This window comes from Urocitellus parryii, chromosome 7 (assembly GCF_045843805.1).
Source record: "Urocitellus parryii isolate mUroPar1 chromosome 7, mUroPar1.hap1, whole genome shotgun sequence".
In the NCBI taxonomy this organism is placed as follows: Eukaryota; Metazoa; Chordata; class Mammalia; order Rodentia; family Sciuridae; genus Urocitellus; species Urocitellus parryii.
In genome coordinates this window covers 131121318-131174804 of record NC_135537.1, presented here as the reverse complement: position 1 = coordinate 131174804, position 53487 = coordinate 131121318, and the positions used below count along the sequence as shown (strand labels likewise).

The 53487-nt window shown below is 46.0% G+C and overlaps 1 protein-coding gene and 1 pseudogene across 1 annotated transcript; one reads left to right on the top strand and one right to left on the bottom strand.

Moving 5' to 3' along the window:
• The first annotated feature begins 21094 nt into the window (after nt 1-21094).
• Nucleotides 21095-22272, top strand: LOC144256160 (ATP synthase peripheral stalk subunit b, mitochondrial pseudogene; annotated as a pseudogene).
• A 15961-nt stretch (nt 22273-38233) lies between these two features.
• On the bottom strand, nt 38234-39178 carry LOC144255736 (olfactory receptor 1L4-like). Its single transcript, XM_077800550.1, has one exon. The coding sequence runs from the start codon at nt 39176-39178 to the stop codon at nt 38234-38236; it is 945 nt and encodes a 314-aa protein (XP_077656676.1).
• Nucleotides 39179-53487: the final 14309 nt, after the last annotated feature.

Below are 53487 nucleotides of genomic sequence, written 5' to 3'. Positions count from 1 at the left end.
GGGGGAGTTCCCCTTGCCCTTGCCCGCCAGGGCCCAGTCTCCTCTGAGAACCTATGGCCACCTGGCGCCTGGGGAGTGAACTGTGTGGCTGGGACACCCTCTTTGGCCTGAGGGGTGAAGAGTCCCTGTGGAGGAAGCCACCCCCTGAGACTTGGAGCAAGGTGGAGAGCTCCTCCTGGCCAACACCTGGCTTTTGGCCTTTGGTGCGGCCCTGCAGGCAGGCTTGTGCTCAAAACCTGCGACCCCAAGAACACTGTGAGGGGATCTCAACTCCAAGGGCACCCAGGACCCGCATCCATCCCTCCGGACACACCATTTTCTGGCCTTTGGGCCCAGGGGGCTGCGCTCCCGTGCATGACCCCAACCTGCCCGGGATTGCGGAGGTCCCTGGCACCAGTGGATGCGGGGCCAATTTCCAAGGCCTGTGGGGATCACCTGGGACGCGCCACCGGGCGCTCTCTGGGCCCCAGGGAAGAACCCTGTGGGACCCTTGGATCCGGAGCAACGCCCACCTGGGCAGGAGCGGGGGAGATTTGGCAGAGGACATCTCCCCACCGTCACGGAGGACCTGCTGAGACCCGTGAAAAGGGCACCACTGTCCCACCCTGGCCCAGGTAAGGGAGACTTGGGGCTGAGGGCATCTCCGCCAAAGGAGCCCAGGACTCTGAGCCCCGGGGGTGAGCGCCCCTCGCCCACCAGCACTCATTCTCCAGGGTTGCTGCTGCGGGTGAGCTCCCTCAGCCCCCCAGCGCTCAGGCTGCTCGGGATCCTGGGGGTGAGCGCCCCTCACCCAGCAGTGCTCCGGGCGGCCCTGAGTGTGGAGGGGAGCCGGCCTGGCCCTCGGGGGTGGGGGGGGGATCAGGCTTCCTTAGTTCCTGGGGGTGAGCACCCCTCCCTTCCAAAGTGCTGGGCCTGGCCTGCTGGCTGTGGGTGAGCGCCCCAGGCGGCCTGCAGTCCCCAGGGCGCTCTGGGCCCTGCTGGTGGGCGCCCCTTGTCCTCCAGGGCCCCGCGGGTGAGCGCCCCTCGCCCGCGGGTCCTCGGTGTGCCCGGGCCTCTGGGGTTAGCCCCCCAGGCGCGCCAGGGAGCAGTGACCTCTGGGGCCCGCGGGTGAGCGCCCCTCGCCCGCTGGTCCCCAGTGTCCTCTGTGTCCCCAGGCTGAGCGCCCCTGGCCCTGTCCCCTCTGGGTCCTGAGGGGTGAGCGCCCCTCTCCCAGCAGTGCTCGGGGATCTCCTCTGGGGCCTGAGTGGGGGGGGGTGTTGCCCCTCCCTCGCCATTGCTCAGTCTGCCCTGGGCCCTGTGGGTGAGCGCCCCTCCCCTGTCAGGGCCCAGGCTCCTCTGAACCCCAATGCCCCCTGGTGCCTGGGGAGCCTACTGTGTGGGTGCTAGGGTCACTCCCTCCGGGGCTTGCACACCCTCTTTGGCCTGATGGGTGAAGCGTCCCCGTGAAGGCCACCTGGGAAACTCGGAGAGCACCTTGGATACTTTCTCTTGGCCCACACTCTGCTCCGCCTTTGGCCTTTGCTGTGGCCCTTCAGGCAGGCTGGTCCACAAAACCTGCAAAGGCCTTTGCTGTGGCCCTTCAGGCAGGCTGGTCCAAAAAACCTGTGAGCCCAAGACCACTCACCGTGAGGGCATCTCAACTCCCTCTGAGGGCACACCCAAGGACTGAGATCCATCTCGCCTGACACACCATTTTCTGGCCTTTCTGCCCCTGGGGCTGTGCTCCTGTGCACGCCTGGCACACGCCCGGGACTGCGGAGGTCCCTGGGACCAGTGGATGCAGGGCCAATTTCCCAGGGTGTGAGCACACCTGCACTGGGACCCCCGACAGCAGGCATGCGCCACCAGGCGCTATGGCTATCTTGGCCCCAGGGAAGAACCCTGTGGGACCTCTGGATCAGGAGCAATGCCCTCCTCCTCGGCAGGATGGTGGGACATTTGGCAAAGGACATCTCCCCTCCATCTTGGAGGAACTGCTGAGTCCAGTGAGAGGGCACCACTGTCCCACCCTGGCCCAGGTAACGGGGGACATGGGGCCGAGGGATCCTCTGCAACAGGTGCCCGGGACTCTGAGCCCTGTGGGAGAGCGCCCCTCTCCCACCTGCGCTCATTCTCCAGGGTTCCTGCAGGGGAGCACCCTTGGCCCCCCAGCGCTCAGGCTGCTCTGGGTCCTGTGGGTGAGCGCCCCTCACCCGGCAGTGCCCAGGCAGCCCTGAGTGGGTGGCGTGGCGGGGAGCAGCGCTGGCCCGCTGGGGCTCAGGCTTCCCTAGATGCTGGGGGTGAGCGCCCCTCCCTTAGGCAGTGCTGGGCCAGGCCTGGTGGCCTTGGGGGAGCGACCCCAGGCCGCCTGGGGTCCCCAGTGTGCTCTGGGCCCTGCTGGTGAGCGCCCCTCGCCCTGCAGTGCTCAGTGTGCTCTTGGGGGTGCTGCGGGTGCGAGGTCCCCACCCCGGGTCCCAGCCCTGTTCCCTCTCCGCTAATTCCTGCTTGGGGAGGGCCCCTTGGACGCTGGCATTGCTGCTGCACTGCAGCCTTTGGGTGAGCGCCCCTCGCCCATCAGTGCCCAGTGTCCTCAGGGTCCTGCGGGCAGGCAAGCGCCTGACTTGCGGGGGTGGGGGTGGGGGTGGGGGTGGGGCCGGGGGCCCAGGAGGCTTCCCTGTCCTCCGGGGCCTGTGGGAGAGCGCCCCTCGCCCGTGGGTCTTCGGTGGGAATGAGCCTCCTGGGTGAGCCTCCCAGGAGCCCTAAGGACCAGTGAGCTCTGGGGCCCGTGGATGAGCACCCCTCGCCTGCAGGTCTTCATTGTCCCCTGTGTCCTGAGGCTGAGGGCCGCCCCCCCTCTGACTTAGTGCCCTCTGGGTCCTGTGGGTGAGTTCCTCCTCCCAGCATTGCTCAAAGTGCTGTGTGTCCTCTGAGTGTTGGCCCCTATTCCCAGGCCTCTTTCCTTTTCTCAAGGTCCTTGTTGGTATTGCCCCATGCCTGTTAGTGTTGATTCTTCACTGTGGCCTCTGGGTTTGTGCCCTTTGCCCAGCAGTGTTCTTCTTCTCAGGTTCCTGTGGGTGGCACCTGTCCTTTATGTCCCACCTGTGTTTATTCTTCTTCGGTGCCCAAGAGTGAGCGCCCATCACCCACCACTGCTCAGCAGTTTTGCTCTTTGGGTGAGCGCCCCTCAGCCTTCAGTGCCCTATGTCCTCTTAGCTCTATGCCATCTGGCTCTTTGAATGAACTCTTTGGGTGTGTGCCTTTTTCTTCTTTGCAAGGACACCCTCTTTGATCTTAGATGGGGGTCCCTCGTTGACACTTCCTAGGAACCTTGGAGCCATCTGAGTCTTTCCTCTGTATTTCCAAAGACCATGTTTGGTCTTTCCTGCAGTCATTCAGACAGGCTTCTCAATAGAGCCTGCAACCACAATCCTATAGTTAGTGGATCTAATTTCAAACAGCTTGAATGCCTGGGATCGATCACTCACTCATTAGCCACTATTTCCCCAGTGTTGTGCTCAGTTGGCTGTGCTCTGTGGATGCTTACAACATGCCCAGGATTTGGGAAGTCCTGGAACCACTGGATGAAAGTCAAATATCCTACTCTTTTCAGATCTCCTGTGACTTTCCACTGGGCGTGATCTTTGCTCCAGGGAAAAACTCTCTGGGACTTTTGGATCAGGAACAATGCCCACGTTGACAGGACAGTGGGAACTGTGGCCAAGAACAGCTCCCCACCATCATGGAGAATTCCCTGAGACCTGGGGAATAGCACCCCTGTCCCACCCTCACCAAGGTAACCGAGACATTGAGTGGAGAGATTGTCTAGCAAAGGTTCCCGGGACTCTGAACCCTGTGGGTGAGCGCCCCTCTCCCACTTTTGCTCATTCTCTCTGTTTCTTGTGGTAGCACCTTTAGTCTCTCAGTGTTCAGTCTTCTCTTTTTCTCATGATGCCTGTTAGGTACAAGTGCTCAAAATTTTCTTATTGTTTGTGTAGAGTGTACCTCGCCCTTCAGTGCTCAATGTCATGAGGTCCCTGTGGCCTATCATAGGTCTACACAGTTTCTGAGTTTCTTGCCTTCTTCGGGTGAGCACACCTCACCTAGTATTGCTCAATCTCCTTTCAACCTGTAGCTGAACACAAGGAGCTCACCAGTTCTCTTTCTTTCCTGGGTCCTCTTGATGATCACCTTTTACTCACCAGTTCTCAGTTTCCTCTGGGTCTTTAGGGTGGTGACCCTTGCCCAGCAGTGCTCCATCTCTTCTGCCTTTGTATGTGCGATTCCCATCTTGACACCAGTGCTCAGTGTTTTATGGATGCTGTGGTTTGTTGCCACTTGTTCTGCACTCCTCGGTCTCCTCAGCATCCATGGATGGTTCCCCTCACCTAACAATCCTCAGTCTCCTCTGTGTTCTGTGGATGTGTGCCTCTCTCCTACAAAGGCTCAGTGTCCATGGTCCTGAGTGTAAACATTTTTAGTCCTCTAATTCTCCGTGTCCTCGGGGTTCTGTGTGAGCGCCCCTCTCCCACCAGTCCTCAAAGTCTCTTCTGAATCCTGGGGGTATTGCCCTGCCCCCACCAATGCTCAGCCTTCTCTGATTCCTGTGCTACCTGGCTCCATTTATGAACCTTATGGGTGAGTCCCTTTTCCTCTAGCACCAGTACAACATCTTCGGTCTTAACTGAATGTCCAGGTCAACACTACTGAAGCCTTGGAGAAAATTCTGGATAGTTCTCCTTTCAAACAACCTTGCTGACATTTTGGTGCTGCTATTCAGAGACTTCTCACCAATTTCTGAAAACCACAAGGCAATTGTTGGTGGATCTCAATTCCAATAGCACTGAGGACCTGGTTTTTTGTTCACTCATTTTCCAGAATTTCCACACTCTTGCTCAAGTCACTGTACTCTTATGGATTATTGAAACATGCCCAGGATTTCTGAGGTCCCTGTGACCAGTGAATTAAAGCCAAATTTCCAACTCTTGTCGGGATCTTCATCATAATCTGTGACTCTCTTTTCACCAGGGATGAAGCCCTCTGGGATCTGTGGATCATGTGCAATTCCCACCTTGACAGATGAGTGTGAAATGTGGCAAAGAAAAACTTCCCACCATCATGGAGGACTTCCTAAGACCTGTGAGAATGCACCATTGTCCCACCATCATTGAAATCACTGAGACATTGGGCTTAGGTATATTCTCCAAAAGGTTTCATGGACTCTGAATCCTGATGGTTAGGGCCCCTTGCCCACTAGCACGCAGTCTCCTCAGTTCCCTGCTGGTGAGTGCCCCTCACCCACCAGTGTTCAGGCTCCTCTGTATCCTTCTCTTTTTCTGAAGAGCACAAGCAAGAGCCTCCCTTGCTCCCCTCCAGCATTCAGGGCTGATCTCCTTCCCCTGGCTTCTCCTGGCCCTGCAGCCCCCCCTCTACATCATTCTTCTCCTGGCACTTCTCGCACTGCATCCTTCTTGAGCATCCCAAACCCGTGGTCAGACTGGGTTGGGCTCTGCCTGGCTCCTCTGAACCTGAAGTCAATGTTAAGGAAATCATACTTATCTTCATTCAGAGCCATCAACAGGGACTTTCAGGAGAAAACCAAAACCTAAGAGGTTAGGCAAACACATACACCCTAGTGAGGCCTTAGAACTCACTAGGGTGTATGAAGTTGGAAACAAATAAAAAGTCAAGCCAGGAGGTCAGATTTCACCCTCCTGATCAGGAAGAACCTTTCTCAAAATGAAAATATCAGGAGCCAGTGAGGTTGAGAGGAATTGGACATTTCCAAATATTTACAGGCCAAGAAGCCAGTAGGAAGTATTTGGAAATCGAGTTGGTAACTGGACCAGCACACAACCCAGCCTCAAGCTCACATGCCTTGGGCTAAACAATGCAGATGGAACAATCAGAAGGAACTCTGCTCATTTGGCCACTTCTAGAAATTGTCAAGCACTTGAAAGCGGGAGGAGGATGGTTGTTAAGCCAGTAGAGCGGGATGTGAAATGTGATATGGAAATTTTATTTCAGATGTGTGATGAAGAGTGAAGGTGAAGGAGCTGAGAAGCTGGACAGAGTGGGCAGGGCCATGATGCCGCTGCACAGAAGGCCACAGAGAGCAAGAACAGATCTGCCTGTCAGATGGACTCAGGCCAAGGTGCCACCAGCTCTGTACATTTTTGGTTCTGAAGTTCTGACCATGGGGTGTGTGCACTGGCCCACAGGCATGTGTTCTTGGAATGCTCTGTGCACACTCATTGGCTGGGCCTTTGGGGAACATCTGTCTGCTAGATGCTAGACAGTGGTGCTTCCCACATGGGGCTCTGCTCTGGCCACTAGTCCTATGCCTTGAGAGCCCTGCAGTGCTGCCTGCCCCTCCCTGCAGCACTCTCCTAGCAGCCCTGGAGCATTCCTCTGAGAGGCTCCATCCCTAGCAGAGCTCTGGCCAGGTCTGCAGGCCAATGTCAAGCAGGGCATGGCCACAGAGCTGGCACCACCACCCTCCTGGTCAGGCTGGGCCTTCGCTGAGCTGCTGGACTGGCCTCTGCCCCAGCATTAAGCCCAAGGAGTGGGACTGAACCTCCTTTTGGATGTTCTGGAAATTAGAGGGAGAGAGGGAGAGAATGTGAGCACAGAGCAAGTGGAGGCTGTGGCGTGCTAGAAGGAGAGGCACCCAGTGTGGGCACTGACTTGAGGATGTGAAGGCAGGCTGGGTCCCCAGGTCCATCCTGCTGGTGAGACTGGAGAGAGCAGAGCTTTCCTTTGTTGACAGCACCTTTTATTCCCTGAGTCTGGCAGGATGCTCAACACACCTGATGTCACGGACCATCTGCCTCAAGTCTGTAAGGAAGCAGCATTCCCCTCAGTTTCTAAATGGCAAAGGATGCTCAGGGGGTTTATGTGACTTTGCCAGTAGTACCCAAGCAATGAGGGGCAGAGCAGGTACCAGAACTGTGGCCCATCTGACCTCTGAACCATGCTGTCCATTAGCAAGAACAGATCCTCCCAAGGGAGGATGCAGACAGGAACAGGTCAAAGAGGAGCCAGGTCTGTCCAGTGGCCTGTTGGGCTGTTCTGCCTGGCTGTTCCAGGGAGGTGACAGGCATAGTCTACCATGAAGTTGTCCCTGAGGGAGCCCCATGAGTTGGAAGGCCCATTCAGAGACTTGGACATACCTAGATTGAAGTTAAATCTAAGGTACACAGAAGCCTATGGGTACAGAGCAGGATATGGCACAAGGCCAAGGGTCCATTTAAGATTAGAACCAAAGTCCAGACCAAGACCAGGGCTGAGCTGAGCCAGGTCAAGACAAGGCAAATGCCAAGATAAAGACCAGTATGACCCTGTCCTAGACAACCTGAGCCAAGCTCAGCTGACAGCTGACAGGCAGCAGGACCAGGTGTGCGGAGGCAGGGCCAGGCATGGTGGTGCTGGCTACTTGCTTCCTCCACAGGCAAGTCTGGGACCATCCTGGACCCTGTTGCTGGCTCTTGGCACATCGTGTATTTGTTTATTTGTGGTACTGCGTATGGATCCCAGGGGCACTCTCCCACACTTTATTTTTTCTTTTCAATTTCAACACAGGTTATCACAATGTTGCCCAGGCTGGTCTCAAACATGTGAACCTCCTGCCTCAGCCTTCTCAGAAGCTGGAATTGCAGGGGTGGCCACTGCACCAAGCCCTATGGATGTTTAGCCCAGTGAACACACTCAGTGGACTCATGCATACTGCATGGTGAATTCCGAGGTCTCTTCTGGAGTGACCTTCTGGCAGCTTCTGGGAATCTCCTGAGTCTCTAGAGGAAAGTTAGGGGCTGGGGTAGTTTTTGTCTTTGGCTGGGAGTGTGGTTGCAGATTGGGCTCCTGATCAGGCCTGAGATGATGGGTCCAGTTTATAGGTAAAGGGACAGAATGATGGGCACCAGAACTAGGAAAAAGGATCTGACGGACATGGCTTGAGGAATGACACTGACATGAGAGGTGCTTGTGCCCCTGCAGGGAAGAAGTGGTTGCAGTGAAAGGTAAATAAAAATATATGACAGCAGAATACATCAGACACTAGAAAGGCAATATGTCAATTAATGGAAGGGAAACTGGTGTGATACAGCAATCTGTATATGGGGTAAAAGCGGGAGTTCATAATCCACTTGAATCAAACCGTGTAATATGATGTATTAAGAACCATGTAGTGTTATGAACGACCAATAAAAAAAAAATATATGCCTTCCCCCAGGTGCAAAGGAAGCATTGGCTCTTGGAAAATTCAGACTGTAAATGTCCACGGCCCTCTGCAAACAATGGCATCACTCAGCCCTGGAAAATGGAGAGGAGGCAATGGCCATGTCCAGCCCTGGTGGAGGTGGAGTGGAGGCTTCTACCAAGTGCCTTGCAGGTCAGCTTCAACAGTGAAATGTGCAAAGCAAGGCTTCCTTGCTTCTAATAGCTTCCATCTCCCTGCTCATAGACCAGAAGAGACGGCAGCGTGGCTCAGATGCTGTGGTCTTGGGTGCTCCTCGATGTAGGTCTGGGATCTCCTCCTGTTCTGATCTTCCAAGGTTTCCACAGCAATGTGTGCCATTTTGTAACACAATAAAGAATTTAATTGCACATGGAATCTTTTCCCAACCACCCTGAGTGTGAGTTTGTAGCTATGGTCACTGTGTCACTGTGCTGAGGCTACAGCTGGGGCCTCTGGGAGCCTGCCCCCCATCACAAATGGACTCCCAGCTAGAACTGCAGGATCTACACTTTGGAAGGGGGAGGATGAGGCAGAGGACATGTGGGAGCTCTTAGCTCTACCATTAGAGAAAGTGTCTGGGTTTTGGGACCACACTCAGGTGCAGGTAGCCCAAGGGTGAATGAGGAGAGTGTGGGGGTTCAGATGGCAAAGTTCTCCATACATACAGGTTGGGGAGGATGGAGAATGGGGGCGGTGGTGTGAGCACCCGTTGTGAGCCCCATGTCCTCACAGGTGTCCCTGGTGACCTTCATAGTGGATAGCCCCCAGATCCGTTGAGAGAAGTGGAGCCCCATAAGGTGAATAGGGGGGTCCAGGGAACTTGATAGGATAGTGACTACAGCCAGGGAACCTGGAGTCTGGGAGGGCAGATGCTGACCAAGTCTTCTCCTTCACTGCAAGCCCTCCCGGTGCTTCACCTGGAAGACCCCACACAGGTGTTTCAGGACTCCTAGTAAAAGCTTTAGTCTGGGAATCACTCTTTCTAAGCCTGTTTTGTTGCTCAAATTTGTCTCAAAAAGGATCTTTTGATACTGACTCTTAAAAGTCTGTCACTTCCCCTCTGATGAAGGGTCAGATTGCACCAAAGGATGGGACAAGCCTGCAAGACCACTTGGTGGACGAACAATCAGTAATGTCTTCAGAAAAATTTATTCACAGATCTGGGAGGCTTTGGAGCAGGGTTCCCAAGTCTTCCACTAGGTGGAGCCAGTGGGCAACTCTGCAAGTTGGCTCATTTATGAAGCTTTAAAATATACAAAACCAAGCATTGTTTAAGAACACAGAATGCAATGGAATTGTAAAGAAAAGCACAGAAGTTGGCTCTTTTCACTCAAGCTCTGGGTGCCCTTGAGGAGATCTTTGCACCAACCCAGCAATAAAGGACCAGATGTCAGCGAGCCCCATATCCCTCAAGACTGCAGAATGGCTAAGACAGGGGATGGTGGTGGGGCCCAGTTAAAATCAGAAAATTTCATAGAAATTCCAAATTTCTTTTTTTCTCTACTACCTTATCCCGTTAGTTTCCCAGCTCCCTGCATGCAACCATCCCATGCCCAGGATGGAACTTTGGCCAGGCCAAAGCCCTGGCCCAGGAAGGAATGCAGGGCTGGAGGAAACTGACTGCAGTACCTATCAGGGCTCCCCAGGGTCTACAAATCTGCATCTCCCAGCTTCTTTCCTGTAGATGGCACTGATTCTTTGGGACAGGTGGAGGCAGATCAGCATCTTCCTCCATTTTGGCCAAATTGTGATTTAATTCATTTTTCCATTTTATATTGTCTTCTCTCATTTCTGACACTGGAGAATGCCCGAACCCAGTTACAAAGACTCTAGATTCTTGGGCCCCACCTCATACCCGTACCTGCTACCCTTCTGGGACTTCCAATAGTCCCCAGCCATCTGACCCTAAGCCCCTCACTGAGGCATTGTGCATGTACCCTGCATACCTGGTGGCCATGAGCAGCCTGGGCCTATGGTATCCCAGCTTCCAGGATCTCAGGCCCTTCAGGGACTCCCCAACTTTCTTCCCTTTTCCCCCTCTATGCCAGGCCCCCTAAGAGCATGGAGCCTCCACCTGCCCAGACTACCCCAAGCTGCTCCTGGACTTCAGTGCAGGTCAATGGGCACAGTCAGGGCTGGAGGGAGAGTTCAGAGAGGAGGCCTCCAAGCCCTACCCTGGAGGCCCACTCCATGGTTAATAGCCTCCTCCCCAGTTCTGCATTCCAGGAGGCAGCAGCCAGTCTCCTGGAGAAGTGTGAAAGACTAGGGGCAAAGTCCTTGAGCAGGAAGGCCCCTGCATCTTGGCCAGCAGAAAGGAAGGCCAAGTGGGTTAGGGGTGGAGGGGAGCCCACATGGAGGGCATGAGGATGCTGAGTTATGTGGTGTGGCTGTCCTGTGAGTGCCCAGGTGTGATCCCTCAGTGGGGCCCTGATCCCTCAGTGTATTATCAGGGGCGGCTGGGGAGGGAGGGGCTCAGCATGGCCCAGAAGGGTGAGCCCTAGGGGAGTGCAAACCCTTCCTCCAGGTCCCAAGTCGCCCCATGGCTACCCCACACAACACAGGAACCGTGATCTGTGACACAGGACACAAGGACACATGTGCAGAGAGCTTTTCAAACAATAACCATATAATGAACCACAAAAAAGCTTAATAGGGTTCACAGTGTGGGTGTGTAGTGTAGTGTGTATGTGTGAAGTGTGTGTGTGTGAAGTGTGCTTGTCGTGTGTGCTGTGCTTGTGTGGATAACTGGGTGCTGCGCATGTTGTGTTTTTCGTACAGCATAGTATAGGATGGTATGTTATGTGGCGTGTGAGTTGTAGTACAGTGTGTCGAGTATGTGTTGGGTGGTGTGTGTCGTGTGATATGTAGCAGGTGCGTGTGCACGTGGTGTGTGCGTGTTTTGTCTGTTAATTTGGGGTGACCATGCCTTTGAAGAGCCAGGTCCTCAGAATCATTGGGAGCAGAGCTAGTGCCACCCTGCCCTCTGCTGGTGGACGGCAGTTATGGCGATGACAATGATCCCTGTGTCCACAGGACAGCCTGTGGCAGACAAGCAGTACCCTCAGACTGACATATAAGGCCAGACCCAAGTATCCACCCCAGAATTCCAGTGTCAAGATGGCAGTTGGCTGATGGGGTTAGTGCCCAGCAGGAGCATGGCTTCCAGTGGCCTCATGGAGGACAGGATAGAAGCACCCCTGCCCTCCTTTGTGGCAGCCCCGGGAAAGCCTCCCACAGCTGTGCTCCTGTTCACAGACCCCAGGAGCAGACTCATGTTGCTGGAAAGGCCACAGGGATGAAAAGCCACCAAAGCCAAGACGTGTTCAGTGGCCATGTTGGTAATGACTGTGATCCTGCAGCTGCAGCCTCGAGTGCTCACACACAGTAGAGTCGGATGAAGTAGGAAGCCAGAGCATGCTCGCTGCTGGTCAGTGGCTCTGACAAAGGCCTGGGACAGATACAAGGCCACTCTCCACACCCTCCCCACTCTTATTCCACCACTCAAAGCTTCAAAGTCTTGGACAGAGGGTGTCCCCTGGTGGAAGTCACAGGAGGGTACTCCTGGGGGCCCTTCCAGGCCAAGAGCTTCCTCCTCAGTGTCCAGGGTGATACCTGTTCAAGGGGAGCGTCTTGACCAGGATGGGGCTAGAGGGTCCCTTCTCTGGGGCTCTTGGACCAGGGTGCTCTCTATGACGGGAATGCCATCTTTCTTGATGGATATTTTTGGTGTCCCCCGGCACGCCCTCCCAAAACACCTACAGTGCTATGATGGCCCATGTGGATTTGCATAACATACATGGGGTCATGAGTCCTCCCCACAAACAGCCCCAACAGCACCCCATCTGCTATGAATCCTTCTCTGTGCCCTTTTCTGCTGTTTCCCAGGCTTGGAGTCATCCTGTAGCCTTGGCTGGGGGAGAGGGGTGACGTGGCTGAGGGAGGGAAGCCATGCCGTTGCCCAGATTCGGGGGGATATCCCCAATTCCAGTATACACGGCAAGCTCTGCTGAGACAGCAGGTCATCAGCCACCAGGGCAGCCCTAGGAATGGCAAGTGAAGCAGGAGAAGTCAGAGGCCTGAGCCAAGTCCCAGATGCCTCTGTCCTGTCAGTTTGGTCTAACTGACCCCTGAAGAGACGACCCTCATGCTTTCCCCCCAGGATGAAGGCAAGGCAACCCGGCAGCCTCTGGGCCTGCCTCAGCAGCCAGGGTGCTGGTCAGATCTGGGTTTCAGAGAAACATGAATAATTGTAGGTGTGTCTCATGCAGCATGAGGAGTGAATCCCAGCAGGACTGCCTGGAGGACAGAGTGCCCCACAGGCCCACGTGTTAAAGGCTAGTTCCTAGAGAGTGCTACTGGGAGGTGGTGGAACGTAGGAGGTGGGGTCTAGTAGGAGGTTTCAGGTCATTTCAGTGAATCCTTGAAGGGACCCTGGCCTTTTCCTTGTTTCTCTCTTATATCCCAGACATGAGTTGTGAAGATGGCTCTGCCAAGTGCTCCTCCATGGTGTGCTGCCTCACCATAGGCCCCAAAGCAGGCCTGGATGGAAACCTTTAGAACTGTTAGACAAAATAAGCCTCTTCCTAGGTCTCAGGCATGGTGTTACAGCAATGGAAAGCTGACTCTCACACTCCACATCAGTCTCCCTATGGCCCAGCACTTGCTTTCCCAGCCATACGGCCAGGGGGCATGAAAGTCAGCATCCCCAGGGACTTGTGTGTGTCCATTCCCAGTCTGTCCATCAACAGAAGAAAGATGGAATCAGTGTGACACCCTCATCAACAGCACAGCATGCAACAACACAGAGCAGAGAGGACAGGACCATGACGCACAGGCATGCACAGAGTCCAGGCCAACTTCAGAGCAGCGTCCCCCGACTGATCCTACTTATGGAAGTTTCTAGAATAGTAAGGATGGAGAGCTGGCAATAGACATCAGAACAATGGTTACTGGGTGGGTGGTTGCAGGAGTGTAACCCCATATATAAGTTCACAGGGTGCCCTGAAGGGGAAAGCTTTTGTGTGTTTTCCTGTTCGTGTTCTTTGTTTTCAGTGGTGAGAAACACAAACAATGGTGACCGCAAAGCATTCAGAAAAAGGTCCAAAGATGGAGTGAAGTGGGTCTCTGGTCTCAGAGAGCTTCAGAGCTTCCATGGAGACCCAGGAGTCTGGGCTCCTACGGGTGGAAGAGAGGAGCCCTCCCTGTGGGGAAGAGCCCCTGTAGCAGAGCAGGACAGTGGCCTGGTGAGAGGTGCCCTGCAATCAGGATGAGAAAATGGAGGGCAGGACAGAGGGGATGTGGCTGGAGCCTTAGAGAGGGCAGCTGGGATGGAAGGCTGGACAGGTGGGGGCTGGGGGTAGGGACGGGTTTGGAACAGCCCACCAATGACAGCTTGTGGGGCTGGGGCACCAGAGGGATACCAGTGTATAGTTAAGTGACCAGGGGTTAGGGGGACATGAAGGAACAGGTTTGGAACAGGAGAAAATCACAACTGTTTGGTAGAAGGTGACTGGGCAACATCCAGGAGGGGATGATCCCAGGACACAGCTTGGGAGGGACAGTGGAGGACAAGAGGGCACAGGAAGGGGCAAGATGGTGTGGGGAGAGAGGAGGGACTCTGTAGGGCCAAGTCCAGCAGGGACAGTGGGAAGAGAGAGGGAGAGGTGGTGAGAGGGAAGAGCCAGAGCAGGAGGTGGGAGAAGTGAAGATGGGGAGAGCCACGTGGGCAGCTCTTGGCATCTGGGAAATAACCACAGCAAGGACAGCACACGTGTCCAGGGATGGAGCCAGCCACACTCCACACGTTACTCCATGCTTCTCAAGGCTCCCTGGCCTCATAGGGGTTGCTGCTCCCTCCAATTTGCAGATGAGAAGACAGGCATCGAGCACACAGGAAGCAGGTGTATGGCCAGGATGGGAACATGGGTTGGCTCCACAGTGTGTTCCCAGGCTCTGAGCTGTCCTCCTACCTCCAGGTGGTGGGGCTGGGCTGTGAGGGGCGGGCAGACGGCCTGGGTGGGGGACCTTAGGGGCTCTTCAGTTTGGGCAGGATTTGTGGTGTGGGCTGTGCAGTTGTAGCTTCAGGACCTTTGGTCGCCTGGTGGCTGCTTCTCAGGCCTTATGCCTCATCCACAGGGAGAGGGTGGATCCCCCCAGTCATGTGGATCGGCCCACTGCCTGACGTTTCCTGGGCAGACACAGGTGTCCTAAGTCTCCTATGGCATTGCCAGGGTCCAAGGTCGCCTGGAGGTGGCATTAGGAGGAAAGCCAGGAGCCAGAGAAGTAGGGAGGGTACCTGTGGGCTGCTGACCTGGCGTCCTGCCTCTGGAGCTATGGAGAAGCCATGACTCAAGGAACGTCAGAGGGACTCAGGGGACCAAGGCTGCACATGGCCATCACTGCCATGGAAACTCTGATGCTGCTTGGTATACAGTTGGCTGGCTATGGTGTAGCATGCTTTAGGCGCTCCCTCCATCCCTGGAGAGGGCTGGTCCTGGATCCTCAGGTGGGCCAGTCCAGAGCCTGTCTTCATCACAGTGCTCTAGTCCTTGTGTCTGGGCCACAGCAGAGCAGCTGGCCTGCACAGCCTGGATAGTAGGAAGCCCAGGAAAACCCTCAAACCCCTATCAAAGAGGGTCAGTCTGCAGCAGCCAGACACAACATGGAGGTGAGCATGCTGTGAACTATGTTAGAACTGTAGACCATGTCTAGGGAGCACCAGGGAAGTTATACCTTAAGAGGATCTGTGTGTATCACACGTACTCCCCCAAACCTTAGGAAGTAGGTGCTGTCATGAGACCCATTTGATACATAAGGCAACTGACAGAGAAGTTAACTAATTAACCCCAGTTCACATAGCAAGTAAGTGGCAGAGTTGTGTTAAAACCAGGCACACTGGATTTGGGTTTCCATCTCCTTATCCTGACCAAAAATTGATGAAACCAAAGTACACAGAACAATGGGGTTTGACTCTATGCACTGGATTGGGGCACAGGGATGCTCTGAGCCAGTGAGGCTTAGGGCATGTGTCTGCAGTGGATAAGTGGGTGGTAGCCCAGAGACAAAAGCAAGAGGGTCACCCTGCCAGACAAGAGCTGCTCTGTGACAGACACCGCAGCAACAGTGTAGAGGTGGGATTCTGGGTGGGAAGAACTTTGGGATCAATTAGATATATAGAGAGGGATGCACAGGGATGTCTTGCTTGTGTGGGCTTTCCTGTCTTCATGTGGCCTGAGGACACAGGTTTGGGAAGGACAGTCTTTGGGCGAGAACATCATCTAAGTGGTCATATCTGCAAGGCATGGAGGGGCATGAAGAGCCTTTGGAAAGAGTGGGTAAAGGTAAGCAAAGTGGGTGGAAACGGTCTGACCCTCACAGCCTTTGGGGCCAGAGTGTAAGAGCCTGTGGCAAACTGCAGTGTGTCCCCAGAAGCCACACAGAAGAAGAGGATCAGAGTGCCAGATAGATACCCCTATGCTGGGCAGAAGAGAGTTTATTTGCCTGTTTATTTCAGTGCTGGGGATTGAGCCCAGGGTTTTGCACATTCTAGGCAAGTGCTCTACCTCTGAGTTCACCCCAAGCCCAACAAGGTGTATTTAGGGGGCAAATGGATGGGTCATCGTAAGGTCACTAAAGCTGAACAGAGCCAGAAATAAATGGAACTCTAGGGACATTAGAGCCCATAGGGCTGTGTGTCTGGGCTGGTGTTTATAAACCCATGATTTTGGGGGAAGGCATTCATGCCATTCCTGAGCTAGACTCATTGTGAGACTTATTCCATTTACTCTCCAGTCACCCATGACCCCACCAAACTGAGTGAGGTAGACTGAGATGACTACCATGGTAATGAGCACACTGAGAATAAGAGTTGGAGCTGGGATTCAAGTCCAAGTGTTAAGGATCCTGAAGATTGAGCTTTAACCATCACCTAGCATTAGCTCATGCCAACTGCAGCTGAAACCACGACACACTCCTTCACCGCCTTCACCACCACTGCTGTTAGCAAATAACCCCTGTTGCTCTGTCTCCACCACCCCCATCATACCCACTGTCACCACCACCGTTAATATCATAACACCATTATTGCCCCCATCACCATTGCCATCATTAGCACCATCATCATCATCATCATCATCATCTCCTTAATGAATAGTCATCACAATTAGAACCATAACACTAACACCATCACCACCATCACTACCATTGTCACCATAATTAACACCATCACTACCACCACACTTTCACCGTAAAAGAAACAGAGCTACCACCATCATCATCAACCCAATTATTAGTCTCTGGTACACAGCAAGAGCTACCACTTCACAGGGCTGTTATCAGAACTGGATAATTTGCTACATATAAGGCATTTAGATACAGTTTTCTCTCATGCTCATGTTTGTGGCCACCTCCAAGATGCAGTGGTTCCCCTTACCTGGAGTTTTTTCCCCTCTCTTTTCCATACACCTAAATTCTAGTCATCCTTTCAACTTTAAAACCATGTTCCAAGAAGATGGAAAATAGAAAGCACCAGAAGTTTGCCCCTTAACTGAATAACATTCACAGTGGTAATATCTGTCTGATGTAACTATTTTGGAATTCCAGTTTTCTGAGGAAGGTTTATTATGTCAATTTTGGTCAATTTCATCTTCTAGCATGGGAGCAGCTATCCATCCCTAACTCCCACCTCTGGAGCAGAAAATCATGCATATCTTGCATACAGCTAATGGGGGCCAGGGTGGGCAAGAAGGACCATTTTCTCCATAATTATGATCAATCAACAAATATATGAAAATATATGTATTCTGATTTGATAATGGCTGCTTTTGATCTTTGAGGGGCAAGCAAAGGTGAGCAACCACTGCTTTATCCCTCTCTGACTGTTGCAAGACAACACTCTTAGTTCAAAAAACATCTAGGGCCTTTCTTTCCCTCTCCCTTTCATTTTTCTGTTTTGCCCCTGTGCCACTTAAATTCTAGGACATTCAAAAGCAACCACATAAACAAGGGAACTTAGAAAGTCACCATTTATACCCAAGGTGTAACCACTGATAACCTAAAATCGACCTGACAAGATCTTAAATTTATACCTTAGGCTGCTTCTTAGCACAGGGATAGTCTACAACAATAACAACAGAAAAATGAAAACAGACAAACCCTAGGGAAGGGGGAGATATGATTTTTAGAATTACTATGGTTTTAATTCTATTTTACAATTTTCTTTTTTTTATTTATATGAGACAGCAGAATGCATTACTATTCTTATTACATATATAGAGCACAATTTTTCATATCTCTGGTTATATACACAGTATATTCACACCAATTCATGTCTTCATACATGTACTTTGGATAGTAATGATCACCACATTCCACCATCATTAATAACCCCCTTCCTTCCCTCCAACCCCCCTGCCCTATTTAGAGTTCGTCGATTCCTCCCATGTTCCCTCTCCCTGCCCCACTGTGAATCCACCTCCTTATATCAAATAAAACATTTGGCATTTGTTTTTGGGGGGATTGGCTCACTTCACTTGGCAATATCTTTTCTAAATTCATCTATTTACCTGCAAGTGTCATGATTTTATTCTCTTTTATTGCTGAGTAATATTCCATTGTGTATATACTCCACATTTTTTTATCTATTCATCTATTGAAGGGCATCTAGGTTGGTTCCACAGTTTAGCTATTGTGAATTGTGCTGCTATAAACATTGATGTGGCTGTGTCCCTCCCTGCAGTATGCTGTTTTTAAGTCCTTTGGGTATAGACTGAGGAGAAGGATAGCTGGATCAAATGGTGGTTCCATTCCCAATTTTCCAAGAAATCTCCATACTGCTTTCCATATTGGCTGCACCAATTTGCAGTCCCACCAGCAACACATGAGGGTACCTTTCCCCCCACATCCTTGCCAACACTTATTGTTGTTTGTCTTTATAATAGCTGCCATTCTCACTGGAGTGAGATGAAATCTTAGAGGAGTGGTTTTGATTCGCATTTCTCTAATTGCCAGAGATGATGAACATTTTTTCATATATTTGTTGATTCATGGTATATCATCTTCTGAGAAGTGTCTGGTCAGGTCCTTGGCCCATTTATTGATTGGGTTATTATTTTTTTTTCGGTGCTTAGCTTTTTGAGTTCTTTATACACCCTAGATATTAGTGCTGTATCTGATATGTGAGGGGTAAAGATTTGCTCTCAAAATGTAGGCTCTCTATTCACCTCACAGATAATTTCTTTTGCTGAGAAGAAACTTTTTAGTTTGATTCCATCCCATTTATTGATTCTTGATTTTAATTCTTGCACCACAGGAGTCTTATTAAGGAAGTTGGGGCCTCATCCCACACGATAGAGATCAGGGTCCACTTTTTCTTCTCAATTTTACAATTTTCAACAAAAAAATCACAAGGTATCAAAAGAAACAGATAATATTTTCATTTAAAGGACAAAAAAGACAAACCAAAAGAAACTTTTCCTGAGAAAGACAAGATGGTACAGTGCTTGACACAGACTTCAAAGCAATTGTCTCAAAAATGTGGGAAGAAATTTAAAAAGATGTGGATAAAGTTAAGAAAATGAAGTATGAACAAAATGGAAATATCAATCAAGAGATATAAAACCTAAATGAAACCAGAGAAATTCTGAAGCTGAAAATAACTGAAATTTAAAAATTTACTGGAGAGAATTAAAGTCAGATTTCAGCAGTCAGGAAAGAGTCAGCAAAACTCAAGATAGGATCATTGGAATTATTGAATCTGAGGGATAGAAAGAAAAAATGTTAGAGAAAAGTGAACAGAGCCTTGAGATCCCAAGGGACACCATCAAGCAGACCAGCACATGTATTGTAGGAATTCAGGAAAAAGAGAGAAAGAAGGTCAGAGGGATTATCTGAAGAATAGTGGCTGAAGACTCCCCAAATCTGCTAGAAGACATGAATATAAACATCCAAGCAGCCCAGTGAACTCTAAGATGAACTCAAAGAGACCTTTGCTGAGATCTCATAGAACAAACCTACAGAGAGAGACTCTTAAAAGCAGCATGAGAGAAGTGACCCATCACACACAAGGGAGCTTCAATAAGGTCCTCAGCATATTTCTTATCAGTACCTCAGGAGGACAGAAGGTAGTGAGCTCTACATAGACAAAGTCCTGAAAGAAAAAAAAATAATACTGTCAATCAGGAATCCTATATTCTGAAAAAAATGCCCTTCAAAATTATGGGCAAATTTAAGACATTCCCAATAAACAAAACTGAGGAATCTTGTTACTATTAGATCTGCCTAGAAGACATGCTCAGGGGAGGAGGTCAAATGGAAGGCTCTAGACAGCAACCCAAGCTGTTTGAAGAAATAAAGACCTCAGGAGGGGTAAATACATGGGCAGTTGCCATGTGGTATTATTGTAACAGTGTATCACTCCAACTTGTTTTCCACATGATTTTAAAAACTAGCACACTTGAGGGAAAAAAAAATCCAAGAGTTACCATGACTGTAGCCTTGGTTTGTAAATCCACATTTTGTTTTCTACATGATTTAAGAGATTAACAAATTAAAAAATTAATGGTGTCTTTGGACACACAATGTACAGAGATGTAATTCTGTAATAATAACTGAAAGAAGATAAAGACAGAGCTCTGAAGGAGCAGAGTTTTTGTATGCTATTGAGGTTGAGCTGGTACAAATTCAATTTAAAGTGTTATAACTTCAGGATATTAAATGCAATCCCCAGGGTAATCACAAAGGAGGGGAAAAGGACTATATTCAAAAGGAAGTGAATACCACTGCAAAAAATCAACTAAATTCAAAGAAGTCATGAGTGCAGGAAATGGGGGAAATAAAGTTAGAAGCCTTTTTTTAATTTTATTTTTTTATTGGTTGTTCACAACATTACAAAGCTCTTGACATATCATATTTCATACATTAGATTGAAGTGGGTTATGAACTCCCAATTTTACCCCAAATGCAGATTGCAGAATCACGTCGGTTACACATCCACAATTTTACATAATGCCCAAAGGTTAGAAGCCTTATAGAAAACAAATAGAAAAATGACACAAATAAATCCCTCTTTATCAGTAATTAGTTTAAATGTAAATGAATTAAACTCTCCAATCCAAACATGAAGATTGGCAGAATGGAGAAAATATATCCCCCCATGATGCAATTATATGATTCTCTGCAAGAGGCTCCCTTTATTTTTATGTATTTATTTTTATTTATTTTCTGTGCTGGGCTCAAACCCAGGGTCAGTGGGTGCTGGGAAAGTGCTCTACCACTGAGCCACATCTCCAACCCAAGACTCACTTTAGATCCAGAGACACAAACAGGTTGAAAGCAAAGGAATAAAAAAAAAATCCAGTAAGTTGTAACCCACAGAGAACAGGGGTGGCTATCATAATAGGAGACACAATGGTTACTTGGGACAAAGAAGGACAGTGTATATAAAGCTTCAGTCAGCAAGCAGATCAGTTATAAACGTGTACATGTATGAAAATACATGTGGAAAGGGAGGAAATTCTGACCCATACCATAACATGGAAGAACCACGAAGAAACTACACCAAGTAAGACCAGCCAGGGATTCCATGCCTCTGAGGTCCCTAGGAGCCATGGGGACAGGCAGTGGGTGGTGAGTACTAGGGCTAGGGTCAGGGAGGGGTTAGTGTTAGTGGGATGGAGCTTCAGTCTGGGAAGATGAGGAGGTCCTGAGGCTGGGCTGTTTTATTCCACTAATCATACACTCAAGAGAGGTCAAGATGGTCAATTAGATGGGACATGCATTTTACCACAGTACAAAGTCCTATTAAAAACAAATAAACCGGAGCAGACAGAGTCTCTATTCAGGGTCCCAGGGACACTAAGCCTGCTGCATGGATATTTGCTGACCATGCTCTCACAGGTGGTACTTTCTCTGCCATCAGAGTGAGCCCCTTGCTCAGGAATGCAGCTTTCCTAGGACCAGGGTCATGGCAGCCATTGGGATCTTTCACACAGGGCAGTCACATCTTGCCCCTCTACCACCTCTTCCTGAATATGGAGGAAAGGTTTGTTCTTGGGCCGATCCCTGAGGAATTCTTCCGATTTCTTTATCCTAAAACTGGTTTAACAGCACCCTCCATGCGTGGAACTAGATTTATCTTGTTTCTATCCAAAGAAATCTATGTAGTTATCCCAGAGACCTTCTCTACCATATCAATAGTAAGTAGGGTTACTTTTGTATGTAAAAAATATGGTTCCTCTATTAGAGAATTTATTGATAATCTCAATGAGCAAAAAATTGTCCAACTAGAAGAGGTGAAGCAGGCTTCCATCAAACAAATCCAGGATATGATTTAGTTGGAAAAGTCACAGCAGGTGGCTGGTTCAGAAGTGCCACAATTTTTTTGATGTCCAGATAAATAACATTGCTACGGCCTTGGAAGTTGCTTACCAGGAATGGCTACATGAAGTATACAAGGAAGCAAAGAGTCACCCGGATTATCTGTGAAAAGCCAACGTTCGTCGTCAGAGATTAAAACGCACACACACAGATAGCAGTGACAAAGATGAAGCACTTTATCGCAACTGCTGCTAGCTTATATAGAAAGTGAGAGTCAGTTATCTTAAACCAGGAAGCTCCCGGGGCCAATCATAGTAAAGGTCAGGTCATCACCTATGGTGCACGCACATCCGCCCTGCATAAGATTCATAGGGGGAAGACCGGAGGGCCAATGAGAAGGTTTTCAAAACAACTTGTTATCCACCCACTGGCAACTTGCCAGCCTGTCATGTTGCAATAGGGGCCCCTTATCTGAAAGGCCGGGGGGAGTTCTAGCCACCCACTGGCAATTTGCCCACCGCCATGTTTGAAAGGCCCAGGGAGGGGGAGTTCTCAGGGAGACTCCCAACAATCTGTACCTCTGTGCAGAATAGGATGCATCAAAAGGGACAAGAGCACATGAGAAACTGGTGGAGAAGCACGTGGTGCAGAGCATCTCTGCACAACAGAAAAAGGAGATGATTGCCAAGTGCATTGCAGGTCTCAAGCTGCTTGCAAAGAGGGCTCAAGCACAGCCAGTTACATAAATGTATCTGTCCCAACTAAGACAGCTATAAACTGTTGCTGAGTAAATGGAAACTAGTTGATGTGACACAATCTTTCTATATTGCTGTCTACTGAAATTACAGTTTACCTTTCCTAACACAGAAAAGTTCAAGTTTCTTTCAGTGAGAAAGCTAAATCTGTTGGCCAGATAGTTCTCATCATATCTCTACATTTTGAGTTGTTATCTGATCACTTTTGAAAAAAGCACTTGGCTTTTATTAAAACATATGGCCTGGTGATCGGTTACCAAGCTACAATTTAAATTTATAATTAATTCCATCATTGTGCAATAAAGTACTGATTAAAACAAGAAAAAATAAATAAATAAACCATCACACCTTGTCTCAGTGCTGCTCCTGAATGAAGTCTCCCTGGAGTGCACCCGTGCTGCCCCCAAAACAGTGTGGGCAGCCAAACTAATGGTCATTCGAGTGAATTTCCTAAGGTACCAAATAAAACACAGACACACAATTTACCTTTAATTCAAGCCCCAGGACGGCTCCTCTGCCCTCGGCCTCAAGCTCCCCAAATGGGAGAGTGAGTAGTGTCACAAGAGGCTGGCGACAGAGAGAGAGCTAGCAAGCTCAGAAGTGGACTTTTATTGGAGAGACTCTCATTCTTTAGAAATTTCCATCCAAAAAAGGTCAAGGGGGGCAGGTTTACAAGGACAGGTAAGGTAATTTGACCCCTGGGGCTGTAGGAAGGCACATCTACGCATGAAGACACATTTTGCTATGGGGGCAGCCATCTAGGGCCACTTGGATGTGATCAGATCATGGGAAGTAACCGACAAAGCCTCAACCAATCAGGGAAGGAAAACTCTGGTCACACAGCACAATGGCCTCCCATGCTCCAGGTCACTGTGGCCTGGATCCCAGAGACCAAGGGACCATGTGGGATGGGCAGCTGTCACTTCTTGTGTGTGTGGAGTGCCAGGCCCTGGCTGCATGGGGGGAATGTGGACCCAACAGGCCACCATCATGGTGCTCACTATTAGCAGCAGGACTGCAGGCCTACTAGATGAGAGACGGCTGGGGAGCACCCAGGGCAGGAAATGGGAAGGGCTCTCTGGGAGCAATGCCCTCTCATGAACAAAGCTCAGGCAACACCCTCTACTCTAGGTCTGAAGTGGCCCAGGGTCTTAAGGTCCCTGAAGCCTGTGCCCAGCACCTAGCTCAATGCAGGGGTCAGCAGGCCATGGAGAGTGTTTGGGGCTCATTTATTGGAAGCAGGTGGGCACATAGGAAGGGTCCACAGCTTGTGAGGACAGCAGTGGCATCATAACCTCATCTAGGATCAGCTTAGGCCTCTCTAGGGGACTGAGGCCGACACTGTGGCAGGGTTTCTTCAGGGAGCTTAGTCTCAGGGGTGAATACCAGAGCCCAACAAGGAGTATCTGGCACTGATCCTGCTTTAGACAAGATAACTTGGCTCCAGGGGTCCGGGGAACACGACCTTCTCAACTGCACACTACCTTCTGGGAAGGTCCTACCCTGTTCAGCCTGGCCTGGAAGCCCCAGGGCCACGTGTGCTGGACACATGCAGCTGGAACCAAAGCCAGGCAATGGCAGCAGGTCTGGTGGCTTTGTCACCCACTCCTGTTCCAGGCTCCCTGCTGCATCCAGTTTCCTGCTGTGCTGCAGACAGCCCCACTCAGGTCCACAAGGCCTAGAGACATGGTCGCCATCCCCTTGCCAGACAGTGACAATAAAGCATTTGACGCATCCTGTGTTTCCACAGCAGATGGTGAGTTGAGGCCCGGGGACTTCCCTAGACCCTGTGTCCCCATCTCACTCCCACAACCCCTCATGGAGGAGTAATTGGCCAAAGCAACCACAGCAAGAGGAGCATCAGCTTCAAAGCCTTTTGTGTTATTGTGGTGCTGGGGCTCGGATCCAGGGGTGCTCTACCACTGAGCCATACCCTTTATTTTGAAACATGGTCTCACCACGTTACTGAGATTACAGGCATGTGCCACCATGCCTGGGTTCAGTGCCTTTTAATACTAGCTTGAGCTGGACAAAAGGTCTGGTCCAGTTGCCATAATCCAGAACTGCCGGCACTTGATGCTAGAGGTCACCCCAGGAGTGACTGCACCCACCTTGGGACAGCATGGTGGACTCTACACACCATCCTGCCTCTCTTGCAAAAGAAATGCAGGAATTCATCACATTGTTTTTATACACTCAGGGGAGGGAGAAACATGTCTAAGAGGTGAAAACCCATGCTCAGATCCTCTCCTCCAGTCCCTCTGCTCAAGGGGATGGCTGGCACCCTTCCTCATGCAGGACCAGGCAAAACTAGGGACTGACGCCAAAGCCTTCCTTCCATGTACATCACACACTTCCTTCCACCCATGCTTCTTGAGTCATCAGAGCTGAGGGGGCAGTTATGTGCCTTGGGTTTAGAAGCTAAAGTGACTTTTAGATTTTCATGATGACACCTATAGATATAGCCAATCCCTTTACATTTCAGGAGGCCCTGCATAGCCAGTCCCCTTGATGGCAACTTTTATGCTGCTTCTGATCTTCTGTGATCACAGCTTGCTCATCTCCTATGCAGGTCTTTCTATTCCTGTTGAATACATTCCTAAAAGTAGAATTCTGAAAAATAAATGTCACCCACTTAAAATTTTAGTTACTCCTGCCAAACTGCCCTTCTAGAAGGTTGCACCGAGCTCGGGGGCTGTCTGGCCTTGGAGGAGGGTTGGAGACAACTGAGAATCACAGCTATGGCTAGTTGGGTTCTGATGGGCAACCTCTACCATCTGGGCTTCTCCCCCATGCTTTGCTGATATATTTCAGAGCAGGGATCCTATGTCAAGATTTGGAACTCACAAGATGCCCTCATTCCACTCCGAGTACTTTCCCATGTGATTCCTATAAAGGGGACCTCATCTCAGCCTAGTGTGCCCAAATAGGTTTCATCACCTCCCTTTTGTACACCAACTGCAGTTGCAGGTGAGGCTAAGTGACCTGTGAGAGATCAACTCACTGGAGAACAGGAAAGGGCTGGGCTCTGGGCTCACCTCTGACCCATCTGTCCCACCAGGCACCAAACTACTGGGTTAGCTAATAACCATAGATCCTCAGGGTATGGGGACAGGGAAGGATGCTACTGAAGTTACAGTCATGAGATCCAGTGGGTAGGTCAGAAAGGGAAGCAGAACGAGCTGGCATTCTCAGGGTACAAGGAGGGCCAAGGGAGCCTGGAGCCTGATCATGGCTGTGCTTGGGGTCTTTGCGGGTGCAGAGCATGAGGCCTGGAGAATGGACATGAACTTGCTGTTGGACAGTGAAGTTTGGGCATGAAGCTTGGACCACAGACTCCTCGATGTGGCCATGGCACACAGATGCTGAATTCCACTGGAGGCAGGGCATCCAGGATAGTGTCAGGAACTGGGTGTGGGCCTAGGTCTTTTACCAATGGAAGGAGCGCCCAGGACATCATCTCTGACAGGGGCATCTTGAGGGGCACATGCATAGAGACCTTCCCAAAAAATGGCAGCCACTCCCTGGGCATCTGCCAATAGAGCTTATATAAACAAAGTCCAGCAGGCTTCTGGGAATCCCACACATGTGTGGAAGACACTGGCCCACTCACAGAGCCTTGCCAGAGGGCTTTCTGTAGAAGAACCTGGTACCAGGACCAGTTTCCCAACACTCTCTTTCTAGTTTCCCATGCCCTCCCTGGTGTCCTGAGCTCTCTGTGGAGGGTGCAGGGAGCACTGATGCTCAGTTCTGTGCAGTCAGGCAGGGCCTTATCATCCATGGCAAATCAGTTCAGCCATTCCAGAGTCACTCTGCCTGGACTCAATACAATCTCCGACTTTCACCCGAGTCGTTGTGCACTGGAACCCTGTGTCCTGACCAGCATCAGGAAGGCAGGTGCTAGCTGGAGCCTTTAGGTGGAGGCTGCTGGCACAGGAGGTTTCCTACTGCAGGCTCCAGCATCCTGGAAGATCCTTTTGCCTGCTGTCCACAATCTGGCTCTTGGAGTCTGGGGCTATCCCTCAAGTCCATTGCCCTCCACCTGTGGAACCAGGATGTCTCAGCAGAAGAGCTGGACTTCATGGCTTGCTGATACAAGCAGTGGCTCAGAATGCCAGCTGGAAGTCAAACAGGGTGGGTCCTACTTTCCATCTCTCTCAGCTCAAGGTCATCTTCTCAGAGATGCTTTGGCAACCATTCTGATGAGCCAGCTGCTCTCCAGAATAAGATCTTGTTTTATCATTGTCTTCCACACCTGGATGCTGGTGCTCTGGGTACCTCACAGACATATCTGCTAGCACATGTGTCCAGCACACAGATGCTCAGCAAGAACCCCTACAGACTGACCCCTTCCCCAGCCTCCAGCCCATATACCCTACCCCTTCTCTCAGGCACCTTTGGAATGGATCAGTCCTCTATACTGACGTTCTCTTCTCCCTTCCTGTGGGGAGCCACTCCAAATGCACCACGGGGATCTGAAAGATCACTGTAGTCTGGTGTGGTAGTGCCATGACTCGTAACTCAGGCTTTTCCTTCACTCAACTGTGGTCCCAGGAGTGGCCCTAGGAGTAGGCAGCACCCAGAGAGGTTGAGCTACACTCACCTCTTCCCTTGTAATCCTACCCCTTGCCTCATTTGAATGGCTTCCTCCCAATAAAAGGGCTCAGCACGTGCTCTTCTCTCTCTTTCCACGGACTCCTGAGGTCAGAGGAGCCATCATCAGACCCAAAGAAAAAGGCATTTCTCTGTCTCTGCGTGATGATTTCGTGCAGGCCAGTTCACCTGGAGTGACCCTGAGTGTTTAGTCGTGAAACGCAAAACCCTCCCTTTGTAGAAGCACCTGGTCTGGAACAGAGATGGAGAATTTTCTCGACAGTGTGGGGCTCTCTAGCTGAACTGGTTCTTCCTATTGCAGCCTGGGCAAGTTCCCTAATCTCCTTTCTGAGCAAAGGAGAAAAATGACCTGCCTGCCTCTCAAGGGCCTGGGTTGATCAGTCAGTATCTGCAAAGTGCTCACAGTATGAGCTGTCTACTTCTTAATTAAGGAACTGAATAGAAAACAATTATTCCCCTAGGGAAGACATTCTCCATGCAAACGCCCAGTGTGGTGACATTCAAGATGGCAGAGTAGTGGAAGCCACATTTCCAGTTGCTCTGTGACTCAGAATTCAAGCTGTGGGAAATATGGGATTTCAATAAAATTCAACATTGAACAGTCAAGAGTGTCTTAGAGACTCAGAAATTAGGGTGCACTGAACAAAGAAAAAAGAGTATGTTGGAACCAGGCTAGCTGCAGCAGCCATGCTGGTTCACCACAGAGGGGAGGGAGAACACAGATAGAAATGCGATGGACAAATTTGGCACAGAAAGTCTTATAGATCAGAAAGGCAGCCCAAACTTAGCTGATCCAGAGCCTGCACAGATAGCCATCTGGTGTTTGAAAGGTGCACTGTTTCTCAACTGGCCATGGACAACTGAGGTGAGAACCATTTCAAGGAGGCCACACTGATGCTTGGTGCTGTGGAATGGGAGACCATAGCAAACACTGTCCTGGAAAGTGCCTAACATATGGCCCAGGGTGTACCCAGCAGAATGTGAGTGAAACAGGCACAGAGATTGTATCCCGGGCAATTCAAGGAAGGGATACAGAGGGGAGCCCAACTCGCTTTCCTTTTGAGTCTGGCAGATTATGTGACCAGTGGAAGTGGGTTGGGAATCTGAACAGGTGGGTGTGAATACACTCAGGGACTCATCCCAGGAAGGCTGTGTTTGAGGGCAGCATGGCGTGTGGAAGGCCACCCCCAACAACAATGGCCCTGTAAACAGAATTCTTGGGAAGCTCCTGAAATCCAGACCCAGACTCCCAGCAGAGATTGGCAGCTGCCAGGCCCTTGGGGTGTGACCATCCATTCTTTTGTTGTTGTTGTTGTTTTTTAATTTTTATTGTTGGTTGTTCAAAACATTACATAGTTCTTGACATATCATATTTCACACATTTGATTCAAGTGGGTTATGAACTCCCATTTTTACCCCGTATACAGATTGCATTGTTTAATTTTTAATTTGTTTTAATGAGTTATCCATGAGAGTAGAATTCATTTATGCACTATGATATATCATACATAGATGGGGTGTAATTTCTCATTTTTCTGATTATACATATTGTAGAATTACATAAATCTCACACACACACACACACACACACACACACACACACATGGTAATAATGTCTGTTTCATTCTACTGTCCTTCCTATTCCCATATCCCGTCCCCTCTCCCTTCACTCCCCTCTACCTAATCTAAGGTAACTATTCTTCCCTAGTGTTCCCCCACTTATTGTGAATTATCATCTGCATATCAGAGAAAACATTCAGCTCTTGGCTTTTTGGGATTGGCTTATTTCACTTATCATGATATTCTCCAACTTTATCCATTTACTGGTAAATGCCATAATTTCATTTCTCTTTAAAGCTGAGTAATATTTCATTCACTATATATACCACATTTTCTTTATCCATTCAGCTATTGAAGGACACTAGGTTGGTTCCATAATTTAGCTTTTTTGAATTGAGCTGCTATAAATGTTGACGTGGCTGTGTCACTGTAGTATGCTGATTATAAGTCCTTTGGATATAGACTGAGGAGTGGGATAGCTGGGTCAAATAATGGTTCCATTCTGAGTTTTCTGAGGAATCTCCAACCACTGTGGTTGCACCAATTTGCAGTCTCATCAGCAATGTATGAGTGTACTTTTTTCCCCACATCCTCACCAACATTTATTGTTGCCATAGAGAACTCAAAAAAACTTGACACCAAGAAAACAACCCCAAAATTAAATGGGCTAAGGAACTGAACAGAGGAAGAAATACAATCAATCAATAAATATGTGAAAAAAGTGTTCATAATTTCTAGCAACTAGAGAAATGCAAATCAAAACTACTCTAAGATTTCTTTTTTTTTTTTTTTTTTACTCTAAGATTTCATCTCACCCCAGTCAGAATGGCAATCATCAAGAATACAAGCAACAATAATTGCTGGTGAGGATGTGGTGACCATTCATTCTTGTTGATAATTTTGACCACTTCAGTGGAGACCATTCCTTCATTTTTCATTAAGAATATTCGTGTGTGTGTGTGTGTGTGTGTGTGTGTGTGTGTGTGTATGTGTGTGTGTGTGTGAGCACGCACACGCGCATCCTTGCTGGCCTGGTTGGTTTATGGACATATATACATATACATATTTCTTTCTTTTTTCTCACTTTCAGCATTTCTTAATGTTATTTTTTCTTGCCGTGTCTTTTGAGGGTTAACGGTTTTGTTTTATTTTGTTTTTGTTTCTTTCTCTCCTTTTGTCTCCCACTAATAGGAAATTCTTTATTCTTTATTCTTTACTTTGTTTTTCCTCCTTCTTTCTTATAATCATAACCTGATATATTTCTTTTGCATTTTCTCTGTTCACATTTTGAACATTGTGAACTCTCTTCTATCTTCCTATTAAATTTTCTTTTCTCTTAATGAACCATATTTGACCATCTTTTAGATCTAATTCAGTTATAAAACTTCTGCCCCCACCACTCATGTTGCATTATTGCTGCTGTAGATAACATAATTGACTCACCTGCTGTTTGCCTTACTGCCAAATCTAATTCTAGTTATTGTTGTTTTTGCTTTTGGCAATTTCTGACTCTGCCCTGGAAACTTCCAGAGTGACTAGGTGAGCTCTAGTCACATCACTGTGACAAGGTCCAAGCCATTGTCCTCCCACTTCTCAACAGGTGCTTCCTACATCATTTTCTCAAGGATATGTGTTTTTTTATACTTATGGATAATATTTATTAGAACAGAAGTATATAAACCAAGAGCATCAGGAAAAGATATGTATCAGGAGGAATCCAGAGACGTCGGGCACAGGCTTTTGACCATTTCCCCACCTGGGGCCATACAGGACATGCTTTCTCTTTAGCAGTAAAGTATGTGGACATGTGCAGAATGTCTCTGCACACACAGAGAAAACTGTTCAAGCTTTTGGGTCTGAGGCTTTTATTGAGAGCCAGTCACAAGAGACATCATGCTACATGACAGTCACAGCCACTGAAACTTAGTGTCCCAATGATGAAACCGGACACACATCAAGTATGCTGATGTATGTGCAAAGCAATCCTGACAGGCTGAAATGACATGGCCCATTTCTCCAGGTATATAAAACATCATGGTCAACCACTAACTTAACAACACTCAAAGGCCACATTACCAGGGGTTGGCCAAATGTCAGTCATGATTCTAGGTTTCCTTGAAGACATACAAGGATTGAACGGCAAGACCTACTCAGGAAACACTTTCCTCACACTCCACACATGCTATTTAAAATTCAACAGTGTCCCTTATATGGGGGATTGTATGCGTAAACTCTTACATGTATCAAGATCACATCTAGTCTCTGGTTGAACTGAGATTTGAATCTATGGTGGGTTTTTGCTCACTTAAGCTGTACTGCCTTCTCACTTTGAGTATTTACAGATCATCCAATCCATTTTTATGAGCAAAACCCCTACTTGAGTATAAATTAGTCTGAGCCATCCTCCCACTCTGCTGGGGGCATATAAAGATGTCTTAGGCTCATTCATATCCAACCTCCCTATGGCCTCTGTCTTTGCAGAGCTATTTTCCCCAGGTGTGTGTCTATAAGTTCATCATGACATTTACAGGTGTTACAATGTTGCTGCTTTTGCATAAAAGTATTAAGTAGATAGTTCATGCATTGGCCGGGGGGAGCATGGTGGGTCAGGCATGATAGCACACACCTGTGATCCCAGCTACTCAGAAGGTTGAGGCAGGAGGATCACAAACTTGACTCCAGCCTAGACAATTTAGTGAGACCCTGTTTCAAAATAAAAAAGAGAGTACTTGCCTAGCATGTGTGAGCCCCTGCCCTAGATTCAATGCCTTGTGCAAAAAAAAAAAAAAAAAAAAAAAGCATTATGATACCTATAGACCTGAATTTCCTATTGGTATTACCTATTTTAAAAAGAAAATTGAGGGGGCTGGGGATGTGGCTCAAGTGGTAATGCACTTGCCTGGCATGCGTGGGGCCCTGGGATCGATCCTCAGCACCACATAAAATAAAGATGTTGTGTCCATTGAAAAACTGAAAAATAAATATTAAGAAATTCTCTCTCCTCTCTCTCTCTCTCTCTCTCTCTCTCTCTCTCTCTTTAAAAAAAGAAAGAAAACTGAAAAGGAATAAATTGCAAATTATTCTGGGTTAGAAAAGCCTGATCTTTTAAAAAATCCACAAATGGAAGCAAAATTTGTAATCAAATTTTAAATTATCATGACAAAATTCTAAATATGAGCAAAAGTAAGGTGAGTAATATGCTGAACTCCCATATAATCATTACTCAGATTAAACACTTATCACTACATGGCCAATCTTGTTTCAATTCGACTTTTATTCATTATCCATTTGTATCCTAAAATATAGTGGCTTTTAAAAATGCACAAACATATCAGCACTGTGGTGCACACCTGTAAACCCTCCCAGCTCAGGAAGCTGAGAAAGGAGGATCACAAGTTCAAAGCTAGCCTCAGCAAAAAAAAAAAAAAAAAAAAAAAGAAAGAAAGAAAGAAAGTGAGGCACTAAGCAACTCAGTGAGATGCTGTCTTTAAATAAAATGCAAAATAGATCTAGGATGTAAGGAAAAATAATAAGGGAGGCACAGAGACAAGGTGCAGAGGCAGGAAAGTGGCTGCTTACACAAGTAATCACGTTTATTTAAACCAATAGGTTACATTAGGTCATTAGTACCATAACTACATTATTAAGGTTGCTTATTCTGCAGTTACATTCACAGTTACAATATGCAATGTAAGGAGCTTTGTGCAGTTTTAAAGAAATTCCATTGTATAAAGGTACTATTACATGGACAGATTTAGGTTCAGTGAAACATTGTGTTTTTTTAACAAGAGAGTCCCTATATTCCCAGGAGCTGTGTGCCTGAGATGAAGGTCAAAGCTGATAAGAGCTACTTCATGAAGGACACTGCTACAGCAGCCAGGCATCCTGTGTCTTTATACAGAAGTTTCCCAGCAGCCAAGCATTCTGAGCCTTTGCACAGAAACTTCCTAGTTACCAAGCATGCCACAATCACGAAGTTTATCAGAGTCCCCAATCCCAAACACAGAATCCCTACACTAAGGATATGGCTCAGTAGTGGAGTGCCTCTGAGTTCAATCCCTGGTACCCACCCCCCCCCAAAAAAAAAGTGCACAAACACTACCATTATTTCATTTACAAAATAATGATAATATCTTATGTTTTTGTTAGCTTTTTTGTCACTGTCACTAAAAGACCTGACAGGAACACATAGGAAGAAAAGCTTATTTTGGTTCATGGTTGTAGAGGTTATTTCTCGGACCAGCTGACTACATTGTTCTGGGCCCACAGTGAGGCAGAATCTCATGGCGGAAGGTGTGGCAGAGGAAAGCAGCTCTGACATGGCAGTCAGAAGCAGAGAGAGCTCCTTTCACCAGAGACAAAATAGAAACCCCAAAGGCATGCCCCCAGTGACCTACCTCATCCAGGGAATCCTACCTGCCCACAGTTACTGCCTAGTTAATCCATATGAGTAGATGAATCCACTGATTAGGTCACAACTCTCATCATCTGATCATTTCATCTGTGAAAATTCTTGTATTATCTTATACTTAAGCTGTTGGGGGACATCTCATATCTAAACCATAACATTCTATCCTGGCCCCCAAAAGTTCATGCCAACTTCACAATGAAAAACACATTCAGTCAATTTCCCAGAGTCCCCAGAGTCTAAACAGTCCCAGCAATGCCCAAAAGTCCGAGTCCAAAATTTTCTTTGAGGTTCAAGGCAAACTTTTTCCCTGCAAATATGTACATTTTTCCAGAAGCAGGATCTCTAAAGTAGATGCATCAGGGCAGTTATCAAGAGCCCTGCACTTTACAGAACACCCTTTGCTTGTGGGCAAAGAAGTAAGCTCTGGGAGGCAGCCTGCTGGAGATGGGTGACTGTGCTGTCCGCTGATACACCAGAAGAGCTGGTATTATGTGCCACGGATTCTGACAGTTGAAGTAGGAGGAAGTTAGTTTTTGTAGCTATTTATGGAGTTGGTCCAATGAAAGTGCCAGCTGATGGTCTACCTATCATAGCCATCTACAACAGCTTTCTACAACACCTGGGTTTCTTTAGAAACTGTGAAGAGACACTTGGTAGATGAGAAAGGGGAGCTTTTGCAAGTAACCCCCGCCACCTGCACCCCAGGTCCAGGATCTGCACAGTGCCCGGCCAGTGCCTTCTAGTCCTCAGAGCAGTGACTCCCCAGGCTCCCCAGGCTGAGTGCTGGAGGACAGCACAGGCCGGGCCAAGGAGGGGCTGTCATCAAGAGCTGGGGCTGGGTGAGGAAGGCTGAGGCTCCTGGCAGAGACAAGGGAGCAGTGTCATGCAGAGGCAAGGCAAGGGGATACACCCGGAGCCTTGAAAGAGTTTCCTGTTTCCTGAGAGGAGTGTCTGCAGAAGTCAGCTCCATATATGGTCTCCTGTGGGAAGTGGAGAAAAACTTAATTTTAGTCATAAAAGGAAGGCTTACGGGGAGGAGGCGGCAGGGCTCTGGATGCAGCACCCAGGGCTGTAGATGCGGCACCCAGCTCAGAGACCCTGCCTGCCTCACTTGGCAGCTGCATCAGGTGTAGAAATTGTTACAGGCTTGGGAGGGGCTCCTCAGAGGGCGTGTCATAAAGATATGTGCCACAGTGGCCCTTATTCTGCCAGGAAGACACTGCATCTTTATGTCACGGTGGCTGGAGCCCTATGTGTGGGGTAAGTGTGGTCCTCTCTCAGGTTGTGGCCCATGTTGCTGTCTGCCTTTGGACAAGTGTTAATCCTGTTGTGGTTTCTCATTTGCTGAGCCTTCAGAGGCCTGCTGTTAGCCCACAGAACTGTCATTGCCATTCTAACTTGGGCTCCATCCCAGGCTCTGTTCATTAGTGTTTCTTGCTGAGACCTGTGCAGCTTTGCCTAAGCCTGCTGCAGGTTTTCTCCTGTGAATGCATGGCCCCTGAAGCCCACCCAAGTGACTCAACCTTGGCCAGCTCAGGTCTGAAAGGTGGAGTACTCCTCAGGCTCCTGGGCATGAGGGGGCTGCAAGCCAGTGGCTGAATGAAACCCACTGAGTTCCAATGTCCATCCTTCTGGCTGTTCACCTGTGGATGGCTCTGCAGGGCTGGTGCTCAGCACACTGACACATATCCTGACAGCCTAGCAGTGACCATCCCCCCATGGGTATTGGGAATGAAATCAGAGAGGAGGGAGGGGGGGGCTCAGAGCCCTGTGGCACCACTTCTTAGCCCTGTATCCTGAGGCAAGAGTCCCTGTTTCTCTGGGCCTCCATTTCTTATTAATAAAATGGTAATGTCAGCGGTTCTTACCACGTGATTGTTCTTCCACAGTTGTGTGTCTCATTGATGCATGATTTATCTTTTAAATTTTTATTTTTTATTTTTCTGGCAATGGGGATTGAGCCCAGGGGACTCTACCACTGAGCTGCACCCTCAGCCCTTTTAATTATATTTTGAGACAGACTTTCACTAAGTTGCTGAAGCTGGCCTACAACTTGCATCCTCCTGCTTCAGCCTTCCCAAGTTGCTGGGATTACAAGCCCCCAGCAAGCTGACACAGTTTTTACAGAGTGAGACTTGATTTTGATGAAGATGCTCCACACACACACAAAGCACCCTGTAGTCTACCAAGGCAGACATGGAGACTCTGCTTTGGAAGCTTCCAGCAAGTGTTTCAGGTTCTAGCAAATCTGAAGTAGCAACCCTGAAAATCCTCTGCTTCTAGGAACTACACACATGAAGTACATGTCTGGGCTGGCCAAAAGGACAGGACACCTCCAGGATCCAGGAAGGAGGAACCTGGCTGAGGGATGGTGGGCTCAGAAGCCAACACTGCATGCAGCCTTGGGCATGGCTGCCACTTGTAAGATCCTGGCAGCATGAGTGCTACAGGGAAGAGGACATAAACTGACGAGATACATAGGACTGGAGACTAGAATTGGAAGCACACATGGAGTCTGGATTTCCAAGATTGCAAATTCAATGAGAATGTTCTCCTAAAACTTCCTACCTAGCAGCAAGAGATGAGAAGGAAGCTCACCTCTTTGAGGAATGAAGGGGAAGGAAACACTTGCTCCTAAGAACCAGGACGAACGCCCTCATGTTGGTTTAGGATTTATGTCATCCACACCTTAGAGGCAGTCCAAGCCACATAGTTATACGGAAAGTATAACTACTACTCCAGGAGGATCAGCAGGACCAGTGAGACCCAGAAGGCCTTCAGCTCCATCCCCCAAAGAACAGCCCTGGATTGTCCATGCTAAGAGATGTCACATCCAAAAATGGCATCAGCAGACAGCCCTCTCCTAAAGTCAAGATGATACATAAACCTCAAGTATATAGAAAAAGTACCATGGAGAACATGGAGAAAATAAGAGGAAGGGATTACTAACTATGAAAGCCAAAAAATCAATGGTGCTGAAAACCAAAAATACAATAGAATTAGCATCAGTTAAGCTAAATATTCTTTGAAAAGATTAACCTAACAGGGAAATCTTCAACATGCAAAACAAGACAAAGCAGAGAAAAGGCATAAATAAAGAACACTAAGAATAGAAAAGGAGCCAAGTGAAGATCAAATGAGGGAATTCAATAATTAAGAGTGGGAAGGGGTGGACTTGTTCAGTGCATACTGTAAACATGCATTGAAACATCACACAAAACCCATTAATATGTAAAGCTAATGCATGCTGATCACAAAATTTAAAAAGGAAAAAATAAACAGGAACAATTAAAATGAATAAGATAAAAGAAAAAAGGTAGCCATAATTACACTCCAAGAATTTATATATTATTAAAAGTTTCTCAATACAATGAAAAGGATTGAATATATGAGAAATCACTGAAGGAGATGAAGGACTTAGACTTACAACTTACAATCACTTGATTTCTCTCAATCTGTTTTTACTCTTATACTATGGGGAAGAAATGGTTTCTTTGTGGAAACTTCTATGGACTGAAATAGATGCATGAAACACTTAGGATTGTGCTTGTTCCTCACTAAATGTTGATTTTATTTTTTTGCAAGAATATCCATTACATCCTTATAATACTAAAAAAGTGGGAAAACATTTTTAAATATTTATTAAAACACTTATTGATAAGGAAATGATTAAATAAGCCACAGAAGATATATAGGATCTAGTATTCTGGACCTGAGATTAAAAATGAATACATTCTATTTGTAGCAAAAAGATCCCCTACATGTCTTGTTTTATGCAAAAAAAAAAAAGGAAATTGCAGAGTAGTATATAGTGGAAGATACTATTTATATTTCAACAACAGACAGGGAGAGAGATTGAAGGGACAACTGGGATGGCAGTGAAGGTTGATTTGGGTGGGTAAAGGAAAATTTTTATCCTTATTTTTGAATTTTCACAATGAAAGTGGTTGGTATAATATAGGGGGTAAATTTTTAAAATTTTAAAATACTTTTAAAATAACTAGATATTTACTGAAGTTTCCTGGGGAGGAGTCTGCAAGGCTGTATTACAATACATTCAGCAAAACCTCCTTAATACCCTTTCAAAGGGAAAATTCATTATAGCCAAACTATGGAACCAGCCTAAGTGATCATCAACAGATAAATGGGTAAAGAAAATGTGGTATATATACACAATGGCGTTTTACCCAGACATAAAGAAAAAATGAAATTATATTATTTTCAGGAAAATTAATACAAACTAGGTACCATCATGTTAAGTGAAATAAGCCAAACTCAGAAGGTCAAGGTCAAGGGCCCTCTGTTTTCTCTCATTTGTGGAAGTTAGAGAGGAAAAAGCAAAACAAAAAAAAAGAGAGAGAGAGAGAGAGAGAGAGAGAGAGAGAGAGAGAGAGAGAGAGAGAGAGAGAGAGAGAGAGAGAGAGAGAGAGAGAGAGAGAGAGAGAGAGAGAGAATGGAGTGGGAATCTCATGAAAATCAAAGGGAGATCATAAAGAAAAGGGGCTAGGGGATGGGAGGTGAGGCGGGAGGGGAGAAATGCTGGGGGTGATATTGACCAAATTACATTGCTATATTGTGTGCATGTATGAAAAAGTAAAAATAAATCCCGTGGTTATGGACAACTCTAATGCACCAACAAAAAATGTGGAAAAAACTCCTCAGACCTGCCCTGCTTCCCAACATTCCTCTCCACCCCTCTTTGCTGTGTCACACTCTTCTTTCCCTTTTCCACCAACAGGTAAAGTTTCTTTGCCATACCTTCATTGTTGTCCCCAGTTTTTTTAAAGTCAAGTCTAGTTCAAGTGCTCAGGCAACACTGAATAGATTTGACTTACTGCTATGCACCCACCACTATAATCAACATGTCATATTTACTTCGTCTAATTTTTTTTTTATTGGTCGTTCATAACATTACATAGTTCTTAATACATCATATTACACGGTTTGAATCAAGTGGATTATGAACTCCCGCTTTTACCCCGTATACAAATTGCTGTATCACATCAGTTACCCTTCCATTGATTGACATATTGCCTTTCTAGTGTCTGATGTATTCTGCTGTCTGTCCTATTGTCTACTATCCCCCCTCCCCTCCCCTCCCCTTTTCTCTCTCTACCCCTTCTACTGTAAATCATTTCTTCCATTTGTATTCTCTTGACTTACCCCTCCTTTCCTCTTATATGACATTTTGTATAACCCTGAGGATCGCCTTCCATTTCCATGCAATTTCCCTTCTCACTCCCTTTCCCTCCCACCTCTCATTCGTCTAATTTTTTTTTAAACAAAAAATAAGATGTCATAGGATCAAAATTGAGAAACTTAGATTTGGGTAATTTTACTAAAGTGCTGGTGAACCCAGACCTGTCCTTACGCATCTTGGGGTGCAGCTCGGCATCTGAGCCCCCTTTTTAGAGCGCCTTTGACCTCTTTGTTGCGAAGGCTGTAGATGAACGGGTTCAAGGTCGGTGTGACCACTGCATACACCACGCTGGCCAGGCGGTCGTAACGCGCGGAGTAGGCGGATGAAGGTCGGAAATACACCGACAGGACAGAGCCAAAGAAAAGCGACACCACCACCAGGTGGGCCCCGCAGGTGGAGAAGGCACGGCGACTGCCTCCTGCCGACCGCACTCGAAGCACCGCGACTAGGATGTGCGCATAGGAAAGCGACACAAGAAGCAGAGGGGTCAGCACCACCGCCAGGCCCTCGGAGAAGATGGCAGTCTCTGCAGTGGACGTGTCTGAGGTCGCCAAGCTCAGCATCACCATCATGTCACAAAAAAAGTGACGCACGGGGGCAGAGTGGGGGTAGGAGAGCGCGGAGATGAGCAGGGTGTGGAGCAGCGAGTGCAGGTGGGCCACCGCCCAGGACGCACCCACCAGCGCCCTGCAGCGCCAGGGTGTCATGACCGCAGTGTAGTGCAGTGGCCGGCAGACCGCCACCGCGAGGTCGTAGGACATGGCCGCCAGGAGGTAGCTCTCGGTGATGCCCAGAGCCACAAAGAAGTACATCTGGGCAAAGCATGCTTGGAAGGATATGGCCTGAGCTGGGTGGAGCAGGCTGATCAGCAGTCGGGGGACTGTGACCGTGGTAAAGCAGGCATCCACAAAGCTCAGATGACCCAAGAAGTAATACATAGGGGAGCACAGAGCCCCATCGGACCTCACCAGTACCACCATGCTCAGGTTGCCCATGGCATTGAGCAGATAGACGCTGAGGAAGAGCAGGAACAACACTGGATGGGCGACTGTGTCATCCATCAGGCCAAGGAGGAGGAACTCGGGGCCGGATGTGAGGTTGACCAGAGCCATGGAGTATCTGGCCAGGTGGGAATGCTGAGAAGTGAGAAGAGACAGCAGGTCTAAGTTCTGAGGAACCCCAGGGGTACTTCCTGTATGTTGATGTTCCATATGTAAATTTTTTTACACATCGGGATCACAGAGTATTTACAAAAATTTAGATTTTTGCTTGCTAAAACAGATTGAAAACCACATTGCTCACTGATCCTAATTTTATGAAGAAACCACATATCACAAGGGTGTTTTAAGGTAATGATTGGAAGTCTCAAGTTTTGTTGTCATACCTGATTTTGAGTCTTCACTTTACTAATAAGGTAGTATGTGCTCTCAGTTCCTTCTTCTTTAATGAGGAAAATACTAGTTTCTATCTTTGGACTTGGTAATGAGGATAAAGTGAATAGTAAATTTAAAATTGTTAACACAGTGCCTGACACATAATAAGTTGTATAACTTTTATCTGTCCACTCATCATTAGTCTATCATCATCATCATCACCTATTTAGTGAAAGAGTTAGGACCCAGGCCATATAAATATTAATCTAAATCTCTTCACCAGACACCTTACTGTATTTGCCATTCATTTCCACCACTCATTATGTGCTAATTCACAAATCAACCATTTTTTTTTTTCTGTAAAGTATCATGTAGTAAATACTTTAGGCTGTGGGCCATACAGTTTCTGTTGTAACCACACCACTCTGATTTTTGTGGTGCAAAAGCAGTGGCCCACAATAAGCAAATGTATGGCCATGGCCATGTTGTCATAAAACTTTATTTACAAAACAGGTGGAAGACTGGACTTTCCCAGTCAGGCATGATTTGTTGACCCTGGTATAGGATACTGTGGGAGACTGCAAGATGGAAGAGTCTCAGCTTCTACCCTCAGTTAGATCTGGAGCAACATGCTGAGTATCTTAGTATGTTTCTAATTTCATGAACCACATTGGAGTAAATTATTCTTCCTGGAGGAGCTTGGGAAGAACTAAAGAAAAAGGGGTGGGACTTGAATCAGGCCCTGAAGAATGAATAGGAGTTTATGAAATAGACATGCTCTGGTGTAGGAGGAGAGGGTACTCCTGAGAGTGGGAAGAGACTGTGTGGAATTGTTGGTAGAGAAGACATGGACTAGAAAGAATAAAGCATCCACATTATGACACTGAGACCCTGGGCAAAGCTTATTCTTGCTGTTATCTCTGTGTGTAAAATTGATTGTACATAAAACTATTACATTTCTCACTTAGCCAACGACTCCAGTGATTTCAGAAATAATGCACTCATTTTGTCTCCCATTCAATTTCTTCCTTAAAACACCACAATCTCCTGTTGTTCCAAGGTCTCTACAAATGTCCTGCTACAAAGCTGATCAGCCCACCCTTTGCCAGGAAAACTGGTCAGATCTCAGAAAATGGACCAAGTCAGTGCCTGACAAAAAAGCTCCTCCCAGGAAGAAACTACATCTCCCTGCTTTGTCCAGTGAGCTATATACAAAATGCATCTGAAAATATTTGTTGAATTAGGTTTTTTGAGGAGCAGTGAGTGATAAACAGAAATGAAGGGAGGGTAAAGAAGAGAGGATGTATCCTGCTTTCATTTTTCTGCTTCTCTGTCATTGTCACCTGTTAGCCGTCCCAGAGAAATCACCTCCTTAGTTTCTGCAAGACTTACTCATTGGCCCATCACAGAATAGGAGCATGGAAGAGCTGGACTTTGGCACCCCTCAAATCTATCCATTTTTTTTTAGTGCACTATTCTCCTTTACCCTTGACCTTGACCTTCACTTCCCAACCCCTCCTCAGGCAGCTGTGTAATGCAGCAGAAAGAGCATTGGCTGTGAAGTCACAGCCACGTGGACTTTGATCCTGACTGCTGTGTAAACATGGATCCTCCTTCATTTAACCTCCAGTCATCTCATCTAAGAAATGAGGATATTGATTCCTGCTTTACATAACTGATGTCAAGATTAAGTGAGGTAATGTATGTACAAGGAGTAGCAGAGAATGGATGCTGATAGATCTTGGTTCCTTTTCCCCTATATAGAAATCCACTGGTTTTTTCCTATGGCTTCTTGAAATGGTTCAGTCCAGTACTGGAGGGATATAGTTATTTAGTTGTTTTTCTTAATCTCAACTAAAAAACTTAATTTTCTGCAAGAAATGACACCAATTTTGGCCTCTAGGGACAACACGTGCCAAATCTACTTTCTCTGCATTTTTTGTTTTTTGGGTTTGTTTTGCTTTGTTTGTTTTTATATAGATATCAAGGGGATCTATTCTGGGTCTACAGATGTTTTCTTCAACCTGAAGATCACTGGAGCCTTAGATCCTTTCTTACAAGATCTTATTTCCGGTCCTTTTTCATTCACTCTTTGCTTTGTCAGTGTTTTCTCAGCAGGAATTGGGCACAATGTTCAAGCTGGGGTTGATCTGTGTGGAGTTCCCTGGGTCAATAAAATGGCTCAAGCTCACCATTCCTGCCTATTTATTGAGTGCTTGCTGGGGGAAGGCTTTGTGGGCTCTGGGGCTACAGAGGTAAGGCAGCCATTGTCCTTGACCTCCAGCTGTGCACAATGGAATAAGCACAACATTAATTGTATGAACAAAGTGAGGGTGATTTCCTCTGCCTGGCTGATATGAAGAAGATCCCACAGAAGAGGTGAGGCTCAAATTAAGTTAGGAAGAATGAATACAAGATCACTTGGGAATAGAAAGGGCAGGGCAGGTTGGGGAGAGAGAATGTGAAAACAAAGGAAGATATTTTTGTGTGTGTGGGAGAGTTGGAGCTAAAATGTGGCTTCTTCCTCCTTAATACTTAATGCAGAGTGGATGGAGAATGGGGTGGGAGGAAGACAGGACACATGGTAAGAAGATAGCAGAGAAACGTTGGGTTCTCTCACCTGAAGGGCAACATGCCAGACCTTAACCTCTTTTGCAGAGTCTGTGGGCTGGTCTCTCTTCTGGCCAAAGGTCCCCAGTCTTGGGGACAGGTGTGTGACCATCCATCTTAGCCCAGAGACTTCAGTGTGTTTCCTGTGGACTGCGACAACGGAACTATGTAGAGAGAGGCAGACAGACAGAATTGCAGGGATTTCCTGAGCCATGCTCTTCCCACTCAGCTTACTGCCCAGCCAGTCTCCATGCTGCCTGTTGGATTCAGTGCAGACTGCTCAGCCCAGTGTCCAAGACCTTTCAGCATGGCTCCCAATATTCTCTCACAACTGCTTCCATAGGCTTCTGCTTCCCCTGACCCCAGCCAGGCTGGCCTTTGTGCTGCCTCTTACAGCTTTCTCACACGCCTCCCCTGCCCTCTCTACCCTACTGGAATGCTTTTTCTACCCGATTCCAATATCCAACTCTGGTTCCGCTTCCTCCCAGAAGCCCTGTGCCCTTTCGGGACTCTGCAGCCCCCACATCTGCCTCTCTCCTCTGTCTCTTGTAACTCTCATTGGAACTCAGCCCTCCTTTGCTGACACTAAAGTGACTTCTTCTGCCGTGATGCTCATCTTCCCCACTAGATGTTGAGGCTTCTGAGGACAAATGTTTAGTTATCTTTTCCCATCTGACCCTTGGTCTTGCACAGGGGTTTTCCCTAACACTCTCGACAGTCAGGGAAGGCTCCAGAGAAGAGGTGGCACTTGAGCAGGGCCAGCTAGAAGGTGTTCACTGGACAGTCAGGGTGGAAGATAATTTTAGAATAAATAATACATACAAAAGAAATTACAAGGAAAACTTTAGGGAAATTTCTTAATGTCTTGAGCTCCATTTTTTTTTTCTAAAAATGGATCATTATACCCTCCTCATGGTATAATGGTTGAAGCAAAACCCAGCAAATAATAGGTGCTTAGTAAATGTCAACCCCCTACCTCCTAACTCCTTTCAATGAGGAGATATGTTTACTGGATTCATGTCAGTTCCCCTTGAAATGTCTGGCACAGGACTGGGGTTCTTGGGTACTGACCTGCTTCTGTTGATGCAGGACCCTTTTCCTGAGGCCCAGATATTATGGGTGCTGCTTTGAAGGAGGTAGGAAGGACTCACTTAAAATAGAAAAATGAAGCAGGGAGGCATCAGATGTAGAACTAGTCCCATGTCTCCAACACAAGTTGCTGCCCTAAACCCTACTGCAGACAATGCCACTCAGTTACATCAAGACACAGAAGTACGCAGGGCACACACCTGCACAAAAGTGCAGGCATATCTTGATACACTCAGATACATGGGCATGCCAATTACACGCTCACACTCACTAGGACAGGATCACACACATGCAAGCACACACGGACAGTCATAGTCACTAACACACAGACACAGACATGATCCATGCACTACAGAAAACATAGCACATGTGCCACTTATATATGAAGATGTACACACAGATCCCCACACACACATAAATGACTGCTCGCTGCTCCCTCCCCACCTCCCACCCTTGCACAGGTCTGTCTGCCCTATTAGAGAGGTAGTGGGCAATGGTGCACAGGGGAGACCATCACTGGCCCCTGCACTCTCAGTCCTGGGGGCTTCTATCCAATTCCATGAATCCAGTCTCTTCCTGGACAGTCCAGATTGTTCTATCAATGGGGTGCAAAATAGCTTTCTCCTTGATGACAGTGTTAACCCGAAATAAGCTTTTCCCATTTCAAACATCTCCCCCCCCTCCTCTAATTCTGTCTGTCAACATCTCACTCACTTCTTCAATAATCTTACCTGTTGTGTCTACTCCGTGTCAGGCAGGCACTGGAGCAGAAGGCAGGAGAGGGGCATTCAGAGATGAGCAAGACATGGTCAAGGAGTTCCCCTTCCTGTCTTGATATCAGGCAACTAGTAATGATTCTTAGATATCATCTTACTCTATACTGTGTTATAAGCCAGGGAAGCAGCACCTGGAGAAGACTGTGCCTAAAGCCATTCAGCAATCAGGGGATGAGCCAGGATTCCAATTCTAGGTTCTGAATCCCACCTGTGGTTAGTCACTTCCCTGTGCTGTCTGCCACACGTGGGCAGGTACTTCTTTAACTCTCTTCCTCAGGCACTTGACCTACCTACCTTGCCTTTCTCCTCTGATTATTCTACTCCCCGCCAACAAGTCTCCTGCCTGTCAACTCAGCTGTGGGCATGATCAGGCTCTGGCCACCACAACACAGACCCAGGGGCTGGTCTCCTTGCAGCTGAGGGGAGTTATGGCAGGTGTACCCTGGAGAGGAAGACTTGGCAAGTCAAGGGAGGGGAAGAAGAGTCACAGGTACTGGCAGTCACCCCAGGACAGCAGGACTGAGATTGGGGCAGCTGAGCCTCGCATCCCAGGTGGAGCTGCTCTTACTGGATTCGTGAGGTACTGCCCTCGCTCCATGGCCAGATTGGAGATGCTAGGATCTCAGTCCTGTCCAGCTTGTGCCAAAGCAAATTGGAGTCTGCTTCTCATTTCAAAGCCTCTTTACTGTCCAGACATCCTTACTGACCTCAGCAGAGAATCTTCCTGGATCTGGAGTAGTACACTCAATTTCCCAGGCTGGACCAGTGTCTCCCAAGCTTGCTCTCTCTGTCTCTGTCCTGTGCTCTTCATTTGCCTAGCTGCCTTATAATGCTTATGGAGATGATAGTCCCATCTCATGGGATGAAATTCTCCAGCTCAACCATTCATTTGCAACATTTATTCATTTTTCTTGGGGGTGACCAGCCCTTTTGCTCTCCCAGGAAAGTCAGAGGAGTCTGGGGTATGTGTGGGACATCCAAGTCCTGGCTGCAGATAGACTCTGGCCAAATTCACTTCTCTGCTCTGGGTCTGTTTCCTCATTGGCACATCGAGAAGGGTGAACCAATGGCATCTGATAATCCCTAGTTTTAATTTCTTTTGGTTATTAAGTGATCTCTCGTATAACAACATGATGTATACCTGTGATCCCCTGTGTATACCTGCCTGTTTTCTGAACAGTATAGTCAACTCTAAACCAGGGTCTGATCCTGTCTTGTTTTCTTTAATGTAAACTATTTTAAATAAACTCTATTTTATATCGGCCTAGTTCTAATTCTCAAACAAATGGATAAATAAATGATTATCACCAAGTTTTACATGGTTTGAACTGACTTGTGGAGCAATTTCCAAAGATGTTGTATACTGTGGCAAGGTGTGATGGCCCATGCCTGTAACCCCAGTGACATGGAAGGCTGAGACAGGAGGATTGCAAGTTCAAGGCCAGCCTCATCAACTTTGCCAAGCCCTGTCTCAAAAATAAAAAACAAAAAGGGCTAGGGCTGTGGCTCAGTGGTTAAGTGCCTCTGTGTTCAATCCACTATACAAAACATAGATCAATAAAGTATGTCACGTGAACACAAGTTGCAATGTAATAAACCTAAACATAACTGAGTTCTTGTGATATTTATATTTCCTTCTAAAGTATCAAAGTGAAAAATTACACAATATTTCTTTCTGCTGTATAATTATTAGCATCGCTATTTTGTGAAAAGGATATCACATGAGTTTTAATGAATTCTTCTTAGGTATCTTCTAGGGAATAAGATGTTAAATCAGTTAAAGACAATATTTTAAACTTTGTAGCTCTGCTTCCTAAACTGTTAATCTTAAATAAAATTTGTATAAGAGTCACCTGTGACCATATAGTAAGGAACACACGTTAGTATCTCTGATATTCACAGCACAAGACATACCATTAGGTGTAGAAAACATTGGAATATAGAAATCAAGACTTCTCAGTAAACAGTCTATAAAGAAATATCAATTTGTCAAAAAATTGTGAGAATGTTCTTAACGGGAATAAATTGTTAGGTTTTGTTGTTAGTCAAGATAGTTGCAAATATTATCTCAGAGGAAATGAAGTAAAGTGAGAGTCCTCTTGAAGAAACATAGTAAGAAAGAGAATACAACACAGTCAGATTTGGTATTAAGAACCCATATCATTTAAAAATTAAAATTTAAAGGTGATGAAATATGCAAACTAGGGGCTGGGGATGTGGCTCAAGCGGTAGCGCGCTCGCCTGGCATGCGTGCGGCCCGGTTTCGATTCTCAGCACCACATACAAACAAAGATGTTGTGTCTGCCAATAACTAAAAAATAAATATTAAAATTCTCTCTCTCTCTTTCTCTCTCTCCCTCTCTCACTCTCTCTTTTAAAAAAAATATATGCAAACTAGAATAAAATGAAGTCTTATATGTGAACAATGTTTGGGTCCTCATAAACATGCTTAGGATGGGGGAGTCTTCCACATACCATTTTATTTAGAACTTAGAGATAAATGCATGTTTGAAACAACAAACACTGAATATGTAAAATGGAGAGAGAAAACTTGCTATTCAGGAAGAAAGACAATACCTAAAAGAAAGTGGAATTCAACCCAAAGATTGACAAGATGCAGATGTGAAGAATTGGACTCCTACATATATCATGATGTAAGTAGATGGGTCATTGTACCCACAATGACAAAGTTTATGAGACAATTGCAGACATCTTAAGGAGGAGAAGATGGGCTCACTTCTGTCTCTAGGAGTTGTTTAAGAAACCAGTCCAATTTGACAGGCTAGATCATGCTTTTACTCAACCAACCAAAAAATTGCCTTTCTGTGGATGGACATGGTCATGGTGGATGGGAACTCACTCACTGTTCTGGCCATTGGTGCCAACACATGTCTCTACACCTGGATGTACTTTTTCCTCTCCAACTGGTTCCATGTAGACATCTTTTATACCTCCACCACCATACACGAAACCTTGCTGGACATCTAGACCCAAAGTAGATCCATCTACAACTCAGGATAACCAATTCAGTTCCTCTGTACATTATGGAGCACAGGGCTCAGAACAGTGACCAGATTACTTCATTCACAGACTTAAGAATTCCTGCCAAGACTGTTTTAGAGCTTGTGTGTGTGTGTGTGTGTGTGTGTGTGTGCACATGCAAAAAAAAAACTGAGACAATGAGAAATAGTTGGAAATGTGTAGATAATGGGGTTAAGGTAGAGTGTTATCTATTCTTGGGAGTGTTAATAGTCCTTCCTGTTTTCCTTTAACTATTGTCTGAGGAAGTTTTTCACAGATACTGTAACAATTTTTATTTTTTTTTCTATTTCCAAGCTCTTGAGGCATTGGGAACTATAACAGGATAAACTATAATCTGGGTTTTCCAAAATATTTTCTGACTGTGAGAGACTCCTCATTTTAAAATCTCAACTAAATATTCCTTATTTCCCCTAATTTTCTTGCTTCAAATTAAGAGAGAGGTCCCTATAACAATTTCCCTGGATTCTGGGCTTAGTCAAGTTGGAACCACAAAGATCAAAATGAAGATGAGAATATCAACATCATAGCAGCTCATCAATGCATGCCTCGTATGCACATGGCCCTAGATTCTATTCCTGGTACATAACGCGTGCACACACACAAACGCACAAATTGGCTGTCTAGCTATAATAGTGCAATTGTGATAGAACCAGGCCCATGAGCCTTCCAAAAGCATAACTCAGCCTCTTCCAGATCAGCAAATGCTTCTAGAGAAGAAATTGCCCCAAGTACATACAAGTACATAGACTGCAACTATTAAGTAACCCTCTGAACCTAGTCCTCTCCCTGATCCTAGCCTGTGAGCTCTCTGATGCTTTTTTTCTGAACAGAATTATGGGTGGTGAAATATACATCAAATATACCATTTTAACCATTTTTAAGTGTGCCATTCAGTGGCATTAAGTATATTCACATTGTTGTGCAGCCATAACCACTATCCATATTCTTCCCAAATTGAAACTCTGTACCCATGAAACACCTTTTCCCTTGCCCTTTCCTCCCAGTCTTTGGTAACCATTGTTCTACTTTCTATCTATGGATTTGAATACCCCAGATACCTCATGTAATTGGATTTATACAATCTTTGTTCTTTTCTGACTTATACTTTTATGATTTTAGGAAGATGATCTCATGCTGGGCTCAGTGGTGCATACCATCCCAGCTACTTGGGAGGCTGAGGCAGGAGGATTATGTTTGAAGCAAACCTGAACTTAGCAATACCCTGCCTTAAAATAAAATAAAAAGGCTGGGAATGTAACTCAGTGCTAGAGTGCTTGTCTATCATCCACAAGACCCTAGGTTAAATTCCCAGTACAGAAAAAAAAAAGAAAAAAAGAGAGAGATAGAAAGAGGAAGAGAGGGAAGAAGGAAGGGAGGAAGAAAGAGAAAGAAAAAGGAAAGGATGAGAAGGGAAGAAAAACAGACACAAAGGAGAAGAGTAGGTATTCGAGTAGGGATGGATTTTTACCTTGACATTATGGAAATAAATCAGTATGGGACTGGGGCTGTAGCTCAGTGGCAGAGCACTTGCCTAGCATGCGTGAGGCACTGGGTTCAATCCTCAGCACCACATAAAAATAAGCAAATAAAGGCATTATGACAATCTACAAGTATAAATTTTTTAAAAAAATATTATAAGCCCCAAATTCTTTGAATCAGACTTAGTTAAAATTATACTTTAAATCATGGCCCATAAGTTTCAATAGTACTTAATGGAAACCTTCCAGTGAAAAGATTATTAACACAAGAAGTTTTAAACTCGATACTTGCCATGTATGACTGCATACGTGGTGTGACGCTACATCATGTACAACCATAGAAATGTAAAGTTGTGCTGAAATTGTGTACATGAATCAAAATGTATTCTGCTGTCATGTTTACCTAATTAAAATTGATGAATTAATTAAAAAAATTTTAAAAGTATTTATTTATCACTTCCATGTGAGCTGGGTTCTAGGAACATGTCAAGAAATAATACAGAAGTTATTTTTTCAAGCCCAGGGCCTCTCACATGCTGAGCAAGTACTCTACCACTGAGCTACAACCCAGCCTCTAGAGAATGCTTGACCTCATGAAGAACTCTGTCTAGTCTAAAGGAGGAAGTGTTAAGAGCACATCTCAGGTTTGGGCACAGCTAATCTGAGGTGTCTGGGCTCACAGACTGATATTTGGATACATCTTCAAAATTATATTCTTCTTACATTTATTCAAATATTATTCATGGTGGTGTGTTGAATAGATTTTGAATTAATAATAACTGCTCAGCTCCCTCCATGAGTGCTGTTAATAGAATTAACACTTACATTGAACATAATATTTCAACTTATTTTAAATTCTCTTTGATTTCATTTCCCCCACCATTTATGTTTCTGGACATCACTAGTTATGGTATTTAGGAACAGAAAATGTTTATAAGAATATAGTTTAAAAGTTTTGTCCAAATACATGTTAAGATTATTGTTTTTCTGACTTTTGCATCAGCAAATAGAATCACATTGGTTCTCACTTCAGTTTTCTCTTCTGAATCTCCAAATCCTGATAGTTTTTTAAGATACAGAGTACAGAGTTTAAAATTTAGGTAATATAAAAATATGAATTATTATCTCTAAAAATGACTATACCATAGGTTGTTCAGGTTTAGAATTTTAGCCCAGGTCACCTACTGTATTCAAATGGTACATACCTGGTTGATGTCAGGACTAGTGACATGTTGTTAAATTTCCACCACTATATATTAAATGAAGATAAGTCATTCTCCTAGCATTGGCCAGGAGAGTTTTTAAATTTACCACTGGAATGCTATGTGTATTTCATCAGGAATGAAATATAGTTGGGGTTACATTTTGTTACACATAAAAGAAATTACACAAGGAAATCCATGTGATGCTTTAGCATCTGTTGTGCTGTGGGTCCTTGGGTGCTTAAAATTAATTTTGGGGATTAAGAGAAGCTGGGTAGTTTATCTTCAAACAACCTGAAAAATCAATGAAGATAATGTTAGACTGTGTTCTCTCCTCAGAATCCACTCCCCTCCCCTGCAAGCTAGCTTCATCTCTAAGTAAAAACTGTAACATTTGCCAAAGAGAATTTTGGTTACAAGGATTAAATGAGATGGTGTATGTAAAGCTTAGTTTCTAGCTGGTGATATGAAAGGGAAAAAATGAGGGCAGTTGTTGTAACAGTGTAACAATAATAAAGCCATTCTGATTTAGGAATAGATGGAATGGAAGATAGACTACACACATACTTTTGGATTTATAATAATTTAATATATGAAAAAAATTAAACATCACCAATCAGTAGGGAGTGAAGTAGGGAATGAAATGTGCAGTAAGTAATGTCAAGGGAATTGATTGTTCACTTGAAAAAATTCTGTTAGATACATATATTATAAGATGTGTCAAAACAAATGCAGGAGGGATTAACATTCTAGGTACACAATCAACAGAAGGGACTAAGGAAAAAGATCAATAGATCTGACTATATAAACAGTTTTAAATTGTTTTTTTTAAGGTATGGAGAATCATCCAAGTTGAAAGGCAAACAATGAACTTGGAGAAATATTTGCAGAAAATATGAAAAGGTTAATATCTTTACCCTCTAAAGATCTAATAGAAATATGTAGGAAAACATTGAGATCTCAAAAGACAAATAAGCCACAAACAAGCCAGGCATGGTGATGCACACCTGTAATCCCAGTGACTCAGGAGGCTGAAATAGGAGGATTGCAAGTTCAAGGCCAGCCTCAGTGAATTAGTGAGGCCCTGAGCAGGTTAGCAAGACCCTGTCTCAAAATAAAAAATTTAAAAAAAGGGATGAGGGTGTAGCTCAGGGGTTAAGTATCTCTGGATTCAATCCTGGTGCCAGGATATATATATAGATAGATAGATAGATAGATAGATAGATAGATAGATAGATAGATAGATAGATATAGATATAGATATATAGATATATAGATATAGATATAGATAGATAGATGATAGATATAGATTTATATTTATATTTACATTTATAAATATATTTATTTATATTCCAAGAACATAAAGGCAAGTTACAAAGGACAAAAATGCAAACACGATTAACAGGAGAAAATACTCAGCTTCAGTAGTAAGCAGGAAAAGCAAATCAAAATTATCATATTTTGCCTCTCAAATTAGCAATGATTTAAAATAATAAAATACTGTGATGGTATGGTGAAATGGACACTGATTGTTTCCCAATGGAGACAAAGATGCCACCATCCAGATGATAGACAAAATTAGCAAGATGTATCAAAAGTCCTAAAATATTCGTATTAACATTAAAATATCCACTTCATAATAGTAAAAAAAAAACCTGTTACATATTGAGAAATAAACTTCATAAAAAGGCAAAAATCTCTGGATTTTAGAAGCCTACAAAACTGTTCTCTAGAAATAACACTTAATATATGACCCTCTCAGGAAAGATCCAATATTGTAAAGCTATCCATATCCCCAGATCAATCTATAAATTTAACATAGATCTGAGTAAAATCTCAGTGGGAGAAAATCCCAGTTGCAAAATGATGCTATCTATAGTTAAACAGGAAGATAAAACATGTGAGATTAATCAAGAAGGTATGGGAGGAGAGAGTCAGAGGACCCCTTCCCAGAAAGCCAAGCAAGCTGAGAAGCTGAGGCTGCAGTGCTGAAAACACTGTAGACCAACACAAGATGGTGGAGAATGTAAGGCTCAAACACAGACTAATGTATATATTGTGGTTGGATCTGGAATGTCCCCATAGGATCTTGTGTTGAAGGCTTGGTTCCCCCATGAAACAGTTCAGAGGTGGGGCTTTGGGGAAGGGATCAGATCATGGGGACTCTGACCTCATCAGTGGATTAATCCATGGATAGCTGAATGGACTACTGTGAGGTGGGGTCTAGCTGGGGGAAGTAGGTCACTGGGGACATGTCCTTGGGATCTATATCCCTGCCCCACCTGCCCCACCCACTGCTTCCTGGCTGCCATTAGATGAGCAGCTTTCCTCTGTCACACCCCTCTACCCTGACATTATGCCTCACCTAAGGCTCAAAACAATGAAGCCTGCTGACCATGGACTGAAACTTCTGAAACTGTGAGCCAAGATAGATCTATAAATCTTTCCTCCTTTAAGTTGTTCCTGTATTTTGGTCACAGCAACGAAAAGATAACACAGATATATATATATATATATATATATATATATATATAGATAGATAGATAGATATAATTTATATATACTATATATATAATTTGTTAAAAAGTGACACTTCAAATTATTGGAAATAATTTTGGGACACAAGCTAGAGTTAAAAAATATATAAAGGTGTATTCCTACATCATATCGTGTACTAAAATGAATTTGGATAGAAAAATTGTAAAATGTAAAATGTATAAAATAAAGTCATAAAAGAAATGCTAGAAAATAGGTGGCAATTTTTATAAACTTAAAATGAGAGCCACAACAGAAGTCATAAATATTTATCTGACTATATAAACTATCAAAACACCATTAGCATTAAAGAGATAAAACTGTACTAGGAAAAATATTTGCAGCATTTATACAAAATTCAATATTTTCATTAATATAAAATGGAAATCTCAGGCTTACTCATAAAAAATGTGAAAACTTAAAAAATAGTGCTTCATGTATCACATCATAAAGATTTTTTGAATGGTAATATCTAGGGTTGGTTAGGGTTAGAGAAGTGGCCTTCTCACACTGAATTGAAAGGAAAGTCAAATAATACAATCTGGCTAGTTGAAGTTTTTCAAATTTATAAAACTCTTGAAAATTCCAGGAAATTGTGCAAAGGCCTATCAAAGTGTGGCTCTTGGTTGCGAAAAACTGGAAACCATCCAAAGGGTTAAGACAGGGCTTTGATCAAATAAATCAGGACACGGTTATAAAATGACAGCCATTGCAGACTATGAAGCAGATGGATTTATTAATATGGAATCAAAAAAACAAACAGCTTGTGATAGGAAAAAGAGCCGGAGAACAGGAGAGTGGGGTATACTGATGAGAGCAAGAATGAAAATACCAATAACCAGGCAAAAAAGTCAGGAACAACTGGCTCCTATTTGCAGGAGGCTGGCCCAGGCCCAGGCCTTCTCTTTATGAACACCTTTTCCCTCCCCTCATGACATGGCTAATGAGTCTTGCTAATGACACTACTGAAACCACACATTGTTAATTGGCCTCCTTCACTCTCCAAGGTCCCAGTTCCTTTCAGACTAAAGTACCAAAAGGAAAGTAACTCTTTCTTGGAGGCCCTTCCCCCTGGTCTTATTAGCAGAAGACAATCTGCAAATCCCTGGGCTTCCCTAAGCCCCTAGGCTGCCTTATTCTAAACCCTCATTTGGGAGCTAATTAGAGGATTCTGTTCATGGAACTCACAAGGACTTCAATCCCCAATTCTGGCCCTGGCTGTCTCAATGGAAATAGTTGCTGGAGGAGAGACTCCTGAGGCCCTGCACAGCTGAGGAAGTTTACAAAGTTTATCAATTAGTTTCCTCTTGTCTGAT

Bases quoted from the DNA above. Each gene is read 5' to 3' on its own strand.
- LOC144255736 (XM_077800550.1), bottom strand. From the start codon at position 39,178: ATGGCTCTGGTCAACCTCACATCCGGCCCCGAGTTCCTCCTCCTTGGC.